This window comes from Cervus canadensis, chromosome 21 (genome assembly GCF_019320065.1).
Source record: "Cervus canadensis isolate Bull #8, Minnesota chromosome 21, ASM1932006v1, whole genome shotgun sequence".
Classification (NCBI taxonomy): Eukaryota; Metazoa; Chordata; class Mammalia; order Artiodactyla; family Cervidae; genus Cervus; species Cervus canadensis.
The window spans coordinates 20,173,486-20,225,111 of NC_057406.1; the positions used below are offsets into that span (position 1 = coordinate 20,173,486).

The 51,626-nt window shown below is 36.6% G+C and overlaps 2 protein-coding genes across 3 annotated transcripts; one reads left to right on the plus strand and one right to left on the minus strand.

Annotated features, from left to right (window-relative positions):
• Positions 1–8,541: 8,541 nt before the first annotated feature.
• Positions 8,542–15,871, plus strand: LOC122423732 (NKG2-A/NKG2-B type II integral membrane protein-like). Of its 2 annotated transcripts, XM_043441065.1 has the most exons (9): positions 8,542–8,675; positions 9,607–9,719; positions 10,365–10,592; positions 10,986–11,084; positions 11,559–11,612; positions 12,128–12,279; positions 13,376–13,476; positions 13,789–13,909; positions 15,803–15,871. In XM_043441065.1, the coding sequence occupies exons 3-8, from the start codon at positions 10,406–10,408 to the stop codon at positions 13,904–13,906; spliced, it is 711 nt and encodes a 236-aa protein (XP_043297000.1). In that variant the 5' UTR covers positions 8,542–8,675; positions 9,607–9,719; positions 10,365–10,405; the 3' UTR covers positions 13,907–13,909; positions 15,803–15,871. The 2 variants fall into 2 exon arrangements, with proteins under 2 accessions (XP_043297000.1, XP_043296999.1); XM_043441064.1 differs by lacking the exon at positions 15,803–15,871 and having other exon boundaries at positions 13,789–14,502.
• Positions 15,872–21,831: 5,960 nt separating this feature from the next.
• On the minus strand, positions 21,832–42,406 carry LOC122423136 (C-type lectin domain family 7 member A-like). Its single transcript, XM_043439913.1, has 8 exons — positions 42,380–42,406; positions 41,058–41,190; positions 38,610–38,702; positions 37,648–37,731; positions 34,297–34,404; positions 32,979–33,130; positions 29,517–29,623; positions 21,832–22,941 (listed from the first exon to the last, which is right to left on the minus strand). The coding sequence occupies exons 1-8, from the start codon at positions 42,404–42,406 to the stop codon at positions 22,818–22,820; spliced, it is 828 nt and encodes a 275-aa protein (XP_043295848.1). The 3' UTR covers positions 21,832–22,817.
• Positions 42,407–51,626: the final 9,220 nt, after the last annotated feature.

The window sequence follows — 51,626 nt, forward strand, 5'->3', positions numbered from 1 at the left end:
ACTCTTGTCATCTCCTGTTTGACCACTTCCAATTTGCTTTGGTTCATGGACCTAACATTCCAGGTTCCTATGCAATATTGCTCTCTACCGCATCTAATCTTGCATCTGTCACCAGTCCCATTCACAACTGGGTGTTGTTTTTGCTTTGGCTCCATCCCTTCTTTCTTTCTGGAGTTATTTCTCCACTGATCTCCAGTAGCATATTTGGTACCTACCGACCTGGGGAGGTCCTCTTTCAGGATCCTATCATTTTGCCTTTTCATACTGTTCATGGGGTTCTAAAGGCAAGAATACTGAAGTGGTTTGCCATTCCCTTCTCCAGTGGACCACATTCTGTCAGACCTCTCCCCCATGACCCGTTCATCTTGGGTGGCCCCATTCAGCATGGCTTAGTTTCATTGAGTTAGACAAGACTGTGGTCCTGTGATCAGATTGGCTAGTTGTCCGTGATTGTAGTTTCAGTCTGTCTGCCCGCTGACCCCCTCTCTCAGTGCCTACTGTCTTACCTGGGTTTCACTTACCTTGGACGTGTGGTCTCTCTTCACGGCTGCTCCAGCAAAGTGCAGCCACTGCTCCTTACCTCGGACGCAGGGTAACTCCTCTCGGCCACTGCCCCTGACCTCGGGCACAGGGTAGCTCCTACTTAAAATGGTAGGGGTACGCAACAGGATTGAGGAACTAGATAAAGAATTACCAATGACCAAAGATGGAACAATTTTAAGCAGCAAAAACCAAAATAAGAAATAGTATTGAATTATAACCCCAATATAAAATATCCATGAGTCCATAGTAGTTTAAAATGATTATATACTTACATGAATGAGGGAGATGAAACAAATTTCTTGTGCAAAAAGATTCTAAATAAATAATGTAGATGCTCATGCCTAAAGGTGATGGGACTCCTTACTCCTTAAGTACTTACTGCACATAATGATTTCCTTCCAAAGAAATTATATACAGTCAAATGGAAGGGGAAAATAAGAGTAACTTAGAGTGGAAAACCTGACAAACACCACCTCAGTGAGCAAAGGTAACATCAACAGTGATAAGTCATGGTCACAGTTTGTTCTCTTGATGTGATGTGATAAAAATTTGCACTCTCTGGACCTCCCCCTAACTTACAACCCCAATTTACTCATGGGAAAAAAGTCAGACAAATCCCAGTGAGGGATATACTAAAATATACCTACCTAATACTTTTCAAAACTATCAACATCATCAAGCACAAGGAAAGTCTGTAATAGCCAAGGGAAGCCTAAAGAGACATGACATTTGGTATGTCATGTGGTAAACTGGTGGGATCCTGGAATATAAAAAGGACATAGGAAAAAAAATTATAGAAGCATGGACAAACTATGGATTTAGTTACTAAAAGTATATTGATGTTAGTTTATTAATTATAACTAATGTGCGATACTAATATAAAATTCATTGAAAAGCACCTGAGTACAGAGAATACAGAACACTATACCACTGTGAAACATTTTCTGTAAATGTACATTGTTCTAAAAAATAAAATTCATTAAAAAATTAAAATCAGTTCAGTTCAGTTCAGTCGCTCTGTGTGTCCGACTCTTTGCGACCCCAGGAACTGCAGAACGCCAGGCTTCCCTGTCCATCACCAACTCTTGGAGTTCACCCAAACCCGTGTCCACTGAGTCAGTGATGCCATCCAACCATCTCATCCACTGTCATCCCCTTCTCCTCCTGCACTCAATCTTTCCCAGCATCAGGGTCTTCTCCAATGAGTCAGTCCTTTGCATCCAGTGGCCAAAGTATTGGAGTTTCAGCTTCAACATCAGTCCTTCCAATTAACACCCAGGACTGATCTCCTTTAGGATGGACTGGTTGGATCTTCCTGCAGTCCAAGGGATTCTCAAGAGTCTTCTCCAACACCAGAGTTGGAAACCATCAATTCTTCGGCACTCAGCTTTCTTCACAGTCCAACTCTCACATCCATACATGACCGCTGGAAAAACCACAGCCTTAACTAGACAGACCTTTGTTGGCAAAGTAATGTCTCTGCTTTTTAATATGCTGTCTAGATTGGTCATAACTTTCCTTCTAAGGAGTAAGCATCTTTTAATTTCATGGCTGCAATCACCATCTGCAGTGATTTTGGAGCCCAGAAAAATAAAATCAGCCACTGTTTCCACTGTTTCCCCATCTATTTCCCATTAAGTGATGTGACCAGGTGCCATGATCTTAGTTGTGTATCATGTGTAATCATGTGTAAATCAGTGTGAAAATATCTACAAAATAAACTTTAATAGTTTCTGATTTTTTAACTTTCTTAGAATAGGAGGAACATTACTTTACAATGTTTTATTGTTTTCTATCATACAACAATGTGAATCAGTCTTAAGTGTACATATATATGTTCCCTCCCTCTTTAACCTTCTTCCCACCCCATCCCACCCCTCTAAGCTGTCATAGAGAACCTAGTTGTGTGCTTCTGATTTTGATAGACTTAAATTCGTAGAGCAATTAAGGAAGAAAAGTAATCATCATCATATTTAGATTTTCAGTTTAGGAACATAGTTTATTTATCAAGTTGTCTTTTTCAACTTTTCTCACTAGTATTTTATAGTTTCCAGCATATAAATAGTGCACATGCTTTGGTACATATATACCATCAACTTAATGTTTTTGATACTATTGCAAATGGTACTTTTTGTTTATCTCAATTTTCAATAATTTAATTTTAGTATATGGAAATATCACCGATTTTGATATGCTGTTCTATCTGAAACCATGTTTAACTTACTGATTAGTTTTAGGAGGATTTCGGAGACAGTTTGGAATTTTCTATGCAGACAATTATGTCATTTTGTAAATAAACATAGTTTATTTTCTTTTCTCTGTCCAATCTATATGACTTTTTACAATAGAGAAGTAGAGTCAACAGATGTAGCAAACAAATTTATGGTTATCATGTAGAAGCAAATTAAAAAGCAGAGACATTACGTTGTTGACAAAGATCCCTATATCAAAATTATGGTTTTTCCAGTAGTCATGTATGGATGTGAGAGTTGGACCAGAAAGAAGGCTAAGCGTCGAAGAATTGATGCCTTTGAACTGTGGTGTTGGAGAAGACTCTTGAGAGTCCCTTGGATTGCAAGGAGATCCAACCAGTCCATCCTAAATGAGATCAGTCCTGGGTGTTCATTGGAAGGACTGATGTTGAAGCTGAAGCTCCAGTGCTTTGGCCACCTGATGCAAAGAACTTAATCATCTGAAAAACCCTGATACTGGGAAAGATTAAAGACAAAACAAGAAGGGGATGACAGAGGATGAGACGGTTGGATGGCATCACTGACGATGGGCATAAGTTTGAGCAAGCTCCAGGAGATGGTGAAGGACTGGGAGAACTGATGTGTTGCAGTCCATGGGGTCTCAAAGAGTCAGACACGACTGAGCAACTGAACAACAGAGAATGAGAGGGAGGGATAGCACTGATGTGTATACATTACTATATATAAAATAGGTAACTAATAAGAATCTGCTGTACAGCAGAGGGAACTCTACTCAATATTCTGTAATGGCCCGTATGGGAAAAGACACTAAAACAGAGTAGATACAGGCATGTGCATAACTGAATCACTCTGCTGTACACCTGAAACTAACACACGTTGTAAATCAACTAGAATCCAAAAAAAATTTTTTAAGAAAAAAATATGTCTGTGTTTCTTTTTCAATATGTGTCTTTCTTAAATATTTGCTTTTGCTCCTAAAGAAAAACAAAGCAAAATGTGTCCTCCCAAATATATGTTAATGAAGTAAGGGTCTGGTACCTCACAATGCCTTTCATAACATAGTAGACTTCAAAGTGCACAGTGTTCAGTGAAGACTGTGGAGGCAATGACACCCGTCTATTTTCCACATGACATACTATGAATATATGTTAATTTCTGCTTTATGAGATTATTTTAAATAAACAAATACAAAATTGATATCACTGAATCTCATAGTATCAATGCACAAATATTTTAAAATTTTTAGATGAATTTGCAGATGACCAATACCAAATATTGACACCACCCTGATGGCAGAAAGTGAAGAGGAACTAAAAAGCCTCTTGATGAAAGTGAAAGAGGAGAGTGAAAAAGTTGGCTTAGAGCTCAACATTCAGAAAACTAAGATCATGGCATCTGGTCCCATCACTTCATGGGAAATAGATGGGGAGACAGTGGAAACAGTGTCAGACTTTATTTTTTTGGGCTCCAAAATCACTGCAGATGGTGATTGCAGCCATGAAATTAAAAGATGCTTACTCCTTGGAAGGAAACTTATGACCGATGTAGATAGCATATTAAAAAGCAGAGACATTACTTGGCCAACAAAGGTCCATCTAGTCAAGGCTATGGTTTTTCCAGTGGTCATGTATGGGTGTGAGAGTTGGACTATAAAGAAAGCTGAGCACTGAAAAATTGATGCTTTTGAACTATGGTGTTGGATAAGACTCTTGAGAGTCCCTTGGACTACAAGGAGATCCAACCAGTCCATCCTAGAGAAGATCAGTCTTGGGTGTTCATTAGAAGGACTGATGTTGAAGCTGAAACTCCAATACTTTGGCCACCTCATGCAAAGAGTTGACTCATTGGAAAAGACTCTGATGCCTGGAGGGATTGGGGGCAGGAGGAGAAGGGGACGACAGAGGATGATGCTGGATGGCATCACCAAACCGATGGGCATGAGTTCGAGTAAACTCCAGGAGTTGGTGATGGACAGGGAGGCCTGGCGTGCTGCGATTCATGGGGTCACAAAGAGTCAGACACGACTGAATGACTGAACTGAACTGAACTGAACTGAATACCAAATACAGGATGAGTATGGGCTTCCCTCATAGTTGAGTAGGTAAAGAATCCGCATGCAGTGCAGGAGACACTGATTCAATTCCTGCGTTGGAAAGATCCATTGGAGAAGGGATAGGCTGCCCACTCCTGTATTCTTGGGCTTCCCTTGTGGCTCAGCTGGTAAAGAATTTGCCTGCAATGAGGGAGACCTGGGTTCAAATCCTGGGTTGGGAACATCTCCTGGAAAAGGGAATTCTCCAGTGTTCTGGCCTGGAGAATTCCATGGCCTGTATAGTCCATGGGATCCCAAAGAGTTGGACATGTTTGAGAGACTTTCGTTTTCACACACTTTCACTTTCAATACAAAATAAATTACTGAGGAGATTGAAAGTACTAGCAAATAAAGGAATAAAAACCCATATTTTTCCTGAAAAATATTTTTATGACCTATAAACATTGCCAGAACTTTGTTTCTCATAGGTTAGGATTGATTTTTGGGTTTGTAAATGTCTTAATATTTTACCATTAATTACTTTGTAATTTGAGAAATTTGGATTTGAACAATCATTAAATAATGATAAAATGGATAAATATACTACCATTTAATTTTCAGCAAATATTCTCCCTCATACAATGCCAAATTATAGAGTAAATCCTATAATAGATAAAATAACTTCCAGGCAAACTATTTTCATTTAGCTTGTTCACCATTGACTACTTGTATTATATGCACAAAAAAACAAATTTATGAAAGCAAAACTGGATTTATGTTGATAGAAACCAAACCATTTAAACTTTCATATTACATTGAATTATCAGATGAGGGAATTTGAACATTGGAAATTTTATTGCTAACCAGGCAGGTAATACCAATAGCTGTGGAGAAACCACTCCTTTCCCACACACACACAATTTAGCATCAAAAAATGAATTAAATATTTCCTAAAACATCTGGAGATATAAAGATTATATTATGCATAATATATTTTGACCCACTTTCATTTTGATTCATTATTGTCTTCATCTGTAGTTAACATTAATATTAATTAACAAGTACCTCAAGGTAAATTATTTCCTGCAACAATCCAGAGCCCTCCAAAATTTCTACATAGCTTACCTATAGCAAGTTCTCCTGTATCCCTCTTGTTCAACAATGTGACAGCAGAATTACATGCCCACACTGCGTAATAACATCTGTGTCTGTGCCTTGAGATTTCACCAACTGGAGGACAACTTGATCAGAACACAGCTAGGACGAGCTCTCTCAGTTGGCCTTTCATCTCTGCTTTAAGAGTAGGAGGTCTGTGTTGATATTTATGACTGGCTTCAGAGACATGATGTCAGAAAAAGATAGCCAATGATCAAATAACATTCAATATCCCCACTCAGAAAGTTTCTGGGGGTTTCAGGATCTCATTTACTTCACACTCTGTCAGACAAGAATCATAGAGAATTAAAATGCCAAATTTTATCATCATCTCGTAGATCAAACCAAACATGAATTTTAGCAGCCAACATAAACTTGAAAAATCAAAGCCTCTTCAGACTCATGAGGGTAGGAAATAGTCAGTAACTAAATTCAAAACCTCTAAAAATAGATTAGTTGATGATTTATAGATAAAAATAAAAAATATCAAACTGTACATAAATATCACCCTAAATGTTTAAGCACATACTGAGCATAGCCAAACTGATTGATGCAATATAGTAAATATATGCAATACTGGGTTGACTGATTTGAATAATGGCAGATTTCTTTGTGTTTTTTGTGTTCTCTTTAAATTGTCTGAGGAAACAGACATTGGCTTCCAATAAAAAATGGCAACTATAATTGAAAAGCTTAAAATGTTGAGTGGTTTTGAAAGTTGCCCATTAAAAGCATCAGAATCAAAATGATCTGTTCCACTAGATACCCTTGACTGAAGACCAGTCCTCCTCTATCAGGGATGGTTGTCCTATTCAACTGAGTGTGAAGCTTCGAGAGGAACGCACATGGACTGATGAGGGAGAAAAGGGCCACCCACATAGCTAGCCAGATCAGCTGAATCATCCCCAGAGATCAGTGGGGTGACGGAAGTCAAAACCAGATCACTCTCACATCCTCCAGGTATTTTCTGACTTTCTCTTTCATGTCATCGTTTACCCATTGGTTCTTAGTATCATGTTTGTAGTATCTATGTAATTATCTTTTTTTTTTTTTTTTTTTCCTTTCTGTAGTTGATTTCCAGTTACATACAGTTGTGGTCAGAAAAAATGTTTGACGTAATTTCTATCCATTCCATTTCCTGAGGCTGGTTGTGTGTCCTGGAATGTGATCTATCCTTGAGAATGTTTCACGTGCACTTAAAAACAAAGTGTGTTCTGGGGTTTTTGTATGTAAACAGTCCTGCAGACATCAATTAAGTTCAACTGTTCTATTGTGTCATTAAGAATCTTGGTTACCTTATTGATTTTATATCTGGCAGATCTGTCCAGTGATGTCAATGTGGTGTTAAGATCTCCTACTATTATTGTATTCCCTTTAATTTCTCTTTTTATATCATTAGTGTTTGTTTTATGTATTTGGGTGTTGTAATTTCCTATACCAGAGGAACTTCCAGACCCAGGGATCAAATTCATGCCTCTTGTGTCTCTGGCATTGATAGGCAGGTTCTTTAGATCAGTACCACCTAGGAAGCCATTAATATATTGGGGTCATATATTAGCAAGTGTAATATCTTCTTTGTGTATTGATCCCTCTATCATTATACAATGTTCTTCTTTATGTTTCATTATGAGCTTTCCTTTAAAGGCTATTTTGTCTTATATGAGCATTGTTACATGTCCTTTCTTGTCATTTTCATTTGAGTGTTCTATTTATCTTGTGGTTTAAGTCTTCTCTTCATCTTCTTGCCATTGTTTGATTAGGTGATATTTTTAAAAATTATCTTTTCTTGAACTGTATAGTAGTACTTGAATCTATGTTGTTACATCAAATATTCCTAGTAAAATCCAACTAGTCATGATTAGAGGATGAATTCATGAATGACATAATAACTATTTATTTAATATTTCAACTTATGAATATAGTGTTCTTATTTTGTTCTTTCAAGGGCATGCGTTTTTGTCAGAGAAAGTCTGGAGATTAAATTTTTTATTTCATAAGAATAAAACTGAATATAAGAACTAGGGCAGAGAAAAGAAGTGGTATTTTGAAAATGATGGCCTTTGTTCCAGACACAATATGGTTGGAAATGTAGCAATTCTGCAGAATAATTAGTGACAAATATCCTTAAATACCTGTTGTAAATGGGATTATGATTTTTAGAACTTTTTCTATGACAATAGAAGTGAAATAACAATGGATGTGAAGGAAAGGTGTATCCACTGCCAAGATTTAGCAACCTAGTTTTAAAAATAAAACTTGAGGTATTCTAAGTTTTCAGTGTATGTGACTGACATGGAAACAAGATACCTGTATAGGTGATTAAACCTCCACCTCCTCAGATCTTATAGAATATGATAACAATTTCTCAGAGGCATTTAAAAATGGAAAATATAAATAACACACTTAGAGATCCATTTGTGCTTTTAAATGCAGCCCAAAGTCTCCTATTTTCTGGAGGTGTGTGATGAGCTACACTCTCTTCAAATAGCCTAAGTGTGAGAATTTCCTGTTCAAACTTGAAGTGACACATTGATGACAAATCAACTTTTTCCACTCTTGCTTCACTCTGAGCCTTCACAGGGCAGTCTGTGAAAGTCACAGACATTGCTTATTCTTGTCCTGGATTTATGTTTTTAAATTTCTCCTTTTGTTATCCAGCTAGAGCAGGCCTCTTTTATGAGAGTAACCCGACCTCCCTACTAAAGGATGCATGACTTTCTGGCCAACAGAAGGTATGTGTCTCTCCTCTCTTGTCTCTCTATTAGACCATCTCACTTAGTGGGAACTAACAAATGTTAAATGTGATGCAAGTGAAGTACAGTTTATATATGGCAAAATCAAAGTAGAACATTGTTTTTTTAAAAAACAATTTGAAGTAAAAAGCAATAATAAGATATCAAATATGATGGACCATTTCTCCAAGTATTAAAATTATTGTCTGTAGAATGTTACTCAAGTGCATACACACAGCATGAATGGGTTTGTATATAATATTAAGTGGAACCCAAAGACCTCATGACAGGAAACAATTAGTTTTGGATTTTATGATAAGTAGAAGGTAAGTTTTTTGTACAATAATATGTTAATATATTTGTGCTCAAACTTTATAAATAGATTCTTGGAAAGGAATTCATTGTATAGAAAAGGCCAAACATAATTCCTCATACATGTATTAGATTGAATGCAACAATCCAAATTTTTAATAAAAATCAAGTTGAGGTAACTTCCTAAAGGCTAATTTAAACTTAATTGTAAGTAATGAAAGCATTTTTTTAAAAAATCAGACATCACATAAATGATATGCTAAACTAATTAAAGATACTAACTGATATAAATAAGAAATAGTACCATAAAAATGATGACCAAAATAATAATTAAAACTGATATTTATTGAGAACTTATAAGTGCCAGGTTGAGTGCTCAGTGTTACATGCATTATGTATTATATAACCTTATTTCCATTTTAGATTATAATATGATACTAGATACTAAATAACTTTTTGAAGGTCACATTTTGTCAATTTAAAAGCTGCAATTCATTTCCAGATATTTCTCACTACTGCATCAACTTTCTGAATTATTGTTATGTTATCTGGATTTTTCATAAGTAATCACCATGACCTATACAACTAAAATGATCTTTACTAACTTTCACATTTATAGGATCTTTCTGAAAGTTTGAACCAAAGGTGTCTTCCATAAATGACCTACACCTGTTTTTCATTTTGTGGGTTCAAATATTAGCCATTAAATCACTTATCAACAACTTTTGTAAAGTAAGTATTTTTTAGTCTTTTTCTGTTGTTTTATTTTTCATATTGTTTAGTTTATATATGATTAGTGTGTCATGTGATATTTTACAATATAGGAAACATTTCCTCAGCTGTTAATGATCTCTCAGAACTCCTCCACCATTCAATATAAACACCATTTGACACCCCTTTTCATTCATCAAAGTAAGTAACCAAATAGTGCAATTTAGTGCAGGAGATTGTTGTATATGCCAACATTCTCTCTCCTCATCTTTAAAGAACTTAGTCTTTAAGTCATTATTAAATTTCAAAATTACTATAAATATAGGTGAATCTCCCTTGTTAATAGAACATTTTAATTTTAATACAAGCACTATGATGATTTTAAAATATTTCTGTGGAATCTGACTTCAGTGAAGATATTATTAGCCACGAACTTCTTTACTGCTCCCTAATTTACTGCTTTTCATTGTTTCAACCAATAATATATTGTCAACTACAGAATATCTTTTTTAAAAAGTATTCTTTCATGAAAGGCTTGTTTAAAGTACTGAGGAATTTAGAAGGAGGTTTTATGTTTGTTCAGCTGCAAAGTGAACACTAAACACTTTGCCCCACCCATCTTATTATACTAAGGTTCTTACCTCACCTATACCACTTATTCCTCAGTTCACTTAGAGCACAGTCCTTGACCTCACTCAGCTGCAAAGATGAATAACCAAGGAGAAACTTATGTAGAACCAAAGGTAGTCAAGAGCTCAAAGAGACAGCAAATGAAATCGAAGATTTCTAAAAGTTCCAGTTCAATAACTGAGCAGGGATTAACATATGCAGAACTAAATCTTCAAAATGCTTCTCAGAATCTTCATGAGAATGACAAGAACTACCACTCCAAAGGTAAAACACTTACTAGTCACACAAAGAAACTGTTCTAGGATTTGCAGTTGGTGTGCAGAGGTGTGGAGGACGAACAGGGGAAAAGCTCACATATTTTTCATTTTGAGAAACGGAGCTTAAAGTTGGTTGTGGTATTCTAATGTGAGATTGGAAGACTACTTTAATTCTGGCATTGCTATAATTTGAAGTCTTTGATCAACAACTCATTCAGCATTATATTCGCTGAAAATGTGATATATGTTAGAGAAAGACTACAGTGGTAGAAATGGGTTGGGGTCCAAGTTTATATCCATAAATCCCTGTTCATATGGGTTCTCGTGTATATAAAATCTAACCAACTGTCCCCAGCACTCCTTCACTCCTTTCTCACTGTCTCCTTTTATCTCCCTGCAGGTTCACCATCACCTCCAGAGAAGTGCATTGCTGGGATCCTGGGAATCATCTGCCTTGTCCTCATGTCCACTGTGGTGACAGTGATCGTTGTTACTCCCTGTAAGTACATTTTTGAAAAAACTATAAGGGAACTTTTCACTTTAATGATGGTCAGTCCTGTAAACATTTCACAAGATTATAGAATGTGTCTATCATTAAAATATATGCAATTAGACTAAATGCAGAATGTTATTTGGAATTTGTGGAATACATATGACACAAGATAATTACAGAGAGTGTGTATATGGATATTCTGATTTCATAACTCAAAAGCATGCTTTAGGAGATTGAAAGATCTTATTGATAAACACAAATTAATTTTTAAAATTAGTAAGAGGTGTTAAAATCTACTCCATTAGGTTTTTAAAATATTTTTTCCACCAAATCTTCATTACCCAATTAATTTTTCTTGGTAAAATCAGCTTTATTCCAGAGTACTCTAATCCTAAACAATAAACTGAATTTCAAACTCACAAAAAAATCATTATGATTTATTTAAAGCAATGTTAATTTTTATAATGATTAATTTTGTAGCTACTGTAATACGGGAGCAGAATAACTCCTCTCCAATAACAAGACTCCAGAAAGGTACATAATGATTTTAAAGCTCTGATATAAATACAATTTGTGTTTTGTCTCTATCTTAGGCTAGTGAAAATAAGAAAAGATTTAGCGGTAGAAGATAAATTACAAAATCGGGCAACAAACTTGCCTAAATAATGATTATGGGAGAGTATTTTTCCCTATGCAACAAGATGATCACCATATCCATTGTTGGCAATTGACTCCAATTTTTGCCTGCTGTAATATGGTAAAAGACAAAAAACTTTGCTACTCGAAAATAAAAGTTTCATTTCTTAATTTTTAGGACATTTAAAAGGAGATATTTTTATATGTTTGCTTTATATAGAAACATAAATTGGGGTATGAGAGACTGACACTGTGAAAGTATGTGAGATTTGTTTCATATGTACCAGCCTTGAGGGCATATAGCTATGTTATATATATACATACATGTTTATATCTATGCATACATGTAAGTTAATTTTCTGTTTTTTAAAATTCAAATCGCCTTTGAATAGTAATTCATAATCTTTCTCCAGAATTTCATTGTGGTTGTTGTCCAAAAGAGTGGTTTACATATTCCAACAATTGCTATTCTATTAGTTTGGAAAAAGAAACATTGGATGGGAGTTTGATGTCCTGCTCTACTAAGAATTCTACTCTGCTTTACATAGATAATGAAGAGGAAATGGTAAGGTATTAAGCGTTTCCAACACTTTATTAAAGGCTTGATTCAGTCAATATTATATTTGTTAGAGTTCACTTGTGTTTTTGTACATATTTGTAGTTGGCTTATTTTAAGATCTCTTAATATTCCATTAAACAATGGAATATGACTTTATGACACTTTAGTTTCATTTTAAAACCATTAATGCACGTTTGGTAATTTCCAGTTCTTCTGCTCCTTGTTAGCAGGTGTCCTGATGGACCACCTTGTAAGGCTCACCTGTGTTGCCCACAGGATTCTCTCAACACAGGAGGAAAGGCTGACCTGTGCCACCTCCTAGAGTTAGGTTAGGCACTGGGTGTTGGGAAGTAAGAGGCCCAGGTCACTTTCATCTGATGGTGGGGAGGATGCGGTTCAGTTCAGTCACTCAGTCGAGTCCGACTCTTTGCGACCTCATGAACTGCAGCACGCCAGACCTCCCTGTCCATCACCAACTCCTGGAGTCCACCCAAACTCATGCCCATCGAGTCGGTGATGCCATCCAGCCATCTCATCCTCTGTCATCCCCTTCTCCTCCTGCCCCCAATCCCTCCCAGCATCAGGTTATTTTCCCATAAGGGGCGGGGGGGGGGGTGTCATCTGCATATCTAAGGTTATTGAGATTTCTCCCGGCAATCTTGATTCTGGCTTGTGCTTCATTCAGCTTGCCATTTCATATGATGTACTCTGTATATAAGTTAAATAAGCAGGGTGACAATAAACAACCTTGACGTACTCCTTTCCCAATTTGGAACCAGTCCATTGTTCCATGTCTGATTCTAACTGTCGCTTCTTGGCCTGAATACAGATTTCTCAGGATGCAGGTAAGGCAGGTAAGAAATACCAATTTCTCTGATATTCCAATCTCTTTAAGAATTTTCACAGTTGTGATCCACACAGTCCAAGGCTTTGATGTAGTCAACTTTTATGTATTAAAGTGTTAGATGTAAAATCTAACATACTCATTTTGTTCAAAGAACTAAAGATTCTGTGAAAGAATGCATCCTTTGACTTGCATTTTAAAAATTAATAAAAATCTTTCATAATGATATTTAAGTGAAAATTCTTTATTTTTGGCTAGAAATTTCTGATGTCCCTATCAATTATATCGTGGATTCCAGTCTTTCGTGAAGGTCGTGGTCAACCATGGATGTGGCTAAATGGTTCAATTTTCAAACTAAAGTAAGTTTTTAAAATGAATGCTGTATAGAAGAGGAAAAATAAAGAAATATTAATAATATGAATGCATTTGTTTTCATTGAATTATAGAAAACTGAAGAAGATGTTGAAAGTTAATAAAATGTTGATATAAATGTTCAAAAATAGGCTACTCTGTAACCCATTTTCCTAATAACAAACTCTTACTGAAATTTTATTAAAAACATCATCACCCATTTTCAAAATATCTTTTATTACAGTTACATAGAAATACTATTGCTTCATGAGTTGTCTTCATAGAATATAACAGAATTATGCATTTTTTTTTCATAACAGGATAACAGACTATTTACCTGATGAACATAAGTGTGCTGTACTATCCTCAGGGGGCATAAAAGCAGAAGGCTGTCAGACTCCAAATGCATATAATTGCAAGCATAAGCTTGAGAATTAAAAAGTGAGTTTGGATGCTGTTGAGTAACTTTATCTTTTATGAAAAGGAAATATTGTTATGATTACATAAAATTTAAAATGAACTATGTTCTAATAATGTTTTCAAAAACCATTGAAAGAAAACATAAAAATTCTGTAAATTCCTTCAATAAAAATTCAAAATAAAAATAAAAATTAAAAATAAAAATTAAAAAAATTTCCTTCAATAAAAAATAAGTTAATTAAAAAAAAGCTGTTGTAATATAATAATCACACTGAAAAGTATAGATATCACTCCTTTTGTGTCTGGCCTTTTTTACTCAACAGTACGTTTATGGTGTTCAAACTTTCTAAAATGTCATGTTTTCTGAGTCTGTTTACAAGAAATATCAAAAAATTTGATATTTGAGAACAAAGACCAAAAGTAGTTTAGCAGTTACCAAGAGCTATGGGGAGATGAGAAAGGAAATGACTGCTACTTGATCAATGATGAATATTTTCTAGATATTGATAGTGGTGACAGTTGTAAACTGTGAACATATTTAAAATCACTGATTTGTACAGTTTAAATGGATGGATTTTATGGTGTGTAAATTGTATCTCAATAAATCTGTTTAAAAAAAAACTTCTTGGGACTGCATGTAATATTTAAAATAATTTATAAAGAGAGTCATCTTTAAAATATTGACTGTTCCAGTCAATATGCTTTATTCTTCCATGAATTAGGTTTTCTTTAAATTTTCCCTGTCAGATTTTATGTTTCTCTATTTTGAGATGTTAAATATACTTGGGTGTTTCATAGTCACGATTTTGTAAATGACACTCTTATTTTAAAATTTTAGTAATTTTTGGTGCAGTAAAGAGTAATATATTGAGGTTTACATGTTGGTCTTATAGTCAATAATTTCTCTGACTTTTTGTATTAAGTCCGTCATTTCAAGTACTTATCCTTATGGATTTTATATGAGATCTATATATCTTTATATAACAGCTGTTCACGTCTTTTTTCCAGGGGCAATTATTTTTTTTCTTGACTTATTTTCATAGGCTACAATTTAATTTCCAAAGTTGAATAGAAGGTACAGTAAAGGTTCTGTATCTATCTCTTCTTAGTCAAGGAAGAGATTTCAATAGTTCATCCTTAAATATGAGATTTATTTTTTAAAGTTTTTTCATCATATGTTTCTCATGTGAAACCATAATATTCTCATTTTTCAAACAAATTTTATAATCAGTTGATGCTGATGTTACATTTGCATTACTTTCCATCAGTTGGAATGGTAAATGTTTTCTTTGTATAACGATTATGAAGTAAATTACCTTTATTTCTTCCATTAAACCAATCTTGCACTTCTGAAATAAAATCACAGTGATCATCTGTGTTGCCCGTTGTCTTAAAAAATCAATGCATATGCTATATCTGGACTAAGCTATTTTTCTTCATCTACATTCACAAAGAGCTTTAACTGAGTTTTCATTTATGTTATGTACTTGACAGGTTGTTATGAAAGCTATTATTAGGAAGTATTTCTCTTTTTCTTTTACCTGAAACTTTGTGAAAGAGCACTACAACATTTTTAAGTGTTATTATTCACTACCAATGCCATCTGAGCATCTAGAACTATTTTGTAGAAAGGTTTATATAATGAACTTAATGTTTTACAATATATGTTAGGTTTACTCAGGTTTCTATTTGCTGTGCTTTATTTTGGTAATTTGTATTTTAGGATTTTTCTATTTTATATGGACACTAAAATGTATTCATAATATTGCTTTATCTGTTTAATATCTGTAAAAACTATACATTATCCCTTTATTTATTATACATGTAAAAGGTTTGATTCCTCCTCTCAAAAAAAAAAAAAAAAAGTTTTTTTTGCCTCACCTCATGGCTTTTGGGTCTTACTTCCCCAAACAGGTATTGAACTTGGACCATCAGCAGTGAGCGCATGGAGTCTTTACCACTGAAACACCTGGAAATTCCCCCTTTTCAATTTTTTTCAGCAGTCTTTTATCAATTTTATTAAATATATTCAATAAGAATACACTTGTATTCTTGTACATTTATTGTTTCTCCATATTGCAATTTTGTCCTTTGTCTTGATTTTTCACTAATTATTGCTTTCTTCCTTCTACTTCATTTGGTTTTAATTTCACCTAATTTTACCTTTTTCATTTTTAATTTCTTGTGATGCAAGCTTGGATTTCTACTTTGTTTTTGTTTTATTTCATTTGTAAAGTAAGCATGTAAGGCAGTCAATACTTCACAAGACAGACATTTGGTTTTATATTTATCTTGTAATTCTTATAAAATTTTTGAACATTCATTGTGGTCATTTCTATGATCCGTTATTCAGACATTTATGACCAAATTTAAAACCATCTAAGGATTTTCAAATTTTTGGTTATTGACTTCTACTCATGATAAAGAGAGTTCTATTTGGTTAGAGAATTTTCTGTGATGCTAGAAATGTTCCACATCTGTCCAATGTGGGGTGAATTAGGAACCAATATTAAAATATTCCTTATTTTTAACCTAATTAAAAGTTAAATTTGAATACCCACCTTTCAGGGCTTCCCTGGTGGTTCAGGTGGTAAAGAATCTGCCTACAATTGGGAGACCTGTGTTTGATCTCTGAACTGGGAAGATCCTGTAGAGGAGGGAATGGCTACCCACTCTAGTATTCTTGCCTGGAGAATCCCCATGGACAGAGGAGCCTGGCGGGCTACAGTCCATGGGGTCACGAAGAGTCAGACACGACTGAACAACTAAGCACAGCACCCACCTTTCAAGTGCCCAGTTGTCAACTTGTCTAGAAGCTAATGCAGTGACACCACTACTATTTGCTGTATGAATATGCTTAGAAATATGATTTATAGTGTATTTTTCACGTTTTCTGTTTGCTCTTAGTTTTATTGATCTTTTATATTGTTTTTCTATCTCTATTTCTTTCCCCTTCGATCTTTGTTATTTCCTTCCATTGATTAACTTTGGCCTTTGTTCTTCTTTTTGAGGTTCTGTGAAGTGGAAGATCAGGTTGTTCATTTGATCTCATTGTTTCTTCTTAATGTAGGTGTTACTTGCTATCACTCCAAAAAATTTCAGAAGTTTATTAACAGGCTCTAACTGGGTTCAGCCATGTATACTGTCAAGATGGTCTCAATAACCCATTGCTCTCTCAGATCTGCATCCTTGAAAATGAAATGGCTCCTACTTTGGGAACAGTGTGCAGGTGTACATTTTGAGGACAGAGGAGCTTCCAATTGCATGGTGCTGTTTGTGTGTCAACTAGTAGTTATGACCTCTTGAAGACCTCCCTCAACACTCCAATGGCAGATGTATGGATAAACAAATGGTGGTATATCTATTCAGTGGAATGTTACTCAGCAGTGAAAAGGAATGAACTATTGATATACAATAACATGAATGAATACCTAAATAGTGATGCTGAGTGAAAGAAGTCAGAAAAAGTACATACTGTATACTTCTACATTTATAAATTTCTAGAAAATGCAAACCAATCTAAAGTGACAGAAAGCATATCAGTGATTATGTGGTGTTGAAGGTGGGCAAAGAGTGGCAAGGAGGGGTTTATGAAGAGACACACGCAAATTTTTTGGAGTAATAGAAATATTCATACCATACTTCTTTCAATAATTTCACAGGTATGAATATATGTCATTCATCATATTCTACAGTCTGTGCTGTGCTTAGTTGGTCAGTCATTCTGACTCTTGGTGACCCTGGATTGTAGCCCACAGGCTCCTCTGTCCATGGGGATTCTCCAGGCAAGAATGTTGGAGTGGGTTTCCATGCCCTCCTCCAGGGGATCTTCCCCACCCAGGGATCGGACTCAGGTCTCCTGCACTGCAGACTGATTCTTTACCATTTGAACCACCAGGGAAGCTCATTCTACAGTTTAAATATCCACAATATATTGGATGTCAAGTATTCCTCAATAAAGCTAATTTTCAAAAAGTATGTCTTTTCAGAAGGAGCATGCCAGCTCCTGCTATTTCTAGTTTTGACATTGCTTGACTGATAGCAGTTCTCTTCTAATTTTACATATTTGGTGAACCTCATTATGTGTTGTCATGCTTCTCTTTTGTTCCAGTGGTCAATTCACCTCTCCCTGATTCAATATCAAATGGTCTAAATTATTATTTTCATACTATGTAGCTTAGCATTTATCATTCCAAATTTCTTATTCTTAAAATTTGGAAATGTCATGGCTCTTGTTGGCTCTTTGTCCTACTATAGATATTTTAGAATTAAATGATTAAGTTCCAGGAAAAAAAATTAGTTAAGATTTGTTTTAGTCTCTTTAAACTTTCAAAACACCTTAGGGAGAGGCACATATTTAACATTATTACATCTTTCCATGCATTGTTAAGAGCTATGTCTCCAGTAATTTAGATCTTTTTTAACATTTATGAAACTTTTGTAATTTTCTACATAGCATTTTCATTTTTTATTGTGTTTACTCCTAATATTTAACTTTTCTAATATAAATGGTATCTTTTATTAAACAAAATTTTATGAAAATACAGCACTCATAAAGAAATCTAAATAAATCATTCAGTTCAGTTCAATTCAGTTCCCTCAGTTGTGTCCAACTCTTTGCAATCCCATGAACCACAGCACTCCAGGCCTCCCTGTCCATCATCCACTCCCAGAGTCCACTCAAACCTATGTCCATCGAGTCAGTGATGCCATCCAAATAAATCATTATGTGCATATTATTAATTTTTACAATTATTATCAGTTAAATTGTGTTACCAAAAAATATATTTGCTGAAATCTTAACTCCCATGCTTGTGAATGTCACCATTTTTGGAATCAGGGTCATCGCAGATGTATTCAAGGAAAAATAGGTCAAGGTGTCCTATTTGGAAATAGAATTTTTGTAGATGCCATTAAGGAAAGGCCAATGTAATACACCACATTAACAAACTGAAAGATAAAAACCATATGATTATCTCAACATATGCAGAGAAAGCCTTTGACAAAATTCAACATCCATTTATGATAAAAACCCTCCAGAAAGCAGGCATAGAAGGACTACCTCAACATAATAAAAGCTATATATGACAAACCCACAGCAAACATCATCCTCAATGCTGAAAAATTGAAAGCATTTCCCCTAAAGTCAAGAACAAGACAAGGGTGCCCACTCTCACCACTACTATTCAATATAGTTTTGGAAGTTTTGGCTACAGCAGTCAGAGCACAAAAAGAAATAAAAGGAATCCAGATTGGAAAAGAAGAAGTAAAACTCTCACTGTTTGCAGATGACATGATCCTCTACATAGAAAACCCTAAAAACTCCACCAAAAAATTACTAGAGCTAATCAATGAATATAGTTACAGGATATAACATTCACACACAGAATCCCTTGCATTCCTATACACTAACAATGAGAATACAGAAAGAGAAATTAAGTAAACAATTCCATTCACCATTGCAATGAAAAGAATAAAATACTTGGGAATATATTGACCTAAAGAAACAAAAGATTATATATAGAAAACTTTCAATATATAGAAAATTTCCAATTTGTATGGAAATACAAAAAACCTCAAATAGCCAAAGCAATCTTGAGAAAGAAGAATGGAACTGGAGGAATCAAGCTGCCTGACTTCAGGCTCTACTACAAAACTACAGTCATCAAGACAGTATGCTACTGGCACAAAGACAGAAATATAGATCAAAGGAACAAAATAGAAAGCCCAAAGATAAATCCATGCACCTATGGACACCTTATCTTTGACAAAAGAGGCAAGAATACACAATGAGAAAAGACAATCTCTTTAACAAGTGGTGCTGGGAAAACTGGTCAACCACATGTAAAAGAATGAAACTAGAACACTTTCTAACACCATACACAAAAATAAACTCAAAATGGATTAAAGATCTAAACATAACACCAGAATCTATAAAACTCCTAGAGGAAAACATAGGCAAAACACTCTCCGACATAAATGACAGCAGGATCCCCTATGACCCACCTCCCAGAGTAATGGAAACAAAAGCAAAAATAAACAAATGGGACCTAATGAAACTTAAAAGCTTTTGCACAATGAAGGAAACTATAAGCAAGGTGAAAAGACAGCCTTCAGAATGGGAGAAAATAATAGCAAATGAAGCAACTGACAAAGAATTAATCTCAAAAATATACAAGCAACTCCTGCAGCTCAATTCCAGAAAAATAAATGACCCAATCAAAAAATGGGCCAAAGAACTAAACAGACATTTCTCCAAAGAAGACATACAGATGGCTAACACAACACATGAAAAGATGCTCAACATCACTCATTATCAGAGAAATGCAAAGCAAAACCACAGTGAGGTACCATTTCATGCTGGTCAGAATGGCTGCTATCCAAAAGTCTACAAACAATAAACGCTGGAGAGGGTGTGGAGAAAAGGGAACCCTCTACACTGTTGGTGGGAATGCAAACTAGTACAGCCGTTATGGAGAACAGTGAGGAGATTCCTTAAAAAACTGGAAATAGAACTGCCATATGACCCAGCAATCTCACTGCTGGGCATACACACCAAGGATACCAGAATTGAAAGAGACACATGTACCCCAATGTTCATTGCAGCACTGTTTATAATAGCTAGGACATGGAAGCAACCTAGATGTCCATCAGCAGATGAATGTATAAGAAAGCTGTGGTACATATACACAATGGAATATTACTCAGGCATTAAAAAGAAAACATTTGAATCAGTTCTAATGAAGTGGATGAAACTGGAGCCTATTATACAGAGTGAAGTAAGCTAGAAAGAAAAACACCAATACAGTATCCTAATGCATGTATATGGAATTTAGAAAGATGGCACCAATAACCCTATATGTGAGACTGCAAAAGAGACACAGACGTATAGAACAGTCTTTTGGACTCTGTGAGAGAAGGTGAGGGTGGGATGATTTGAGAGACTAGAATTGAAACATGTATATTATCATATATGAAACAGATTGCCAGTCCAGGTTGGATGCATGAGACAGGGTGCTCAGGGCTGGTGCACTGGGATGACCCAGAGGGATGGGATGGGAAGGGAGGTGGGAGGGGGGTTCAGGATGGGGAACACACGTACCCATGGCTGATTCATGTTAATGTATGGCAAAGCCACTACAATATTATAAAGTAATTAGCCTCCATTTAAAATAAGTAAATTTTAAAAAAACTCAAAAAAATTAAAATTAAAAAAAGAGGAAAGGCCTAATCAAATATGCTGGAGCTATTTATAAAGAGAGTGGTATTTGTACAGTGACACAAAAGAAAAAGGTTACATGGTACCAAGGGCAAAGACTAGAGTGACACAGGGACAAACCAAGAAATGACAAGAAATGTCAGAAACTAGGAAGAAGCAATGAAGGATTTACCAGAGTCTCACAAAACTTGGTCCTGCCATCACTTGATTTATTTTGAACTGCTAGCCTACAAAACTATAAAAAAAAAAAATGTTTGTTGTTTTAAGGCACCTAAGTTGTGACACTTTGTTATGCCATCTCCAAGAAGTAAATACAACACCCCTGTAACTCACACTCAGATTATTAAATAAAATATTACCATCAACTGAGAAATGCCCCTTTACATTATCTCCAGGAATAATTCCTCATCATGGTAACTAATATTTATTATCAATTACTATTCCTTCTGGGAGCAGGTTCACACTGTACAATTTTTGTCCTAAATTTCTAATATCAGAGTTTTGATTTATCTCATTTAACTCTATATAAATAAGTGGAATTTTATAGGATGAACTATTATGTGTCTGCTTTCTTTGCTCAGAATTGTTTGTGATATTAATCCACAATGATGTGAACAAATAATTTAAATAAAATAAATGCCATCAAGAGTGCTCAGAAAATAGAGAATTGTAATTTAATTGACACAAAATAAAAGGTTTTTCAGTAAATATTTTATTGGCAAAATCAAAAAGATTGTTAATATGCTTTTATGGTAAAGATGTGAGAGTGTCACCCTTGAACATTGCTATTTGGATATAATAGGTGTATAATCTCTATTTAAACAATAAATATCAATTAAAATGTAATATATACATCTGTTGACACAGAAATTACATTCATGGATATTTCCCATATAGGTAAGATATATAGCAAATAACACTTAATATATTAAGTAGTTTTTAATGCAAAGTTTTTCTATAATTACAAAACTCTGGGGCAAACCTAAATACTCATTGAAATAAACTGGTTTAATAAATTTTGGTGCATCCATTTAGTGCAATGAAAAAGTGAAAGTGAAGTTGTATCCAACTCTTTGCAGCCCTGTGAACTGTAGCTTACCACATTCCTCCATCCATGGGATTTTCCAAGCAAGAGTACTGGAGTGGATTGCCATTTCCTTCTCCAGGGATTCAGTGCAATACTTGCAATCTTTTACAAAATATGAGACAGCACTTTAAGTACTAATATGGGACAATCTGCAAGGTAATTTTTACATTAAAATATAAAAAATAGAACCGTTATTTATAGTTATCCAGGAAACTAGTTTTGTATTTGCCTCTAACAAGAAAACTAGGTGAATAGGAAATAATATAAGTAAAGAGACTTTGCTCATTATTTCATATCTCATAGTTTGAGCAATCTGAATGTATTAATTATCTATTCAAATATATTCAATTAAATGATTAAGAAAAATAAATATAAAATCATTATTCAGTTCAATGAATTTGTTTCATGTTCTCTGACTTACTGATTCTTGAAATTAAAAAAATTTCAAGAATTGGATTTGTCATTTTCTATATATAAAACTTATTTGTCTTTCCTCACAGATTTTGGGATAACATAATCCTTTTTAAATCATACATAGTTGAGTAATATTAGTGAATAATTTGTTTGTTCCCTAATAACTATTAAAGGATGAATGTATTAAGACATTGATCACAGTAACTCAATTAATTATCAAGGCAAGTAAACTTTTTTTTACAAATATAAGGAAACAGCTTAGTACAAACTTCAGGAATAATATTTATTGACTTGAGGCACCCACATCGTCCATCATTTGAATTCTGGAAATCCCTGCATCAGAGAATATATTTATTTTAGAAAGTCATTCTTCAGCAAAATTTAATTATCACAAATTTAAAACACATAGATGCAATTATTTCAATGGAATATTTATCTTGCAACAGAATATTTACCTGTGAAATTATAAAGTATCATTATGTCTAAAACTAAGGAAAATATCACCAGTGGTCAATTAGAGATAAGGAAGAAGTAGAAAGGATAGTATAGAATAGGATATATACATGAACTAGATATGTCAGTTTGAAAAATTCTTCTGAGGCTTCTGAAAACTTGGGGAAGTGTTTAAATATAAAAAAATTATTATATGGTTCATTGAAATTAGATATAAAAATAGACCTAGTTTCCTATGACTCGGGCTTCCTACTTTTGCATTCTAATCCTCTATGATAAAATAGACATCTTTTTTTGGTGTTAATTCTAGAAGGTCTTGAAAGTCTTTACAGAACTGGTCAACTTCAATTTCTTCGGCATCAGTGGTTGGGGCATAGACTTAGAATATTGTGCTTTTAAATGGTTTACCTTGGAAACAAAAAGAGATCATTCTATCATTTTTGAGGTTGCACCCAAGTACTGCTTTCTGGACTCTTTTGTTGACTATGATGGCTACTTCATTTCTTGGCCACAGTAGTAGATATAATGGTCATCCAAATTAAATTCAGGACTTTCCTATAGCTCAGATAGTAAAGAATCTGCCTGCAATGCAGGAGACATGGGTTTGATTCCCTGGGTCAGGAATATCCCCTGGAGAAGGAAGTGGCAATCCACTCCAGTATTCTTGCCTGGAGAATTGCCATGGAGAGAGGAGCCTGGTGGGCTACAGTCCATGGGGTCGCAAAGAGTCAGAGATGACTAAGCAATTAACACACAAAAATTAAATTCACCTATACCTGTCCATGTTATTTCACTGATTCCTACAATGTCGTTATTCTATCTTGACATCTCCTGCTTGACTACATCCAATTTACCTTGATTCATGGCCCTAACATTCTAGATTCCTGTGCAATATTGTTCTATACAGCATCAGACTTTACTTTCACCACCAGACACATCCACAACTGAGCATTGTTTCTGCTTTGACCTAGCTGCTTCATTCTTTCTGGAGCTATTAGTAATTTCTCTATGCCCTTCCCCAGTAGCATTATGGACACCTTCTGACCTGGGGTCTCATCTTCTGGTGTCATATCTTTTTTGCCTTTTTCTTAGGGCTCATGGGATACTCAGGCAAGAATACTTGAATAGCAGGCAAGTTTTGCCTTGGAGTACAAAATGAAGAAGAGCAAAGGCTAGCAAAGTTTTGTCAAGAGAACATGCTAGTCATAGCAAACACTTTTCCAACAACCCAAGAGAAGACTCTTCACATGGACATTACCAGATGGTCAATACTGAATTTAGATTGATTATGTTCTCTGCAGCTGAAGAAGGAGAGGCTCTACACAGTCAGCAAAAACAAGACCTGGAGCTGACTGGGGCTCAGATCATGAACTCCTTATTGTAAAATTCAGGCTTAACTTGAGAAAGTAGGGAAAACCACTAGGCCATTCAGGTATGATCTAAATCAAATTTCTTATGATTATACAGTAGAGGTGACAAATAAACTCAAGGGATTAGATCTGATAGACAGAGTGCCGGAAGAACTATGAATGGAAATTAGTAACACCGTATAGGAGGTAGTGACCAAAACCACCCCCAAGAAGAAGAAACGCAACAAGGCAAAGTGGTTGTCTGAGGGTGCTTTACAAATATCTGAAGAAAGAAGACAAGTGAAAGGCAAGGGTGAAATGGAAATATACCCAAATAAATGCAGAGTTCCAAAGAATAGCAAGTAGAGAAAAAAAAAAAAGTCTTCTTAAATGAACAATGCAAAGAAATGAAGAAAACAATAGAATGGAAAAGACTAGAGATATCTTCAAGAAAAGGTCAGTTTTCATTCCAATCCCAAAGAAGGAAATGCCAAAGAATGCTCAAACTACTGCCTGTTGCCTGCTAAGTCACTTCAGTCATATTCAACTCTTTGTGAACCTGTGGACCACAGCCTGCCAGGCTCTTCTGTTCATGGGGATTCTCCAGGCAAGAATACTGGCCCTCCTCTAGGGTATCTTCCCTACCCAGGGATCGAAAATGTGAATCTTATGTCTTCTGCTATAACAGGAAAGTTCTTTACCACTAGTGCCATCTGAGAAGACCTCAAACTACCATATTATTGCACTTATATCACATGCTGGTAAAGTTATGCTCAAAATCCTTCAAGTGAGGTTTCATCAGTACATGAACCAAGAACTTCCAGATGTACAATCTGGGTTTCAAAGAGGCTGAGGAACCAGAGATCAAATTGCCAACATTCATTGGATATTGGAGAAAGCAAGAGAATTCCTAAAAAGCATCTAGTTCTGCTTCATTGGCTACACTAAAGTCCTTGACTGTGTGGGTCACAGCATACTTTGGGAAATTCTTAAAAAGATGGGAGTACCAGACCACCTTTACCTGCCTCCTGAGAAACCTGTATGTAGGTCAAGAAGCAACAGCTAAAACAGGGCATGGAACAATGAACTCGCTCAATATTGGGAAAGGAGTATGTCAAGGCTGTATATTGTCACCCTGCTTATTAGCTTATACACAGAGTATATCGTGTGAAATGCCAAGCTAGATGCATCACAAGGTAGAATCAAGATTGCCAGGAGAAATATCAATAACCTCAGAAATGCAGGTGATACCATTCTAATGGCAGAAAGTAAAGAGGAACTCAGGAGCCTCTTGATGAGGGTGAAAGAAGAGAGTGAAAAAGCTGGCTTGAAACTCAATATTAAAAATACTAAGATCATGGCATCCAGTCTCATCACTTTATGGTAAATAGAAAGAAAAAAGTGGAAACAGTGACAGATTTTATCTTCTTGGGCTCCAAAATCACTGCAGATGGTGACTGCAGCTATGTAGTTAAAAGATGCTTGCTAGATCACCAGCCCAGGTGGGATGCATGAGACAAGTGCTCGGGCCTGGTGCACTGGGAAGACCCAGAGGAATCGGGTGGAGAGGGAGGTGGGAGGGGTGATCGGGATGGGGAATGCATGTAACTCCATGGCTGATTCATGTCAATGTATGACAAAACCCACTGCAATGTTGTGAAGTAATTAGCCTCCAACTAATAAAAATAAATGGAGAAAAAAAAAAAGATGCTTGCTATGACAAGTAACAGAAGCAGAAGATATTAAGAAGAGGTTGCAAGAATACACAGAAAAACTATACAAAAAAAGATCTTCATGACCCAGATAATCATGATGGTGTGATCACTCACCTAGAGCCAGACATCCTGGAATGTGAGGTCAAGTGGACCTAAGGAAGCATCACTATGAAAAAAGCTGGTGGAGGTGATCAAAGTCCAGTCGACTTGTTTCAAATCCTTGAAGACGATTCTGTAAAAGTGCTGCACTCAATATGCCAGCAAATGTGGAAAACTCAGCAGTGGCCACAGGACTGGAAAAGGTCAGTTTTCATTCCAATCACAAAGAAAGGCAATGCCAAAGAATGCTCAAACTACCACACAATTGCACTCATTTCACACGCTAGCAAAGTAATGCTCAGAATTCTCCAAAGCCAGGCTTCAACAGTATGTGAACCATGAAATTCCAGATGTTCAAGCTGGATTTATAAAAGGCAGAGGAACCAGAGATCAAATTGCCAACATCCATTGGATCATCAAAAAAGTGAGAGAGTTCCAGAAAAACATCTATTTCTGCTTTATTGACTACATCAAAGCCTTTGACTGTGTGGATTACAACAAACTGGAAAATTCTTAATGAGATGGGAATATCAGACCACCTGACCTGCCTCCTGAGAAATCTGTATGCAGGTCAAAAAGCAACAGTTAGAACTGGGCATGGAACAATAGACTGGTTACAAATCAGGAAAGGAGTATGTCAAGGCTATATATCATCACCCTGCTTATTTAACTTATATGCAGAGTACATAATGAGAAATACTGTACTGGATGAAGAACAAGCTGGAATCAAGATTGCCAGGAAAATTATCAATAATCTCAGATATGCAGATGACACCACCTTTATGGCAGAAAGTGAAGAAGAACTAAAGAGCCTCTTGATGAAAGTGAAAGAGGAGAGTGAAAAAGTGGGCTTAAAGCTCAACATTCAGAAAACTAAGATCATGGCATCCGGTCCCATCACTTCATGGTAAATAGATGGGGAAACAATGGACAGAGACATAGTTTATTTTGGGAGGCTCCAAAATCACTGCAGATGGCGATTGCATCCTTGAAATTAAAAGACACTTGCTCCTTGGAAGAAAAGTTATGACCAAACTCGACAGCATATTAAAAAGCAGAGACATTACCTTGCCAACAAAGGTCTGTCTAGTCAAAGCTATGGTTTTTCCAGTAGTCATGTATAGATGTTAGAGTTGGACTATAAAAAGGCTGAGTGCTGAAGAATTGATGCTTTTAAACTGTGGTGTCGGAGAAGACTCTTGAGAGTCCCTTGCAAGGAGATCCAACCAGTCCATCCTAATGAAAATCAGTCCTGAATATTCATTGGAAGGACTGATGCTGAATCTGAACCTCCAATACTTTGGCCACCTGATGGGAAGAACTGACTCATTTGAAAAGACCCTGATGCTGGGAAAGGTTGAAGGCTGGAGGAGAAGGGGACGACAGAGGATGAGGTGGTTGGATGGCATCACCAACTCAATGGACATGAGTTTGGGTGGACTCCAGGAGTTGGTGATGGACAGGGAGGCCTGGTGTGCTGCAGTGGATGGGCTCACAAAGAGTTGGACATGGCTGAGTGACTGAACTGAACTGATGACAAGCAAGGCTATGACAAACCTAGACAGTATATTAAAAAACAGAGACAACACTTAGCTTACAAAAGTCCGTATAGTCAGAGTTATTGGTTTTTTCCAGTAGTCGTGTTAGCATGTGAAAGTTGGTCCATAAGGAAGACTGAGCTCTGAAGAATTGATGCTTTCAAATTGTAGTGCTGGAGAAGACTCTTGAGAATCCTTGGACTGTAAGGAGTCCAAACAAGTCAATCTTACAGGTAATTAACCCTGAATATTCATTGGAAGGACTGATGCTGAAGCTAAAGCACCAATACTTTGGCCCCCTGTAGGCCAAACCCACCAACCTGCACACCCACAGCAACTGCAGTTCAACCACAACAAGAGGACACACGCTGCCCATACGGGAGATACCCCGGGGCACCTGGCTCCAGTGACCAGAGTGGATTGTGCCACTGGGCTCCGTAAGACATAGTCAGACCCAGAGATTCTGAGGAACAACTGGTGGTTGCAGAAGGAAGAGAAGTGGGAAGCTGGGAAAAATAGATAAACGGGGTTAAAAGTTACAAACTTCTAGTTATAAAATGAGTAAGTCACTGGGAATATAATACATCGCCAGTAATATTGCAATAAATTTCTGTGGTGACAGAGGGTTACTAGTCTTTGGTGGGGGTGGGGGGGACTCATCTTATCATAATAATCAATTTTTGGTGTAAACAAGCATCAAATCACTATGTTGTACACCTGAAACTAATAATATAATATAGTATGTTATCTGTTCTTCAGTGAAAAGAAAGAAAGAAAATGTGAGTGTACTTTTTTTCCCCACTGAGCCTAATGCTTCCATATGAAACAAAGCATTAAAAATCTGTGAAACTGAGCAATGAGATTAAGGAACATGGATTTTACATTTTAGGGCAAGGCTACAAAATATAGAAGAAAATGTATTTTAATTTTGCCCCAACTGTTCATGAATCTCAGTGAAAGTATTAATATCAAGTAACAAAATTAACAGTGAAAAGTCACCAGCCATTCACATTCTGCTTATTGAAGTAGCCCTTCTTTTTAAGGTACCCCATGAACCTACCCTCTTCATTGACTTAATCATATTTTAACCACTTTTCTCAGTAATGTTTTTGAGTTCTATAATCTTAAACATTTGGGTGTCCAAGGGCCCAGACCTTAGATTTCCTGATGTTCACTTCCAGCCTCATAGTATTAATACTATCTCTGCACTGAGACATGAATAGACCTCACATTTAAACTTGATAATAGTGTACTGAAATGTTCATGTGACATCCTGCAGGCAATTAAATGTTTAATATATTTATCCACCATATATCTAAAACTGAATTCCAGATATGCCCCATCAAAATTACTGGCAATTATTCTTACAGTTGCTAACAAAGAAGCTTGAACTCTCTTCTTTTTACCTCCATCACAGGAAGGTACCTATATAGCACCTTTATGACAAAATGTATTGGGTCGCATATCACATCATAGCATTTACAATCCTCTAATATGCTATATAAATTACTTGGCATTTTTGGTTTGTTATCATTCATTCCTACTGCCAAAGAATGCAGGCAGATACAATGCTTTTTGGATCTTATTATCTGGGGCCTGAGATATGCACTTGGTTGCCGATCTGAGAAGTGAGATGACTGGAATTAAAGATGTTCCCTAAATTCCCAAGGACCATTTCCTGTTCTTGACCTGTAATTTATGAATCAGGTACTGAGAATGAAAGGGAGTGGGGAGACTATGAAATAAAATCTTACAGATTCTTAGAAGCGTTTGTGCCATCCAGCCACTTCCAGGGATGATGAACCCCTCTTTTCTCTAACCCAATCCAATGACTGTATTTTATTTTTGATTGTATGAAGACCTGTGGGAAAATTAGAATCATTAGCATTATTCATAATATCAATAATACATTTTACTACAGGGAACTCTCATAAGATGCTGGGCACATTTGTTTTTAAATATCTCCATGACAGAGTAGGCACTAATATCTCCATTGTGAAGAAAAGAAATGAAAGTGGAAAGGCCTTGTGAATGAATCACTCTATTCCTCATGTCTGGATGAAATATATAAAATAAGGAACATGATGGACTTTAAAAAATAATCACCATGTATAATAGATTACATAGGTAAACATGCCTGCTCTAAACCTAGTACTTCTCTTCATCATAAGATACTTTAAAGAATACAAAAAGACAAGTCTGAAATCTGCAGATGTCTGTAGTATTTAGTTTGATGAACAAATAAAATATCCCTATAAATCAATAAGAAAGTAAAGTTACTCAAAAAGAAAAATAGGCAAAAGTTAAGAACCTATATTTCAAATAAATATTGCCCATTTGTTAATGGGCAATAAATGTGGAGATATGACAACCTCACAAGTTGTTAGGGAGATGCAAATCAAAAGTACAAAGATATATTGACAGTTATTCACTTTGTGAAAAAATAAAAATAACAACACCAAGCTTGTTCAAAGGTAGAGAGCAAAGGTATATTTAAAACTGTTGCTAGGGACTTCCCTTGGAGAAGGAAATGGCAACCCACTCCACTGCTCTTGCCTGGAGAATCCCAGGGACAGGGGAGCCTGGTGGGCTGCCATCTATGGGGTCGCACAGAGTCGGACATGACTGTAGTGACTTAGCAGCAGCAGGGACTTCCCTGGCAGTCCAGTGGTTAGGACCCTGTTCTTCCATGGCAAGGGGCCTGGCTTCAATCCCTGATCAGGGAACTAAGATCCCACAAGAAGCCAAAATTAAACAAACAAAAACTTTTGCTAAAATTATATTGAAAAATAATTTGGAAATATTATATGAAGTTGAACTTTTACATACCTAGTGCTTCCAATCCTAGGGTGATGTGTGATAAAACATGGGGCAGAGGGAAAAATCTTGCAGAGATGTGTTTAAGAATGTTTAATGAAGGAACATTCATAGCAACAAAAACTGGAAATGACTCAAATTCCCATCATCTAGGCTATGAATAAAGTATATCTGCACTACAGAATATTATGCAGGAGTGAAAATGAAGAAACTTACCTACAAGTTTTAAAATAGGTCATCCCATTTACTTGCATGTCAACTTAAGAAAATAAATTTTCTTAAGCATTCTCCTTGTCTATAAAATGGGAATCATATTATCTCTTACGGAGATTTTGTGTACTGAAATAATGCAGGCAGTGTCTGAAACATCTTTAACATAAAATATTGTTAATTATTTGTAATCATTATTCCAATTGGTATATTTTACTTACATCAGTTATTTTTGAATGAACACAAATGTGAAGCAGTAAATTCTCTTTCCTAAAAGTAACATCTCTGTCTGTCTCTCTCATAAACACATACCCATGTCATTATTTTTACACCATAATAAAATTGTATAAGAGGAATATTTTAATAGTTTATTTTTAAAGCCTAGGAAAAATGTATGGGTACTGTAGAGGCATGTCAAAAATATTTTTATTATTTCTAGATCTTTGAAGAAGCTTTAAAATTAAATGTCTATTAGTTCTTTCATTTATATATTTTTGCTCGCTGTTAGGTACATAAATGTATAAAAGCCAGTCTCTCTTTTCAAATATCATTGGATTTAAGTCACTGTTATAATGACATTCTTATGCTTTGTAACACAGCAGAAGACTGAAAATCTTAAATGTTAGTGTGAGAATAATGCTGTTCTAGGACAAAGTCTGTCCCAGAGTTTGCAGAGTGTATAGTTCACAGCTTTTAATACTAGCAGCAAGGCAATTATCAAAAGAGGTAATAGAGTATGAAGCATGGCTTTTGCTCTAAACAACATCAAAATTTTTTCAGAAATTTCGAAGGAACTAGAATAGCTCATGGAAATACAGGGATAACAGCATAAGCAGATTCTTTGAAGCTCTAAGTCCAGAAACTTCAATGGCAGGAATAAAGCTGAAGAGAGCAGAATTGGAAATTACAAGAAAAATATGGATTAAAAGAAACTCTTGGGGGTAAAATAAAACTTACATCACTTGGGAACTAATCACAACTGAGGTTTAAATTGATCAAGGAACTTGTAATCTATCTGGATATTTGTATTTCTTTGATTTCATATCCCACTACTTAGATAGATAGTAAAAAGTGATTCATTCATATTATTATTATTATGATAATATAACTTTCATAAACAAGAAAACATAGGGCTTTACCCTGTACTTCATAAGACACTTATAGAAATACCATTTCTAGGACTAAACATTAACAATTAAACTCAATGCTTGAATTGAATCACTAGAAGGAAATCTACATAATCTGTTAGATTAGCTTTATATTCTCAAATCTTATAAGTGTTGGCAAATGTGATCTAGATTTTCTCTTCGAGAAAAGAGAAGCTTCCGCTGTCACTCAGGATTATAAGTAAGACAAAAATTCATTTTTGAAGAATCATTCCAGCTAGTTTCATTCACTTTCATTTTCATTCTATATTTCCTATAATCATGAAAATGAAAAACTCATCCTTCTCTAGAAATGTGTTCCCTCCCAAACACTGATGCTGGAAGAATAGAACTCAATACAGTGAGATGTTGTCTCTCTTAAACTGCTCATATCATTGAAGGCAGTTTTTCATTTGCCCTGAATTAGCCCTTAGCTGCCAAATACTGAGCAATCCGATGTATACTAAAATGTGAAGAGGCAACACATATAACTGAAAGATGGCGTGGCACCATGGCATGATGCCATTCATCCCATGGCACCCACATCCACAGGAAAGCTATTTCTCTTGGTTTAACAAATAATTCTTCCAGGTCCTTGTTACACCTTTGTGCCCTCCCCTGCAGGTAAGTCTGTACCTAAATGGCTGCTGCTGCTAAGTCGCTTCAGTCATGTCCGACTCTGTGCAACCCCCTAGACGGCAGCCCGCCAGGCTCCCCCATCCCTGGGATTCTTCAGGCCAGAATACTGGAGTGGGTTGCCATGTCCTTCTCCAATGCATGAAAGTGAAAAGTGAAAGTGAAGTCGCTCAGTCGTGTCTGACTCGTAGCTACCCCATGGACTGCAGCCCACCAGGCTCCTCCATCCATGAGATTTTCCAGGCAAGAATACTGAAGTGGGGTGCCATTGCCTTCTCCAGCACCTATATGGACCAGGGCTTCAAATCAAACTGATGAAATAACATTGGAGGAAAAGCTTACACAATTATCCTAACAAGACATACGAACTTCTAAAGCACTTATTCAGATGTAGTTAAGTAAACATACCTGCTCCTCTTGGTCATCAATCTTAATGAGACTAGAGTCCAGGTCTTGGCATGACTGCTTACTCTCCATCCAAGTTTTCTCTTCTTTTGAAAAATAGTAACAGTCTTTTCCATAGCAGGACCATTTTCCTTGATATATACCATAGCCTTCAACTTGAAAATAAAAGCCACCATCATCCACAATTTCAAGACCATTTAGAGACCTGCACTTTTCTGTACTTCACTGCTTACTTCAGACTGAATGAACAGAAAATAGATGACTTTCCTGCATCCCCAAAGTTATGTTAGGAATAGCTCTCCTGCCACACTCTGTAGGTAAGAATACTGTGGACTGTCTCTGACAAGGCCATTGTTAATACTGATAAATGTTGACTTCTTAAATACAAATAGACTACAGAAAAGTGGAGTAGTTCTCCCTGAAGAAAGAAATCCTTCAATGTAAATATAAACAAATAGTATTAATTCCAGGCTTCCCTGTGGCTCAGACGGTAAAGAATTTGCCTGCAATGCAGGAGACCCAGGTTCAGTCCCTGGGTCAGGAAGATCCCTGGACAAAGGAATGGCTACCCAACCCAGTATTCTCACCTGGAGAAACCCATGGACAGGGGAGCCTGGTGGAGTCCAGGAGTCACATAGACTCAGACAACGACTGAGAGACTGAGCATGACATAACCATTAACTCCAAGGAATCTATATTGGCAAAAATTCATCCACAAGCACAAAATAATCAAAACAATGTAAAGGTCTAATAGGAGCTTCTTACTTTGGAAAGTCTGTGTTCAATTAACTATAATTGATAAAATTGATTTGATAAGAAAGAATGAGCATAATTAAAGGTCCTGACAAAGTCAAGTGTAAAGTTTTACAATACTGAAAGGGCCTTTGAATTATGGTGCTGGAGAAGACTCTTGAGAGTCCCTTGGGCAGCAAGGAGATCAAACCAGTCAATCCTAAAGGAAATCAACCCTGAATAATCATTGGAAGGACTGATGCTGAAGCTGAAGCTCCAATACTTTGGCCACCTGATGCAAAGAGCTGACTCATAGGAAAAGACCCTGATGCTGGGAAAGATTGATGGCAAAATGAGAGGAGGGCGGCAAAGGATGAGATGGTTAGATAGCATCACCAACTCATGGACATGAATTTGAGCATGCTCCAGGAGATGGTGAAAGACAATGGAAGCCTGGTGTGTTGCAGTACATAGGGTCACAAAGAGTAAGAAACAACTTAGTGCGTGACCAACAACACTGAAAGGGCACAGGAGGGGATAATTCCATGAAAAAATCTGTCAGCTATCAGCCTAAATATTTAGTACTTACCTGTGCTAGGTGGTAAAACTGAGTGATCCTCAGCTCCTGGTACAGAAGCATTTCTTTCATTTGTGTCTTTCATATCTTGTGTATTGCACTTAGAATTTGTCTCAAAATCTTCATTTCCATATTGTAAAATTAAGATAATGAATGGCTTTAATAGATCATTTTATTAGAGTCATTTAATTCTGAATTACAAAATAAACAATGTTGACTAAATGAAAGTATGATCAGAGAAAATGTAACATTAAAATATTTTAAAGTGTCAAAGCATAAAATTTATTTTTATATATAGCCATAACTTATATACTTATTTTTAAGTATGTAAAACAGTAATCAACATTTATAAAACAGAGAATATAAACTGGAAATAAAGGGTTTTTATGTCATCTACTCTTCAGAAAAAGATCTCAAAATTTGTGAAATTTAGTATTCACTATTTGATTTAGCATTTAACATTTTCATTCCGGGGTAACATAAAGGATTTGGCTTTTTTTAGCACAAGTTTATAATGGATTCATTGAACACCTGTGGGAAAAGAACTCAGAGTGCTACTCCTAATGTGAAAAAAAAGAATTAAAAATCTCTGAGAGAAACAGCCATCGTTTCCAAAACTTCATGCATAAAAAATGTAAAAGCATGAAGTGTATGGTCCTTTAAGTGTAGGAACATTTTTCCAAAACACTGGAGAAACTGTTACACAATCGAGAATCTTTATTTCAAACTATGCTAACACTCATCACCATTCAGCCAAATACAATGTCTACTTGTAAAAAAAGCTCTAGTAACATTAATTGCACAGTATCTTAGTGTCCTCAGTTACAATAAATATCTCTGTTGTTCCGATTCATTAATCCATTCCAATGTTTATATTTTGGGTCTAAATTTAAAAGACACATCAAGACCTCTAGTTTCTAAGTACTGCCGTTTCTTGTGATTAATAGACAGCCACCTCCCTTTCCTTTTTGTCTATCTAAGGCCACACAGTAGAGAACTAATTTGGGCAGGACATCCGACAAGCTTGCAAAATAGTCTTTAGGCACATCTGAAAAGAGCCAACTCTGATAAACATGTATCACTCATCACATTGCCTTCACACAAACTTCTGAAAGTCCAGTGACAAAAAGGTCGCAAAACTGTTCAGATACAGATTAGTGCTGATCGACATTTGTGGTTCTCATCATCATTATGCCCTTCAATACTACACAATGTGTTTATTGAGTCACATTCTTTTCCTAATCCAATAGCTATTTAGTCTTTTCCTAAATTATCTACGACTTCTCCTGACTCTCTCTCAGAAGGTGGCTTCATTTGCTGTCAATATTTCACATAGAAACAATCACCATCAAGCCGAAGTTCCCCTCACTTTCTTGCTTCCCTTTTTATAAATACACAGGTATCCATCAATCTATTGCAGAAAAAAATTTGTGCTTCCCACTAAACAAGTCTGAAACTCTCACCCATAGTCTGTGTCAACTTAAAAAATATGCATTCACAACTTAAAAGTTGAGAGTTATGTTTTATTCAGTGGGAGTTTTTTGGACTTCAACCCTGGGAAGGAAGTACCTCAAGTAACTCTGAGAGAACTGCTCTGAAGAGGTGAGGGTGGAAGGGAGGGATAGGTTATATAGGAGTTTGGCAACGAAAGGCAGGTAGTCTAAACTTCAAAAGATTATTGTTATCTAAACAATAAAGGAAACTAGATATTTCACGTTAAGAAATTCAGCGTTTTTCTTTGTACAGGCATATACAAGAATGTGGGCTCACAGAAATCACTCCTTTGATATGCATCTCAGCTATCTGGGGCCAGTATGCTGTGTTTTCATATACTGGTGTCTTCGGGGCTCATAGTAGGGAGTGGCTGCAGTTTGATGGCTGCTAAATCACAGGTATTCTTTTGCTTCCTGAGTTCCCTCAGGGCTCACCAGTTTACCATCCCTGCTGGCTACAATCACTGATGATTGTGACATCCTTTGTTTACTGACAGGGCAGGCAACATTTCATTTCTCATCTGGATATCATCCCCTATTTGACCTTTCCAGTCTACCTTGACTGGACTTTCCAGAATCCAGATCTGCTCATGTAATATGAGTCATGTTTTTCCTTAATGTTAAATACTTCAATTGTTTCCTTTGTTTTTAGGGCAAATTTGAATTTTCTTAACATGGTACAAGGGCTTCCCAGGTGGCTCAGTGGGTAAAGAATCTGCCTGCAATGCAGAAGATATAAGAGATGTGGGTTTGATTTCTGGGTCAGAAAGATCCCCTGGAGGATGGTGCAGCAACCCATTCCAGTATTCTTTCCTGGAGAATCCCATGGACAGAGGATCCTGGCAGGTTACAGTCAATAGGGTCACAAAGAGTCTGACATGACTGAAGCGACTTAGCATGCATGCACACAACATGGTACAAAAGATTTCCATGAAGTTACATACCTAGCCAAACTTATTTCTAGCCACTTTATTTTGGTCCAAAACCTGAATGTTTCCAGCATGTACATCTGTCCGTTTTTCATGTTATTCTTTACCTGAATGAGCCTTCTCTACCCTCAGCCTCCTAATTATTTCTTACCTTCCCTTTGCATCTTATCAATTATTAAATCCTACAGGAGAGCTTTCTTGACCTCAGCATGCTATATGCCATTCATCTGATATCTTCATGCCATCATCCTTATACTAATAATATTTTATTTTAAACACTGGTTCATTTTTTTAAAAATATTTTCCTTTAAACTGAGCTCATTAAAAAATGACTTTTTCTTTAATTTCTGTATCTTTGATGCCATACATAGTTCCTAATCCATAAGAGATCCTCAAAATTGATTGTTGAATGAGTGAAACAAAGAATTAATAATCATGAGGAAAAAGATGTTGGAAACAAGTATTGTATAAGAATTTTTGAAAATTTATATGAACTATGTAAAATTGATAACATTTAATCATTTAGAAAATAAATCATTTATTTTCCTTTGTAATTTAAACATTATTATCTTTAAGTATATAACGGTATGCTTAACGTATATAATAATGAATGTAATATTCAAATAAATATTTTCCCAACTCTCTGGCCATATGGAAAACCTCATCCTACTTGAAAAATAATTTCCACTGTGTATGTAAACCATACCATATAATCAGCAAGATTTTTGTGCTATTACACTTATCACACTATTTTGTGTGGCATAAACACTCAGTGAGAGCAAAATAATAAAATCATCATTATCAATATTATCATCAACACCATCGACGATCACTAATGATTTCTATACAACTTTATATCAACAAAGGTTCATTAGTTATAGTATCTCATTTTTCATCCTGACTCTTTTCACTCATAAGAAATGTGCGTGTATGGTACTCACACATATATCCTAAGACTGTGATTGCCAGTAGGAGAAACAAACATACAATTCCCAGGATTATTGCAATGATATGCCATGGAGATTCTGTACAAAATCAAAAAGCAAAATATCCATATATGAATATATTAAGCTCAAAGCATTAAAAAAACACACAGAATTAGAACAAAATGGAAATTTGTTCTGGAGTTTAAAATTAATATCTATAATTACTGTGACCACAAACCTCATTATTATTATGTTTAAATATATCCCTCAGTATATAGGGGCTGGAAAAAACTGTTGAGAGTCCCTTGGAATTCAAGGAGATCAAATTTATCAATTCTAAAGAAAATCAACCCTGAATATTCATTGGAAGGAATGATGCTGAAGCTGAAGCTCCAATACTTTGGCTACCTGATGAGATGAGCTGACTCATAGAAAAAGACCCTAATGCTGGGAAAAATTGAAGGCAGGAGAAGGGGACAACAGAGGATGAGATGGTTGCATGGCATCACCGACTCAATGGACATGGAAAAACTCAGGGAGACAGAGGACAGGGAAGCCTGGCATGCTGCAGACCATGGAGTCACAAAGAATCAGACATGACTGAATGACTGAACAGCAGCATATAAGGGTTTCCCTGGTGGCTCAGTGGTAAACAATCTACCTGCAATTCAGGAGCTGCAGGAGATGAGGGTTCAATCCCTGGGTAGGAAAGATCCCCTGGAGGAGGGCATGGCAACCCATTTCAGGATTCTTGCTTGGAGAATCCCGTGGACAGAGGAGCCTGTCAGGCAACAGTCCATAGGGTCTCAAAGAGTCAGGCATGACTGAAGCAACTTAGATTGTATACACACCTCAGTATATAAAGAACCAGGCATGTAATATAAAATATATGTGGACACAATTATGATTTCATTTTTTCTTATTTAACATCATAATATTTTCAGAAAACAAGAAAACAAATGAAAAAGAAACTTTACCTTTCCTTTTGTGACTCTGATATCTTTTGTCCTCCTTTTTCTCTGAATACAGGAATTTTGGCTCCACGTATATCACTTTCTCCTGGCTCATTTCTGAGGGCGGAAGGCAAAGATCACAAGAATCCTTTGCAGCATTGAATAAGGCATTTTAATGGCATTGAAAAATGGCAACATTTATCATGAAATAATAGAAAGAGCTAAATGAATGATCAGCATGATAATCAGAAATAAGTGATGCCAAGTAACTACTGATCCTAAATTAACAAAAAAAAAATACTTTTAAAATTTCTCTTTGTGATGACTTACAACAGAGTCTCTACATGATTAATTAACAGGCCATTACAGTTCATGGGCATGTTATGTTAAGCTTTTACTGTTAAAAAATAATTGAATTCATTGCAACAATTTAGGAAATGGTATATTTCATTCTCACATAAATATCTAGAATTATAGCTTCTCTTGCAAATTTGTATTTGGTCACTTAGAGCCTGTATCATGCCCAAATGGCAACCATAGTCTGAAACTGAATAGAGTAATCCCCCTTTAGGACAGACACACACACTCAAATTTGACAATCTTCTCAGTCTGAGAAAAAGGCAGAAATTGTGGGATTCAAGAAAAGGCATTTTAGGAAGTAACATCAAACAACTGAGGCATAACTTGTCATTCTAAATCACAGTTCAAAAGCATCAATTCTTCAGCACTCAGCTTTCTTTATGGTCCAAACTCTCACATCCATACATGACTACTGGAAAAAACGTAGCTTTGACTAGAAGGACATTTGTCAGCAAAGTAATGTCTCTGCTTTTTAATATGCTGTCTAGGAGCAAGCATCTTTTAATTTCAGGGCTGCAGTGATTTTGGAGCCCAAGAAAAGAAAATCTGCACACACAAAAAAAAAGAAAGAAAGTCTGTCATTATTTCCATTGTTTCCCCATCTATTTGCCATGATCTTCATTTTTTGAATGTTGAGTTTTAAACCAGCTGCTTCACACTCGTTTTTCACCTTCATCAAGAGGCTCCTTAGTTCTTCTTTCCTTTCTGCCATAAGGATGGTGTCATCTGCATATCTGAGGTTATTGAGATTTTTCCCCAAAGTCTTGACTCCAGCTTGTGCTTCATCCAGCCCAGCATTTCACATGATGTACTCTGCATAGAAGTTAAATAAGCAGGGTGACAATATACAGCCTTGATGTACTCCTTCCCCAATTTGGAATCTGTCCATTGTTCCATATCCAGTTCTAATTGTTGCTTCTTGACCTGTGTACAGGTTTCTCAGGAGGCAGGTAAGGTGATCTGATATTCTCATCTCTTTAAGATTCTTTCACAGTTTGTTGTAAACAAAAGTATTTAGTTCAAATGAACAAATATATATGTACATATTAAAGTATATATTTTATATGTAATATATATTTAGTTCAAATATGTGTACTATATCAATAGTTTGTATTATTCCAAAAATATGATCCTTTGCCTACACTTATATAAACACTTCCACAAAAAATACATAATGATATCTCCTCCCTAGAAATATACATAAATAATGACTAAAGAGGAAAAACATTTTTCAAAAACTAATGTTTTTGGTAACTCAGTAGAAAGAACCAGATAACTGGTCTTCCTAAACAGATCTTATTCTCAGTTCTTAAAATATTAATATCATAGTATTTCACCTTTTAATTTCTTTATAATTTGAGGAAACTTGATTTGAACAATTCTCAAATGATGATAAGATGTATGAATATACTACCAATTGTTTTTCAATAAATATTCTTTCTATCACAGTGCCTAATTACAAAGTAAATCCTTCTTCAAGGACATATTTTCCTAGCTCACTGATTTTTATTTAGCTATTTTATAATTGAATAACTCTACCCAAATAACAAGAAAATACATTTGTTTTATAAACCTGGGTATATTTTAATGGAAAAAAATCATATTATCCAAACACTTGAACTTTTTCTATTACATTTAACTTTTCTATTACACTTAACTTTCTATTACATTAACTTCAATTAAATCTATTACATTTCTATTACATTTAACATTACATTTATGTAACAGTTAATGTTAACATTAACTGTTACATAAATGTAACATTCTATTGCATTTAACATCTAATTGCATTTCTATTACTTTCTATTACATATTAACATAACAAAAAACACAAATTTATATTACCTTAAAAAGAGTTAAATATTCCTCAAAACATTTGAGTATATTTAAAACTCATATTCTGTGTGTTAAATATTTTGACCCATAGGGCCAAACAGGGTTAACATTAGATATTAATTAACATGGACCCCAAAGTAAATTCTTTCTTGCAATGATACAAAACCCTTGTAACTGTCTACATCATCTCCCACTATCAAATTCTCCTTTACCTGCTTTATCCTTCTTTGTCCAACAGCCTGACAGTAAAGGCACACCCACAGTGCCTGACAGTACCTGTGTTTGTGCCTTGAGATTTCACCAACAGGAGGACAAGCTTGGTCAGGAACACAGCTAGGATGAGCTCGCTCTGCTGGCCTTTCACTTCTGCTTTGAGAATAGGAGGTCCTTGTAGAAATGTATGACTGGCCTTAGAGAGACCATGTCAGAAAAAGATAGCCAATGATCAAACGGCATTCAGTATTCCCACACAGAAAGTTTCCACTGGTGGCAGGATCTCATTTACTCCACACTCTGTCAGACAAGAGTCACAAAGAACTAAGACCCCAAGTTTTGAGGACATTTGTAGATCAATTCAAATCTGAACTTTAGCAGTTACCATAAATCTGAAATAAAATGGTCATCTCAGGATCTCATGAGATTAGAAAATGGTTAACAACAAAATAAAGGTTATATTAATAACAACAAAAAGGAAAATATCCATGTTCTACCTGACTTGATTCATACCTTTTTCTTTTTAAAGAATGAAGGTAAATACCTAATTGTTATATATATATATATGATATAAAAACTGTAACAATAAGTAAAAGTCAAAATGTGCATAAGCAACTTATATCCTTAACAAACAACTTGATAACCACATTGCTTGACAGATTACAGTAATATAAATACATGCAATTGGGCTGGCCAATAGATTTCTAGTTATTTCTTGTCTTCTCTTTAAATTGTCTAAAGAAGCAGATTTTCTGTTTAAATAACAAATAAAAATCAAGACAGAAACAAAGGGACAGGCTCAAAATGTTGAGTGGTTTTGAATGTAGCCCTTTTAAGGCATCAAAGTGAAAAATCATCTGCGTTAGTTATAGCCAAAATTGTCAGAGCATGTATTTATAAATCATTATTTGTTTAATTTAATGAGTAGTTCAATGCCCATTTAACCCTAAAGTATGTGTTAGACAGGAACAAAAGTGTTTTGTTTTTTTTTATCAACCACATTGATCTGTGCATCAAAGGACCCCTATGTCTGATGCTTTAAAATTCTTCTTAGAAATGTATAGTAAGAACCAAAACCCACTTCTATGTCAGCTACATGGTTTGAAGTCCTTTCAAAAGCACTTTTCCATGGTTTATGTTTCCTTCCCCCATCGCCTCCAAAGCAAAACTGTCTTCTCTCCTCTAAATAATGGTAGCACATTCGAAAATTTCTACCTTTTTTCCTTGTAGGTTTGTCTTTGACTTATTTTTCTTTGCTAGGATCTAATGGGTTGCTTTTGGGGAGGAGGGTTCTGACATAAATAAAGACAACAAGGAAAGCGTTCTAGAAATTCTCCATGCATGAGGACTTTCTCATAAAGGCAAAGCTTAGTTTTTAGACATACTTGTATGCCATGAACTTCGAGGCTCATGGATGTAATTACTCTACTTGGCTGCAGTACATCTCAATTTACACCTTCTATGTCAAATTCTCCAATCCTAAAATGTGTCATTGAATAGAAATGCATTTGATAACTATTTGTCTTGTGACTAAATAGCATTCTTATTGGTAAAGTATAATTAAGACAGTAAATAGATTTTGAACATGTATTCTAGGGGAGAATACATGTGATTTCTATGCTCTCAGTGCAGTGATGTCATCCAGTGGTGTGGGTGGTAAGAGCTGACTGCAGTTCACACTTAGGACTTTCTCTGTAGCAACGGTGAGTGGGGCAGCTAACTTTGGAAGCCTCATCCCCTTCAGCAGCATTGGGAATACCTTCCACACAAGTGTAGTCTGTTGGGAGGCTTAAGGAATCTACTAGGTATTTAATAACATTTTTATTGCAATATAATTGCTTTACAATATTGTGTTAAGTTTCTTCTGTACACCGAATCAAATCAGCTATATGTGTATATATGTTCCCTCCTCTTGGACCTTCCTCCCAGCCCACCCCACCCCCACCCATCTTGATTATTACAGAGCACCGAGCTGAGCAACCTGTGCTTTAGAGCAGGTTCCCTCTAGCTGTCTTACATGATAGTGTATATATGTCAATTCTAATCTCCTAATTCTCCCCACCCTCTCCTTCTCCCACTGTGTCAACACGCCCATTCTCTACATCTGTGTCTCTATTCCTGCCCCGGAAATAGGTTCATTTGTACACTTGTATGTGAGATCTTAAAAAAAAAAAAAATGGTACAAATGAACTTATTTACAAAGCAAAAACAGACTCACAGACTTAGAGAAAGAATTTATGGTTACCGGGGGGAGAACAGAAGAAGATGATAGAGTGGGAGTTTAAGATTAACATACACACAATGTATTGTCTATAGCATGAAGGGGTAAATAAAAAGGTACAATCTAAAAAAAAAAAAAAAAAAAAAAGGTACAATCTGCTTGTAGGACAAATATTCAGTTAGCCTTAAAAATGCATTCCAATATACTATGAAAGTGAAAATCGCTCAGTCATGTCTGACTCTTTGCAACCCCATGGACTGTAACCTGCCAGGCTCCTCTGTCCATGGAACTCTCCAGGCCAGGATACTAGAGTATGTCATCATTCGCTCCTACAGGGGATCTTCACAACCCAGGGACTGAACCCAGGTCTCCCGCATTGCAGACAGATGCTTAAATGACTGAGCCACCAGGGAAGCCAATTTACATTAGGTACAGACAAATATTGTTTGATTCCACTTACACAAGGTATCTAGAATAGACAAATTCATACAGTCAGAAAGTACTGATACACTAGTTGATGCCAGGGATGGAGGATAAGGGATGGGGATGGGGAATGGAAAGTTAGCTTTCAGTGGGGACAGTTTCACTTTAGTAAAGTGAAAATCCGGGAGATGGATAATGGAGAGTTGCACGACAATATAAATATACTTAGTGCCACTGAACTGTACACTTAAATATTGTTAAAATAGTATGTATTATATTATCTGACTTCAATCACAATAAGAAAAAAAATTTTTAATGAGCACACTGATCATTTGAAATATGTATATTTCAAATACATAAAGGACCAACTGTACAGCACAACTTCAGTTTAGTTCAGTCACTCAGTCATGTCTGACTCTTTGTGACCCCATGAACCGCAGCATGCCAAGCCTCCCTGTCCATCACCAACTCCCAGAGTTTACTCAAACTCATGTCCATTGAGTCAGTGATGCCATCCAACCTTCTCCTCCTGCCTTAAACCTTTCCCAGCCTCAGGGTCTTTTCCAATGAGTCAGCTCTTTGAATCAGGTGGTCAAAGTATTGGAGTTTGAGCTTCAATATCAGTCCATCCAATGAATACTCAGGATTGATCTCCTTTAGGATGGACTGGTTGGATCTCCTTGCAGTCCAAGGGACTCTCAAGAGTCTTCTCTAACACCACAGTTCAAAAACATCAGTTATTTGGTGCTCAGCTTTCTTTATAGTCCAACTCTCACATCCATACATAACTACTGGAAAAACCATAGCCTTGACTAGACAGACCTTTGTTGGCAAAGTAATGTTAAAAAAAATCATATTAAATGCTTTTTAATATACTGTCTAAGTTGGCCATAACTTTCCTTCCAAGGAGTAAGTGTCTTTTAATTTCATGGACGCAGTGATTTCATCTGCAGTGATTTTAGAGCCCCCCAAAATAAACTCTGCCACTGTTTCCATTGTTTCCCCATCTATTTACCATGAAGTGATGGGACCAGATGCCATGATCTTAGTTTTCTGAATGTTGAGCTTTAAGCCAACTTTTTCACTCTCCTCTTTCACTTTTACACTGCTCAATAGTCTGTAGAATCCTAAATGGGAAAAGAATTTGTAAGAGAATGGATACGTGCATATGCATAGCTGAATCATTCAACTGCATGCCTGAAACACAACACTGTAAATCGACTTTACTCCAGTAAAAAATAAAATTTTTTAAAAAGAACAATTTGGAAAATTGACTCAAAAAATTGACATATATTTACATTAATGTGTTGTCTTCACTGATTTAAAAGTTGTACTGACTTTATGGTTATTATTGTCTAATAATAAACCCCATGGACTGTAGCCCACCAGGTTCCTCTGTCCATGGAATTTACCAAGCAAGGATACTGGAGTGGGTTGCCATTTCCTTCTCCAGGGGATCTTCCCAACCCAGGGATCAAATCCAGGTCTCTCACATTGCAGGCAGATTCTTTATCATCTGAGCCACCAGGGAAGCCCCAGCTGATAACATCTGGATTTCTAAAAATTTGGAGCAAGTCACCAATGACAACAAGGAGGTCAAACCAGTCAATCCTAAAGGAAATCAACCTTGAATATTCATTGGAAGACTAATGCTGAAGCTGAAGCACCAATACTTTGGTCACCTGATGCAAAGAGCCAACTCATTAGAAAAGATCCTAATGGTGGGAAAGATTAAGAGCAGGTGGAGAAGGGGGTAACAAAGGATGAGATGGATGGATGGCATCACTGACTCAGTGGGCATGAGTTCAAGCAAAATCCAGGAGATTGTAAAGGATAGCAACACCTGGCATACTGCAGTCCATGGGGTCACAAAGAGGCAGACATGACCTAGTGACTGCATAACAACCAAGGAAAAGCAATTATCAGCAGTATTCAATCCTGAGCCTTTTAAAATCAGCTTCTGGGTTTATTGCCATTAAAACACATATGATAGGTTTTAGAAAATCTAACTGTATACATTTGAATATTTTTCAACAGTATCTACAGCAAGTAAAAGCATAAAATATTATTATCAGACTATGAGTATATCACATCTTTGAGGGTTTTTTTATCTTTTTAACTGTTTTGAGTAAAGAATGAGGCCCTTATTAGTTGTTTGATGATAAACACATTTCCCCCCACTTTCCTGTCCTTAAAACACCCACATACCTTCATACCCAAAATACCAATGTATTTTTAGTGCTTTTTATATTGTTTTCTATACTTCCTTTTTTGTCAAGTGTTATTTAGCCTTTCTTGTCCCACTAAACTATAAATCATGTTTCATTATTCTTACATCCACCAAGTCTAACCAGTATCAAAGAAAAAGGAGAAACTATTGTCCTTGATTGAAAGGACAATAAATTCATAGAAACCAAAATGCAACCTCAAGATGAAACAAATTAATAAGTAAATAATATGAGACATAAAGAGAGAAATATTCCTGATAACATTACATTAAAAGGATGAAGCAGAACGACAGCAAGATACAGCTAAATTAGAGGGAATTTTATAATAAAGCAGGCAGAGTGCATACAATTTTGAAATGTTTCCAAAATAAGTTTGTAATTTTGTTTTTTTGTTTTTTGTTTTTTCATTTTAAAGCTGGTAAAAATTAGGTGAGTGTGAAGAAATTGAGTCCAAAATTCTTGATTATATCAGAATGTAAGGAAAAGAGAAAAATGAGTTAACTACCAAATAAACAGGAATGTATGTGACAAAAAATAAAAGAGACAAAGGGAGATAATTTGCTTTTTTTCAGATCTTTAAAATGTCTCCATATATCATTTTTGTTCAATAACGTGTTGTTGGTCGTTATTGTTCAGTCACTAAGTCACGTCCAACGTTTTGCAATGCCGTGAACTGCATCAGGCCAGACTACCTCGTCCTTCACCATCCCCTAAGGTTTGCTCAGACTCATGTGCATTGAGTCGGTGATGCCATTCAACCATCTCATCCTTTGTCGCCCCCTACTCCTCTTGCCCTCAATCTTTCCCAGCATCAGGGTCTTTTCCAATCAGCTGGCTCTTTGCATCTGGTGGCCAAAGACACGCCCATGAACAGTATGAAAAGGCAAAGAGATAACTAACATATTGATAAATCAAAATTTAAATTATTTCGGAGCACTTCTGCTTACAGTTTTGTCTTTAATAATAAAAGAATGAGGTCTTTATTTGCCTTCTCCAGTTACTGCTCCTGCTGGCAATTTTTCTGCTTTATCTATTTAAAAAACAAAACATTAATAGTAAGTGTTGACAAGGATGTGGAATCATTGGAATCCTTGTGCACTGTTGCAGGGAATGTAAAATGGTGCAGTCACTTCAGTAACCTGAACGCCTCTATGTGAGCCCTGAAGGAGACCCATATCTCCTGGAGAGCTGAGATGGCTAAAAATTAAATTCAGAATTTCAACCTGCTTCTAGCTGAATTGCAATACAAATTGAACTGTCAACCTCAAAGGGTGCCTACCTTTAAAGTGAGGGCATGAATGGGGCAAGAATGAGATCTAAGTTGGAATGGGAGCATTAAGAAGACCCTGGTGAAGCTGGAGACACATTTTTTTTCTTCTTAAAGAAACTCCTTGAAGATTTCTCCTAAGGCTGTGCAAAAGCTTTTAAGTTTAATTAGGTCCCATTTGTTTATTTTTGCTTTTATTTCCAATATTCTAGGACGTGGGTCATAGAGGATCCTGCTGTGATTTATGTTGGAAAGTGTTTTGCCTATGTTCTCCTCTAGGAGTTTTATAGTTTCTGGTCTTACATTTAGATCTTTAATCCATTTTGAGTTTATTTTTGTGTATGGTGTTAGAAAGTGTTCTAGTTTCATTCTTTTACAAGTGGTTGACCAGTTTTCCCAGCACCACTTGTTAAAGAGGTTGTCTTTTTTCCATTGTATATCCTTGCCTCCTTTGTTGAAGATAAGGTGTCCGTAGGTTCGTGGATTTATCTCTGGGCTTTCTATTCTGTTCCATTGATCTGTATTTCTGTCTTTGTGCCAGTACCATACTGTGTTGATGACTGTGGCTTTGTAGTAGAGTCTGAAGTCAGGCAGGTTGATTCCTCCAGTTCCATTCTTCTTTCTCAAGATTACTTTGGCTATTCATGAGACAAGTGCTTGGGCCTGGTGCACTGGGAAGACCCAGAGGAATCGGGTGGAGAGGGAGGTGGGAGGGGGGATCGGGATGGGGAACACATGTAAATCCATGGCTGATTCATGCCAATGTATGACAAAAACCATTACAATATTGGAAAGTAATTAGCCTCCAACTAACAAAAATAAATGAAAAAAAAAAAAAGATTTCTCCTAAGGCAAGTCAAGAAATGAAGAATTTCTTCAGATTTTCTTTGTTCAGGAAAGTCTTTATCTCTCCCTCATTTCTGGAGGACAGCTTTGCCAGGTACAGCATCCTTGACAATTTTTATTTCAACAGTTTGAATGTCATCCCAATCTCTCAAGGCATGCAAAATTTCTTTTGAGAAATACACCTATTGTCTTGTGGGGGTTTTCCTTCATGTGACAATTTGCTTTTCTTTTGATCACTTTCAATATTCTTTCTTTGTCTTCAACTTTTGGCAATTTATTCATAATATGTCTTCTTCTTATTGTTGTTCAGTTGCTAAGTACTCTCTGACTCTTTTGTAACCCCATGGACTGTAGCCCGCCAGGCTCCTCTGTCCATGGGATTTCCCAAGCAAGAGTACTAGATTGGGTTGCCATTTCTTTCTCCAGGGGATCTTCCCTATCCTGGGATCTAACTTGTGTCTCCTGCATTGCAAGTGATTCTTTACCACTGAGCCATCTAGGAATTAGAAGTCCCATAGCTTTCTTTACTCCTTTTATTTTATTTTTGCTCCTCTGTCTGGATAATTTCAAATGACCTATCTTCCAGTTTACTGATTATTTTCCAAGTGAAGTTGTTTATTGATTTCTTTAGATTAGTCATTGTATTATTAAATTCTAGAACTTCTGTTGGGGAATTCTTTTTAATGAGTTCTAGTTCTCTGTTGAATTTCCTGGTCTTTTTTAGGGAGTTTTCCCAATTTAGTTAGTTGTCTATCCATGTGTTATTGTAGGTCACAAAATTTATTTAAGAGGGTTATTTTTGAATTCTTTATCAGATGATTCATAGATCTTCATTTCTTTAGGGTCAGTTATTGGAGCTATACTAGTTTCCCTTATTGATGTCATGTTTACCTGATTCTTTATCATCCGTTATCCTTGGTATCTGCACACTTGAGTAAGCCATCTTCTCACCCAGACTTTACATGTTTCATTTAAAAGAGATCATCCTACATCAGTCAGCTCAGCTTGGGGTTCTGGATGGGTCAGCTGGCAGCATTCTTAGTCAGGCAAGGCTTGCCACTGAGGTTTCTATTTGGGCCAGGGCATCCCCTGAGCTCTGAGGTTGCATGATGCCAGTGGCTGAGAACAGTTGAATAGGACTACTGCCTTAATTTTTTTGCCCAGGCAATTGTAAGATGGGCTCTGTGGATGCTCAGACACTCTTGTTCAACTTCCTAGTTGAGTGGGACAGTGTGTTCTACTCAGGTGCTGGGCAGGTCTGTAAACTTGCTTGCCTGCCTGGGCAGGACCTCAATTGAGGACAATAGCATTGCAGCTCAATAACCGGGTTCCCACATCTGGTAGAGCTGCCCATCAAACTCCTTAGTCAGACGGGGCCACTGACTCAACTCTGCAGGTGGGCAGAAGCACTGCCTAGGCTTTCTGCGTAAGCGTTATCATAAGATGGGCTATGGGATAAGCTATGTTGGATAAGCTATACTGTTATTATAAGACGGGCTATGGGGTAAGCCAGATGTTCTGATTAGGCTTCCTGGATGGCTGGAGCTAGAGCCTATCTTCAGCCACAGACCATCTTTGAATCTGTTTCCAATCCAGTCAGAGCCATAGAGCAACAGCTTCCATCCTGGTACAGCTTCTTGGCTGGGGACCCACATTGGGAAGGACTGTTGACTGGGCGCCCCTGACAGATAAAGCAAATGGGCAGAACTGCTCAGCTCAGATGGGCTGTGCTCTATGCTCAGGCATTTACTTCAAACCAGGCTGAAGGGAGGGCTATGCAGACTCCTGGATCCTTTGGTCAGGCATTGTTGAATGGGACTCAGAGCTACTCTTTGCAATATGTAGAGCCACAAACCCACTTTTCTGTTCAAGCAGGGTGACAAATCAGGCTCAAAGAAAGGGTCAGCATGTCAGCTGGAGACCCAGGTTAGGCAGAATTTTGCACTAATCATCCTGATCAAACAGGGCCATTAGCTCAGCTCTACTGGCTGGATTGGCTTCTCAATTGCCACTGTAGGCAGACTAGAGCTTGAACTACACAACTTCCCAGATGCTATGGTTATGTTTCCTGGTTGGGTGGGTCTGGAGGCTGTATTCAACAGAAGGGGGGCTATGCTATCTGAGAGAAACAGCAGAACAGGCCTGCATATCTTGTTGTCTATTGCTGTTCAGTCACTCAGTTGTATCCAACTCTTTGCAACATCATGGACTGCAGCATGGGAGGCTTCCCTGTCCATCACCAATTCCCACAGTTTGCTCAAAATCATGTCCATTGACGATCATCCTCCATCATCCCCTCCTCCTCCTGCCTTCAGTCTTTCCCAGCATAATTGTATTTTCCAATGAGTCAGCTCTTCACATCAGGTGTCCAAAGTACTGGAGTTTCAGCTTCAGCATCAGTCCTTCCAATATTTTTGTTGTTTAGATGCCCAAATTAGGCAGAACTAAACAGGGAGTTCTCTGGCAGACAGAGCCTCATCTTTTATCTGTAAATTACCGTGGTCCCTAACCTTTTTGGCACCAGGGGCCAGTTTCAGGAAGACAATTTTTCATGGACTGGGGTGGAGGGGATGGTTTCAAAATGATTCAAGCCCATTGCATTTATTGTGCACTTTATTTCTCTTATTATTACATCAGTTCCACTTGGGGTCATCAGACATTAGATCCCGGAGGTTGGGGTGTGTGTGTGTGTGCGTGTGTGTGTGTGTGTGTGTGCACTTAGTCGCTCAGTTGTGTCTGACTGTTGGCAACCCAATGGACTCTAGCCAACCAGGCTCCTTTGTCCATGGGGATTCTCCAGGCAAGAATACTGGAGAAAGCAAGAACACATGCCCTCCTTCAGGGGATCTTCCCACCCAGGGATCAAATCCAGGTCTCCTGCATTGCAGGGAGATTCCTTACCATCTGAGCCACCAGGGAAGCCCCTGTACAAATGGACTCAGCTGCTGGCTGGGATCTCTACTCAGGCACCACTGTGAGGAGAAGTATGGCCTGCCGAGATGCAAGTGCTGCTTGCTCCAGCACTAAGCTCCATGTCCTTTCTCTGTTCCAATCTGGTGTCCATGCTGAAGCCCCACAGATTCTTGCATCTTCTTGATGCAAGCAGGAAGTGACCCACAATGCTGGGGAGCTGGATGTCCACCCAGGGCTCTCTTTTACCCACTGGGAGAAGCTGTAGGTTCAGGAAGACCCTCTGCAGTGCTGACCTGGGGGAGGGACAAGAGGTCAGACTGTGACCATTCTTCTCATCCTTCTATGCAATCCTTCTCCATCTCTGTGAACCAGTGGAGTACTTGAGCCTCTGCCCTGTCTTCTGGGATTTTTGTCTTAATGTGTTGTCTGTAAGCAGCTGCTAATTGGTCTTCTGTGAGAGACTCTGCTTTAAAATATTTGAATTCTACAGGAATAGTTAGGGAGTTTGGGATTGACATGTACACACTGCTATATTTAAAATGGATAACCAACAGGACCTACTATATAGCACAGGAAACTCTGCTAAATGTTATATGGCAGCCTAAGGGGGAGGGCAGTTTGGAGGAGAATGGATACAGGTAATATTGGAAGTGTTAGTTAAAACAATAATAAAAGAACATTTGTGCCTATTAAAAATTGATAATATAATATATTAGTAAGGGTTTGAAGAAAGG

Coding starts and splice junctions, on each gene's coding strand:
- LOC122423732 (XM_043441065.1), top strand. CDS start 10,406: ATGAATAACCAAGGAGAAACTTATGTAGAACCAAAGGTAGTCAAGAGC. Junction 11,613..12,127: donor AATAACAAGACTCCAGAAAG/GTACATAATGAT, acceptor ATCTTTCTCCAG/AATTTCATTGTGGTTGTTGT. Junction 13,477..13,788: donor GGTTCAATTTTCAAACTAAA/GTAAGTTTTTAA, acceptor TTTTCATAACAG/GATAACAGACTATTTACCTG.
- LOC122423136 (XM_043439913.1), bottom strand. CDS start 42,406: ATGAGCCTCGAAGTTCATGGCATACAA. Junction 41,191..42,379: donor TCGAAGTTCATGGCATACAA/GTATGTCTAAAA, acceptor GGTCTCTCTAAG/GCCAGTCATACATTTCTACA. Junction 37,732..38,609: donor TCAGAGTCACAAAAGGAAAG/GTAAAGTTTCTT, acceptor GATTTTGTACAG/AATCTCCATGGCATATCATT.